Raw genomic sequence first — 50,466 nt, 5'->3', positions numbered from 1 at the left:
CACATTTACATCACTTTTAACTATAGTGATAATACAGGGATGTGACTGGGGAGGTGAGGGGATCTGGGAGCTTCACAGTGACGCCACTTATATCTATAGTAATAATACAGGGACATGACTGCGGAGGTGAGGGGATCTGGGAATGTCACTATGACATTACTTATATCTATAATAATAATACAGGGACATGACTGGGGAGGTGAGGAGATCTGGGAGTATTTACAGTGATATTGATGTCTCCCCCATTTAGCAGGATTACACCATAGTGAAGAAGACATTAGTGAGCTTGAGACCCCCAGCAACCATCCTCGTGTTGCAGGTGGACTAAGCAGGACTTAGAGCCCCATCACAGTGCCTCCACCTCACTTACTGACTCACTGATACATAAGAGACACAATGACCAGAAGATCCTGAAACTCACCAACAAGATCATTCAGCTGCTGACTGGAGAGGTGACTGCTGGGAATGGGGCATTATACAGTAACACCAGGGGGACGTGTCTGGGTGATGACTGGAGAGGTTACTGCTGGGAATGGGGCATTATACAGTAACACCGGGGGATGTGTCCAGGTAATGACTGGAGAGGTGACTGCTGGGAATGGGGAATTATTTAGTAACACCAGGGGATGTGTCCGGGTGATGACTGGAGAGGAGACTGCCGGGAATGGGACATTATACGGTAACACCAGGGGACGTGTCCGAGTGATGACTGGAGAGGTGACTGCTGGGAATGGGACATTATACAGTAACACCAGGGGATGTGTCTAGTTGATGACTGGAGAGGTGACTGCCGTGAATGGGACATTATACAGTAACACCAGGGTACGTGTCTGGGTGATGACTGGAGAGGTGACTGCTGGGAATGGGACATTATACAGTAACACCAGGGGATGTGTCTGGGTGATGACTGTATCACTGTGTGTGTCAGGTTCCTATAAGGTGTCAGGATGTCACTGTCTATGTCTCCATGCAGGAGGGGGAGTATATAGAGGAACACAGGGGTCTGTACAAGGACGTGATGATGGAGAATCACCAGCCCCTCACATCACTGGGTAAGAGGAGACTGTCATGTATTGTACAGGGGAGAGCAGGTATGGGGGCCCCTATATACTCACATCACCTGATAATCACATATATACACTGTACTCAGTCACTGTGTGTCTCCTACAGATGGGCCCAGTAACAGAGATACCCCAGAGAGATGTCCCCGTCCTCTGTATTCCCAGGATTGTACAGAGGAGAATCACAGGACCCCACAGGAGGATCAGGTAGGTGGGATTTAGGGTCTCGCCAATATACCAAAGTGACTGTCACTATATGATCTGTAGAGGAGCTGTGTGTATTATACACTGATATTATACTGTTTCACCTCAGTTTAATCTGTTTGCAAATGTCATTATAGTACATGACTGATATGAAGGCAGAAGATATAGAGGGAGAAGAAGAGACGTATGTGACTGATATGAAGGCAGAAGATATAGAGGGAGAAGAAGAGACGTATGTGACTGATATAAAGGCAGAAGATATAAAGGGAGAAGAAGAGACGTATGTGACTGATATGAAGGCAGAAGATACAGAGGGAGAAGAAGAGACGTATGTGACTGATATAAAGGCAGAAGATACAGAGGGAGAAGAAGAGACGTATGTGACTGATATAAAGGCAGAAGATATAGAGGGAGAAGAAGAGACGTATGTGAGGGGTGATCAGCAGTGTAAGGAGGAGGAGATCCCTACATATATCAGCACAGGTGAGTAATAAACACTTATTACAGAAAAGAGTCACATATTCTCCTTGCTCAGTCACTACAGCAATCTCTTATCCTACAGCCTCCTCTGTATTTTCCCAGTGGTGGAGTCAGGAGCCATCAGCCCCTATTATACTCCTGCTCTCCTCTCACATCATGTCACTGTGTGTTACCAGCCCAGAGATCTGACCAGTCTCCTCCCCACACTCTCTGGTGTATCTCATACATCAGGAGACATCAGCCCCTATTGTACTCCTGCTCTCCTCTCGCATCATGTCACTGTGTGTTACCAGCCTAGAGATCCGACCAGTCTCCTCCCCACACTCTCTGGTATATCTCATACATCAGGAGCCATCAGCTCCTATTATACTCCTGCTCTCCCCCTCACATCATGTCACTGTGTGTTACCAGCCCAGAGATCTGACCAGTCTCCTCCCCACACTCTCTGGTGTATCTCATACATCAGGAGCCATCAGCCCCTATTATACTCCTGCTCTCCCCCTCACATCATGTCACTGTGTTACCAGCCCAGATATCTGACCAGTCTCCTCCCCACACTCTCTGGTGTATCTCATACATCAGGAGACATCAGCCCCTATTATACTCCTGCTCTCCTCCTCACATCATGTCACTGTGTGTCACCAGCCCAGAGATCTGACCAGTCTCCTCCCCACACTCTCTGGTGTATCTCATACATCAGGAGCCATCAGCCCCTATTATACTTCTGCTCTCCCCCTCACATTATGTCACTGTGTGTCACCAGCCCAGAGATCTGACCAGTGTCCTCCCCACACTCTCTGGTGTATCTCGTACATCAGGAGCCATCAGCCCCTATTATTCTCCTGCTCTCCTCTCACATCATGTCACTCTGTGTCACCAGCCCAGATATCTGACCAGTCTTCTCCCCACTCTCTCTGGTGTATCTCATACATCAGGAGCCATCAGCCCCTATTATACTCCTGCTCTCCCCCTCACATCATGTCACTGTGTGTTTCCAGCCCAGAGATCTGACCAGTCTCCTCCCCACTCTCTCTGGTGTATCTCATACATCAGGAGCCATCAGCCCCTATTATACTCCTGCTCTCCCCCTTACATCATGTCACTGTGTGTTACCAGTCCAGAGATCTGACCAGTCTCCTCCCCACACTCTCTGGTGTATCTCATACATCAGGAGCCATCAGCCCCTATTATACTCCCGCTCTCCTCCTCACATCATGTCACTATGTGTTACCAGCCCAGAGATCTGACCAGTCTCCTCCCCACACTCTCTGGTGTATCTCATACATCAGGAGCCATCAGCCCCTATTATACTCCTGCTCTCCTCCTCATATCATGTCACTGTGTGTTACCATCCCAGAGATCTGACCAGTCTCCTCCCCACACTCTCTGGTGTATCTCATACATCAGGAGCCATCAGCCCCTATTATACTCCTGCTCTCCCCCTCACATCATGTCACTGTGTTACCAGCCCAGATATCTGACCAGTCTCCTCCCCACACTCTCTGGTGTATCTCATACATCAGGAGACATCAGCCCCTATTATACTCCTGCTCTCCTCCTCACATCATGTCACTGTGTGTCACCAGCCCAGAGATCTGACCAGTCTCCTCCCCACACTCTCTGGTGTATCTCATACATCAGGAGCCATCAGCCCCTATTATACTTCTGCTCTCCCCCTCACATTATGTCACTGTGTGTCACCAGCCCAGAGATCTGACCAGTGTCCTCCCCACACTCTCTGGTGTATCTCGTACATCAGGAGCCATCAGCCCCTATTATTCTCCTGCTCTCCTCTCACATCATGTCACTCTGTGTCACCAGCCCAGATATCTGACCAGTCTTCTCCCCACTCTCTCTGGTGTATCTCATACATCAGGAGCCATCAGCCCCTATTATACTCCTGCTCTCCCCCTCACATCATGTCACTGTGTGTTTCCAGCCCAGAGATCTGACCAGTCTCCTCCCCACTCTCTCTGGTGTATCTCATACATCAGGAGCCATCAGCCCCTATTATACTCCTGCTCTCCCCCTTACATCATGTCACTGTGTGTTACCAGTCCAGAGATCTGACCAGTCTCCTCCCCACACTCTCTGGTGTATCTCATACATCAGGAGCCATCAGCCCCTATTATACTCCCGCTCTCCTCCTCACATCATGTCACTATGTGTTACCAGCCCAGAGATCTGACCAGTCTCCTCCCCACACTCTCTGGTGTATCTCATACATCAGGAGCCATCAGCCCCTATTATACTCCTGCTCTCCCCCTCACATCATGTCACTGTGTGTTACCAGCCCAGAGATCTGACCAGTCTCCTCCCCACACTCTCTGGTGTATCTCATACATCAGGAGCCATCAGCCCCTATTATACTCCTGCTCTCTCTCCTCACATCATGTCACTGTGTGTTACCAGCCCAGAGATCTGACCAGTGTCCTCCCCACACTCTCTGGTGTATCTCGTACATCAGGAGCCATCAGCCCCTATTATTCTCCTGCTCTCCTCTCACATCATGTCACTCTGTGTCACCAGCCCAGATATCTGACCAGTCTTCTCCCCACTCTCTCTGGTGTATCTCATACATCAGGAGCCATCAGCCCCTATTATACTCCTGCTCTCCCCCTCACATCATGTCACTGTGTGTTTCCAGCCCAGAGATCTGACCAGTCTCCTCCCCACTCTCTCTGGTGTATCTCATACATCAGGAGCCATCAGCCCCTATTATACTCCTGCTCTCCCCCTTACATCATGTCACTGTGTGTTACCAGTCCAGAGATCTGACCAGTCTCCTCCCCACACTCTCTGGTGTATCTCATACATCAGGAGCCATCAGCCCCTATTATACTCCCGCTCTCCTCCTCACATCATGTCACTATGTGTTACCAGCCCAGAGATCTGACCAGTCTCCTCCCCACGCTCTCTGGTGTATCTCATACATCAGGAGCCATCAGCCCCTATTATACTCCTGCTCTCCTCCTCATATCATGTCACTGTGTGTTACCATCCCAGAGATCTGACCAGTCTCCTCCCCACACTCTCTGGTGTATCTCATACATCAGGAGCCATCAGCCCCTATTATACTCCTGCTCTCCCCCTCACATCATGTCACTGTGTTACCAGCCCAGATATCTGACCAGTCTCCTCCCCACACTCTCTGGTGTATCTCATACATCAGGAGACATCAGCCCCTATTATACTCCTGCTCTCCTCCTCACATCATGTCACTGTGTGTCACCAGCCCAGAGATCTGACCAGTCTCCTCCCCACACTCTCTGGTGTATCTCATACATCAGGAGCCATCAGCCCCTATTATACTTCTGCTCTCCCCCTCACATTATGTCACTGTGTGTTACCAGCCCAGAGATCTGACCAGTCTCCTCCCCACACTCTCTGGTGTATCTCATACATCAGGAGCCATCAGCCCCTATTATACTCCTGCTCTCCCCCTCACATTATGTCACTGTGTGTTACCAGCCCAGAGATCTGACCAGTGTCCTCCCCACACTCTCTGGTGTATCTCGTACATCAGGAGCCATCAGCCCCTATTATTCTCCTGCTCTCCTCTCACATCATGTCACTCTGTGTCACCAGCCCAGATATCTGACCAGTCTTCTCCCCACTCTCTCTGGTGTATCTCATACATCAGGAGCCATCAGCCCCTATTATACTCCTGCTCTCCCCCTCACATCATGTCACTGTGTGTTTCCAGCCCAGAGATCTGACCAGTCTCCTCCCCACTCTCTCTGGTGTATCTCATACATCAGGAGCCATCAGCCCCTATTATACTCCTGCTCTCCCCCTTACATCATGTCACTGTGTGTTACCAGTCCAGAGATCTGACCAGTCTCCTCCCCACACTCTCTGGTGTATCTCATACATCAGGAGCCATCAGCCCCTATTATACTCCCGCTCTCCTCCTCACATCATGTCACTATGTGTTACCAGCCCAGAGATCTGACCAGTCTCCTCCCCACACTCTCTGGTGTATCTCATACATCAGGAGCCATCAGCCCCTATTATACTCCTGCTCTCCCCCTCACATCATGTCACTGTGTGTTACCAGCCCAGAGATCTGACCAGTCTCCTCCCCACACTCTCTGGTGTATCTCATACATCAGGAGCCATCAGCCCCTATTATACTCCTGCTCTCTCTCCTCACATCATGTCACTGTGTGTTACCAGCCCAGAGATCTGACCAGTCTCCTCCCCACACTCTCTGGTGTATCTCATACATCAGGAGCCATCAGCCCCTATTATACTCTTGCTCTCCCCCTCACATTATGTCACTGTGTTACCAGCCCAGAGATCTGACCAGTCTCCTCCCCACACTCTCTGGTATATCTCATACATCAGGAGACATCAGCACCTATTATACTCCTGCTCTCCCCCTCACATCATGTCACTGTGTGTTACCAGCCCAGAGACCTGACCAGTCTCCTCCCCACACTCTGGTGTATCTCATACATCAGGAGACATCAGCCCCTATTATACTCCTGCTCTCCCCTCACATCATGTCACTGTGTGTTACCAGCCCAGAGATCTGACCAGTCTCCTCCCCACACTCTCTGGTGTATCTCATACATTAGGAGCCATCAGCCCCTATTATACTCCTGCTCTCCTCACATCATGTCACTGTGTGTTACCAGCCCAGAGATCTGACCAGTCTCCTCCCCACACTCTCTGGTGTATCTCATACATCAGGAGCCATCAGCCCCTATTATACTCCTGCCTCCCCCTCACATCATGTCACTGTGTGTTACCAGCCCAGAGATCTGACCAGTCTCCTCCTCACACTCTCTGGTGTATCTCATACATCAGGAGCCATCAGCCCCTATTATACTCCTGCTCTCCCCCTCACATCATGTCACTATGTGTTACCAGCCCAGAGATCTGACCAGTCTCCTCCCCACACTCTCTGGTGTATCTCATACATCAGGAGCCATCAGCCCCTATTATACTCCTGCTCTCTCTCCTCACATCATGTCACTGTGTGTTACCAGCCCAGAGATCTGACCAGTCTCCTCCCCACACTCTCTGGTGTATCTCATACATCAGGAGCCATCAGCCCCTATTATACTCTTGCTCTCCCCCTCACATTATGTCACTGTGTTACCAGCCCAGAGATCTGACCAGTCTCCTCCCCACACTCTCTGGTATATCTCATACATCAGGAGACATCAGCACCTATTATACTCCTGCTCTCCCCCTCACATCATGTCACTGTGTGTTACCAGCCCAGAGACCTGACCAGTCTCCTCCCCACACTCTGGTGTATCTCATACATCAGGAGACATCAGCCCCTATTATACTCCTGCTCTCCCCTCACATCATGTCACTGTGTGTTACCAGCCCAGAGATCTGACCAGTCTCCTCCCCACACTCTCTGGTGTATCTCATACATCAGGAGCCATCAGCCCCTATTATACTCCTGCTCTCCCCCTCACATCATGTCACTGTGTGTTACCAGCCCAGAGATCTGACCAGTCTCCTCCCCACACTCTCTGGTGTATCTCATACATCAGGAGCCATCAGCCCCTATTATACTCCTGCTCTCCCCCTCACATCATGTCACTGTGTGTTACCAGCCCAGAGATCTGACCAGTCTCCTCCCCACACTCTCTGGTGTATCTCATACATCAGGAGCCATCAGCCCCTATTATACTCCTGCTCTCCCCTCACATCATGTCACTGTGTGTTACCAGCCCAGAGATCTGACCAGTCTCCTCCCCACACTCTCTGGTGTATCTCATACATTAGGAGCCATCAGCCCCTATTATACTCCTGCTCTCCTCACATCATGTCACTGTGTGTTACCAGCCCAGAGATCTGACCAGTCTCCTCCCCACACTCTCTGGTGTATCTCATACATCAGGAGCCATCAGCCCCTATTATACTCCTGCCTCCCCCTCACATCATGTCACTGTGTGTTACCAGCCCAGAGATCTGACCAGTCTCCTCCTCACACTCTCTGGTGTATCTCATACATCAGGAGCCATCAGCCCCTATTATACTCCTGCTCTCCCCCTCACATCATGTCACTATGTGTTACCAGCCCAGAGATCTGACCAGTCTCCTCCCCACACTCTCTGGTGTATCTCATACATCAGGAGCCATCAGCCCCTATTATACTCCTGCTCTCTCTCCTCACATCATGTCACTGTGTGTTACCAGCCCAGAGATCTGACCAGTCTCCTCCCCACACTCTCTGGTGTATCTCATACATCAGGAGCCATCAGCCCCTATTATACTCTTGCTCTCCCCCTCACATTATGTCACTGTGTTACCAGCCCAGAGATCTGACCAGTCTCCTCCCCACACTCTCTGGTATATCTCATACATCAGGAGACATCAGCACCTATTATACTCCTGCTCTCCCCCTCACATCATGTCACTGTGTGTTACCAGCCCAGAGACCTGACCAGTCTCCTCCCCACACTCTGGTGTATCTCATACATCAGGAGACATCAGCCCCTATTATACTCCTGCTCTCCCCTCACATCATGTCACTGTGTGTTACCAGCCCAGAGATCTGACCAGTCTCCTCCCCACACTCTCTGGTGTATCTCATACATCAGGAGCCATCAGCCCCTATTATACTCCTGCTCTCCCCCTCACATCATGTCACTGTGTGTTACCAGCCCAGAGATCTGACCAGTCTCCTCCTCACACTCTCTGGTGTATCTCATACATCAGGAGCCATCAGCCCCTATTATACTCCTGCTCTCCCCCTCACATCATGTCACTGTGTGTTACCAGCCCAGAGATCTGACCAGTCTCCTCCCCACACTCTCTGGTGTATCTCATACATCAGGAGCCATCAGCCCCTATTATACTCCTGCTCTCCCCCTCACATCATGTCACTGTGTGTTACCAGCCCAGAGATCTGACCAGTCTCCTCCCCACACTCTCTGGTGTATCTCATACATCAGGAGCCATCAGCCCCTATTATACTCCTGCTCTCCCCTCACATCATGTCACTCTGTGTTACCAGCAGCCATACTGTGTGCTAGCAGTACCTCTGCCTATAGTATTACATGCCAGGTTTTCAATGAGAGTGTCTCTATTAGCACATGCCGGTCTATATATAAACCACTCCTTTTTCTCTAACATTCATAAGGGATACTGGGGACTTTGTACGGTGGGGTATAGATGGTGTCCAAAGGAGCCGGTGCACTTTAAAGTTCTTCCCCTGGGTGTGCTGGCTCCTCCCCTCTATGCCCCCTCCTACATCCAGTTTAGTAAAATGTGCCCTCAGGAGAGGATGCCGCTCTGGAGCTCCAGAGGATTTTTCTTCAGTTTATTTTAAACGTTGTTGTTGTCGGTATGCTGTTTGGGCGACAGTATAACAGTATACCTGCACAAAGGGAGTTGGGGGGGATGGTCACCGGTCTCTTCAGGCGTCAGAGCCGCTTCCCCGCTGCAGGACCACAGTCCTGAAAGGTTGTTGGTACCACAGGGGATTGCGCATTAGCAAATGCAATCGCAGCACGCCGCACACCCCTAACAATGCCGGGAGGTGAGAAGAGTGGTGAGTACAAACCAGGGGACCCACAAGGGCGCTATCGCAGGGGCGGCATACGGACGCTCTACAGGGGGATCCGCTATAGCCCCCTGTGTACACTGGCAGCGTTGTTGGAAACAGGCATTTATGTTACTTTTTACACCTGTTTGGAGACATTTGCCAGTATAAATATCTGTAGACCTCCGACGCCATTACAGGGGGCGGAGCTTCCTCAGAGGGGGACCATTGGCGTTTTGGCGTCTTCCTCTGCTTACAGCTGCAGCAGCAAGGACACACAGCTCCTGCAGACACTCAGGATACACAGGAAACTGGTACAGGGGTGTAAATAAGGGGAGAGCCGCTATTATACACGCTTTACTGTCCTGAAAAGGACAAGGCTCCGGTGTTACACCGTGATACAGACATCCTGCAGTCTTACTGAGACTGCTGGGCTTGGATGTGCTGTTCCTCTCTCTGCGTCTCCTCACATACCAGTCTGGGCAGGCTTGCTATTCAATATACTTGTCTGTTTGTGTGATTGATTGTTGTCTACTGTAAACATGGTAAAACACCAATTATGCAGTGTATGTCACACCAGATTCTCTCCCTCTGCGTTGGGTTCCCTCTCATGTGAACAATGCAGCCAGTCTTCCCAAGTTAGTTAGACTGGAGGGGGAGGGTCAGGAGCCATCCTGGCTCAGTGCCATAAAAATCATGATGACAGACATGTCATCCCAGCTCACTGCTAATAAGCAAAAGACACAACTACTGCAGCAGGCTGTAGCAGACCTAGCTGCAAGGGCAGATGATAAACAGCCCCCTCTCCCTAGTTCAGGGCCACATAAGCGTGGGCTGCCTGATTTACTCTCAGAATCTGAGGCTTTCAGTACACACTGAGGTGTGATCGCGCTGCGGGGCGAGCTAATAGTCACAATACCCAGGACACTGGCAGATACAGCCTTACAGGGGTCTTACCCATCGTGTAAGCATAAAAAGTACCTCAGGCCAGTATAAAATGCGGGAAGACCGTGCGCGTATTCAGCAGCTCACCAGCGCAATTTTCTCTCTGCAGCTCACACAGAAAACGCTGGCAGGGAAGCGCTGCCCCTCCATCACAACTCCAGACTACCTCGGCCGTACCAGGGGGTTATAGAGGGGAGGGGGGGGGGCAGCAGTTATATCCTTACTAATACCCTACTAAGGGCATTTAGTCTGCACCTGGCTAAGTTATTTGTTAGCTGAAGGGGCGCTGTGTGGCTGGTGTCCTCATTCCTCTGTGTCTCTCTAAAGGGCTCTGTGTGGAATTGTGCTTACTGCATATTCTGTGTGTGTGTGTGTGTGTGTGTGTGTGTGTGTGTGTGTGTGTGTGTGTGTGTGTGTGTGTGTACCTCACATTACAATGCCCAAGGAGTGTGTTTTCTGTACAGCAGAATGTTTTTCCTCCCCAGGGGGATCACTACAGTGTACTCAGGACAGTACACATTCTCAGGCTACTGGGTCTGAACCTCCTTGGTTGGACTCCATAAAGGGGATGATTACTAATATTTCTAATAAACTCTCCCATACTGAGAAGGAGACGCAGTATTTGAGAGAGTCTGTGGAGAACCTGATGAATAAAGAGTCAGCTCCCACACCTGCGCCTCAAACCTCTCCCATTTATCCACAGAAGCGTACACTGGCCCAGATATTGCAGGCTGACACTGATGACGATGCCTCAGATACAGGGGACGGTGAGGTGTATCTGGGGGGGGGATGTGCAGCTCTTGCTCAAGGGGTGCAGGCTCTGACAGAGGCCATTAGGGATGTATTGCAGATCTCAGAAAAAGTAACAGTAGAAGAGGAAGAATCTTATTTTAATGTAAAAAAGAATTCCTCAGTTACTTTCCCTGCGTCAAAAGAGTTAAGTTCTCTTTTTGCAGAAACTTGGGTAAATCCAGAGAAAAAGTTTAAAATCCCTAAAAGATTGCTCACCTCATTTCCTTTCCCTCAGGATGATAGGAAGAAATGGGAAAATCCACCGATAGTGGACGCCTCTGTATCTAGATTGTCACGTAAAATTATTTACCTGTCCCAGGCGCAGCCTCCTTAAAGGATACGCGGAATTGAGACCACACTCAAATCTCTGTACACAGCTGCTGGGGTGGCTCAAAGACCCACTATTGCTTGTGCGTGGATATCTAGGGCCATTGCAAAATGGTCAGGTAAACTAATTGATGATTTAGATTCTCTACATAGGAGTGATATTGAATTACTCTTGCATCACATTCAGGACTCTGCAAACGTTATGGTGAAGGCCATGGAGGAAATTGGCCTGCTCAACGCACGTGTCAGTGTCCGCACGCAGAGGCTTATGGCTACGCCAATAGACTACGGATGCGGATTCCAGGAGAAGCGTGGAGAGCCTGCCCTTCACAGGTGAGGCCTTGTTCGGAGATGAACTGGATACCTGGATATTCAAGGCGACTGCGGGTAAGTCGACATATCTTCCTTCCGCAGCAACCCCAGCTAGAAAATCATATTCTGCCCCTACGTTGCAGTCCTTTCGGGCAGCAACATTTTAAAAACAGATCCAAAGGTTCCTCCACTGCCTTTAGAGGTGGTCGAGGAAAATCCAGAAAACCTGCAACTACAGGTTCTCAAGAACAGAGCTCAGGTTCTGCTTCCTGAAAGTCTTCAGCATGACGGTGGACCACACTGCCTGAAGAACAGGCAGGTGGGAGAACGTTTAAAGGATTTCAGTCATATCTGGGGAACATCATGCTTAAATCCCTGGGTCAAAGATCTTATTGCCCATGGATACAGACTGGAGTTTCAAGAACTCCCACCTCACAGATTCTTCAAATCAGGCTTACCAGCTACTCAGGAAGCAAGTACAATCCTGCAACAGGCAATTCAAAAGTTGGTTCAGACACAGGTCATTGTCCCAGTTCCACCTCGGCTACAGAACAAGGGTTATTTCTCTTACGTCCTAGAGGATGCTGGGGACTCTGTAAGGACCATGGGGTATAGACGGGCTCCGCAGGAGATAGGGCACCTAAAAGAACTTTGACTATGGGTGTGCACTGGCTCCTCCCTCTATGCCCCTCCTTCAGACCTCAGTTAGATTCTGTGCCCAGAGGAGAAAATGTACAATGCAGAGAGCTCTCCTGAGTTTTCTGTTTTGAAGAATTTTGTTAGGTTTTTTATTTTCAGGGAGTCCTGTTGGCAACAGGCTCCCTGCATCGTGGGACTCAGGAGAGAGAAGCAGAGCTGGCTTCTCAAGTTGGGCACTGTTTCTAAGGCTACTGGGCACCATTAGCTCCAGAGGGAGTCGGAACACAGGTCTCACCTGGGGTTCGTCCCGGAGCCGCGTCACCGTCCTCCTCACAGATGCCGAATATAGAAGCCAGGTGAGTATGAGAAGGCAAAGAAGACATCAGGCGGCAGAAGACATCAGATCTTCATGAGGTAAGACATTGCTCCCAGTACACACACACAAGCAGGCACTGAAGGGTGCAGGGCGCAGGGGGGGGCGTCTTGGGCAGCAAGTTTCCTCATTTTTTGGCAATATAAAGCAGGATTAGGCTGTGGGACAGTAAATTCTAAAATCCCCCGCCATTTTTTATATAGAATTACTGGGACCGAAGCCCGCCGTCGGGTGGGTGGGGCTTGATCCTCAGCACTAACCAGCGCCATTTTCTCCACAGAAACTGCATGAGATACGCTGGCTCCCTGATCTCTCCCCTGCTGAACTTCACAGGCTGGAAAAAAGAGGAGGGGGCACATTGGCGACGCAGTGAGTGGGAATTAAGGTTATACAGGTTGAGTATCCCTTATCCAAAATGCTTGGGACCAGAGGTATTTTGGATAAGGGATTTTTCCGTATTTTGGAATAATTGCATACCATAGTGAGATATCATGGTGTTGGGACCTAAATCTAAGCACAGAATACATTTATGTTTCATATACACCTTGTACACACAGCCTGAAGGTCATTTAATACAATATTTTTAATAACTTTGTGTATTAAACAAAGTTATTGTACATTGAGCCATCAAAAAACAAAGGTTTCACTATCTCACTCTCACTCCAAAAAGTCCGTATTTCTGAATATTCCATATTTCTGAATATTTGGATATGGGATACTCAACCTGTATATATAAAAAGCGCTATCTGGTATATATATTCCAGTGTTTGGGAGCTGGGTGTGTGCTGGCATTCTCTCTCTCTGTCTCTCCTAAGGGCCTGGTTAGGGTTTTGTCCCGTTATAGGATAATCCCTGTGTGTGTGGGGTGTCGGTACGTGTGTGTCGACATGTCTGAGGCGGAAGGCTTCTCCAAGGAGGAGGTGGAGCAAATGAGTGGTGTCCCCCCGTTGGTTGTGCTGACTCAGGATTGGATGGACATGTGGCATATGTTGAATGCAAGTGTGGCATCTTTACATAAAAGGCTTGATAAGGCTGAATTAGGGGGGACATCGGGGTCAATCCTCGGATTGGACCGACTCACAGGACCCGTCGGGGTCTCAAAAGCGTCCCTTAACACAAGACACTACTACCGACACAGATTCTGATTCCAGTGTCGATTATGACGAAGTTAAATTGCACCCTAGGGTGACTAAAACCATTCAGTGTATGATTGTGGCCATAAGGGATGTGTTGCATATTGAGGATGAACCTTCGGTCCCCGACACAAGGGTACACATGTTTAAGGGAAAGAAACAGATTATTAACTTTCCCACATCTCATGAATGAAATGATTTCTTTGGGAAAGCTTGGGAGACTCCGGAAAAGAGACCGCAGATCCCCAAAATTATTTATATGGCATACCCCTCCCCTAAACAGGACAGGGAGATTTGGGAATCACCCCCCACTGTGGACAAGGCCCTGACGCGCTTGTCCAAGAAAGTGGCGCTATCGTCTCCTGACACAGCGGCCCTTAAGGACCCTGCAGATCGCAGGCAAGAAACTACCTTAAAGTGTATTTATTCTCATACAGGTGCTGTGCCAAGACCGACAATTGCGTCGGCATGGGTGTGTAGCGCAATTGCAGCTTGGACAGATGAGCTGACAGATCACTTTGATAATATGGATAAGGATACTATATTCTTAACTCTAGCCCATATAAAAGAAACAGTCTTATTTATGAGGGATGCTCAAAGGGACATTGGATTGCTAGCTTCTAGGGCCAATACCATGTCTATCTCTGCGAGAAGATCCTTATGGACTCGCCAATGGACGGGTGATGCAGATTCCAAAAAACATATGGAAGTACTACCCTATAAGGGAAATGTATTGTTTGGGGATGGGCTGACGGACCTGGTTTCCACAGCTACAGCAGGTAAATCAAATTTTTTACCATATATTCCCCAACAGTAAAAGAAAGTACAACCCTATCAGATGCAGTCCTTTCGGTCGCACAAGTCCAGAAGAGGTCGGGGATCCTCTTTCCTTGCCAGAGGTAAGGGCAGAGGCAAAAGAGCACCTGTTTCGGCAGGTGCCCAGGAACAAAAGTCCTTCCCGGCTGCTCCAAAAGCCACAGCATGACGCTGGGGCTCTCCTGAGGGAGTCCTCACCGGTGGGGGCACGTCTTCGACTTTTCAGTCAGGCCTGGGTCAGATCAGACCTGAATCCCTGGGTGTTGGAAATAGTTTCCCAGGGTTACAAACTGGAATTCGAGGAGGTGCCCCCGCGCTGATTTTTCAAATCGGCCCTACCAGCTTCCACATCGGAAAGGGATGTAGTGTTAGCTGCAATTCAAACGCTGTGTATACAGCAAGTGATAATCAAGGTTCCCCTGCACCAGCAGGGAAGAGGTTACTACTCAACCCTATTTGTGGTCCCGAAACCGGACGGTTCAGTCAGACCTATTTTGAATCTGAAATCCCTAAACCTGTTCATAAAAAGATTCAAATTCAAAATAGAATCTCTCAGAGTGATAATAGCCAACATAGAGGAGGGGGAGTTTATGGTGTCTCTGGACATAAAGGATGCGTACCTTCATGTCCCCATATATGCCTCCCATCAGGAATACCTGAGATTCGCTGTACAGGATTGTCATTACCAATTTCAGACGTTGTCGTTTGGACTTTCCACAGCCCCGAGGATTTTCACCAAGATAATGGCGGAAATGATGGTGGTCCTGCGCAAGCATGGATTCACAATTATCCCATACTTGGACGATCTCCTGATAAAAGCGAGATCAAGAGAGAAATTGCTGAGCAGTGTGGCGCTCTCTCTGAGAGTGCTCCAGCAACACGATTGGATTCTAAATCTACCGAAGTCGCAGTTGATTCCGACAACTCGACTACCGTTCCTAAGTATGATACTGGATACGGAACAAATGAAAGTCTTCCTTCCAATAGAGAAAGCCCAGGACATCCAGAACATGGTCAGAGAGCTGCTAAAACCAAAAAGGGTGTCAGTTCACCAATGCACTCGAGTTCTGGGAAAAATGGTGGCGGCCTACGAGGCCATTCCCTTCGGAAGGTTCCATGCGAGGACTTTTCAATGGGACCTTCTGGACAAGTGGTCCGGGTCCCATCTGCACTTACATCGGAAAATAACTCTGTCCCCAGGAGCCAGAGTGTCTCTCCTGTGGTGGTTGCAAAGTGCTCACCTGCTGGAGGGTCGCAGGTTCGGAATTCAGGATTGGATCCTGGTTACCACGGACGCGAGCCTCCGGGGATGGGGAGCGGTCACACAAGGAAAAAATTTTCAGGGACTTTGGTGAGACCAGGAGTCCTGTCTACACATCAATGTGTTGGAACTCAGGGCCCTTCACAACGGCCATCGACAAGCGGAGAGTCTTCTTCAAAACCTACCGGTTCTGATTCAATCAGACAATGTCACAGCAGTGGCTCATGTGAACTGCCAAGGCGGGACAAGAAGCAGAGTCGCGATGGCGGAAACCACCAGGATTCTTTGCTGGGCGGAAAATCATGTAAGCGCTCTGTCGGCTGTCTTCATTCCGGGAGTGGACAACTGGGAAGCAGACTTCCTCAGCAGACACGATCTCCATCCAGGAGAGTGGGGACTTCATCAAGAAGTCTTTGCAGATATAACACGTCTTTGGGGAACTCCTCAAATAGACATGATGGCGTCATGCCTCAACAAAAAACTTCGGAGGTATTGTGCAAGGTCTCGGGACCGTCAGGCATTGGCTGTAGACGCTCTAATAACACCGTGGGTGTTCAAATCGGTCTACGTGTTTCCTCTTCCTCTCATCACAAAAGTGTTGAGGATCATAAGGCAAAGAAAAGTACAGACGATACTCGTTGTCCCGGACTGGCCTCGAATTTGACGGCGGTGTCGTACATAAACCAGCAGGGTGGAACAAAGAGCAGAGCTGCAATGTTAGAGGTAACAAGAATTCTCCTCTGGGCAGAAAAACACGCTGTGTCATTGTCGGCAATCTTCATTCTGGGAGTAGATAACTGGAAAGCAGACTTCCTCAGCAGAAGTGACCTCCACCAAAGACGGTGGGGCCTCCACCCAGAGGTGTTCGGTGATGTGACAAGTCGGTGGGGAATTCCTCAGATCGACATGATGGCCTCTCATCTCAGCAAGAAGCTCAGGTGGTATTGTTCCAGGTCGAGAGACCCACAAGCAGTGTCGGTGGACGCGCTGGTGACTCAGTGGGTTTACCAGACAGTGTATGTGTTCCCTCCACTTCTGCTCTTCCCAAAAATTCTCAAAATAATCAAAAAGACAAGGATTCAGGAGTTGCTCCTAGAGGATCCGTGGCCTCTTTGCGAGGACCTTCTGCAACAGGGGCCGTTCATCTACCAAGACTTACCACAGCTACTTTTGACGGCATGGAAGTTGAGCGTGAGATTCTAGCCCGGAAAAAGGATCCTGGACAAGGTAATTCCAACCCAGGAAGGGAGTAATGTCTAAGCATTACCATCATATTTGGAAATAATGTGTCTTGGTGTGAATCCAAGCAGTTTCCTGCGGTGGAGTTTCAACTGAGATGTTTACTTCTCTTCTGGAAGCAGGTGTGGATGTGGGCCTTCACCTGGGCTCTATAAAAGTCCAGATTTCGGCCTCGTCCATTTTCTTCCAGAAACAATTGGCTGCCCTCCCTGACGTTCAGACGTTCTTAAAAAGGGGTTCTGCACATCCAACCGCTCTTTGTGCCTCCTACAGCACCTTGGGATCTTAATGTGGTGTTGCAGTTCCTGCAATCAGATTGGTTTGAGCCTTTACAGGTGGTGTTGGCCTTCGTGTCAGCAAGTGGTGTGTCGAAATTGGGGGCGTTGTCTCATAAGAGCCCCTACTTAATATTCCATGAGGATAGAGCTAAACTCAGAACGCGTCAGCAATTTATTCCTAAGGTTGTGTCGGCTTTTCATATCAACCAACTTATTGTCAGTGGCTACTGACACCTCGGCTACTTCATGGGCCTTGGATGTTGTGAGGGCCTTGAAGGTGTATGTAAAGCGGACAGCTCATCACAGGAAATCGGATGCGCTATTTGTGCTTTATGATCCCAATAAGATTGTGTGTCTAAGCAGACAATTGCTCGCTGGATCAGGCTTACTATCCAGCATGCTTATTCCATGGCAGGATTGCCGGTTTTAAGATCTGTACAGGCCCACTCTACTCATTCAGTGGGTTCTTCCTGGGCGGCTGCCTGGGGTGTCTTGACTTTACAACTTTGCCGAGCGGCTACCTGGTCAGGTTCGAACACGTTTGCGAAGTTCTACAAGTTCGATACTTTGGCCTCTGAGGACCTTTAGTTTGGTCAGTGTGTTCTACAGGAACCTCAGCACTCTCTCACCCGGTTTGGGAGCTTTGGTACATCCCCATGGTACTAAATGGAACCCCAGTATCCTCTAGGATGTAAGAGAAAATAGGATTTTAATTACCTACCGGTAAATCCTTTTCTCGTAATCCGTAGAGAATGCTGGGCGCCCGCCCAGTGCTTTGTGTTTTCCTGCATATTTACTAGGTTAAGTATTGTTGGTTCAGCTGTTGCTGTTCCTGTTCAGGTTTGCTTAGCATGGCTTTCCTCTTGTTATGTGTGTGCTGGTTCGAATCTCACCACTGTCCTTGTATATCCTTCTCTCGAAGTATGTCTGTCTCCCCCGGCACAGTTTCTAGACTGAGTCTGGTAGGAGGGGCATAGAAGGAGGAGCCAGCCCACACTATTAAATTCTTTAAGTGCCCTTGGCTCCTAGTGGACCCGTCTTTACCCCATGGAATGAAATGGACCCCAGCATCCTCTACGGACTACGAGAAAAGGATTTACCGGTAGGTAATTAAAATCCTATTTTACACAGCAGCTGGTGTATCACAAAGACCTGTGAAAGCGGGTTGCTGGATGACACATGCCATTCACACATGGGCGGGTCAAATTCAAGAGGTCCTTGCAGGAGATATTTCCCTGGTAACTACAGTGACTCTCATAAAGCACAATCAGGACAGTGCACGCGTCCTGTGTGACTCTCTCAAGGAGATAGGTGCTATTAACACTAGGACTACTGCCATGGCAGTGTCGACGCGCAGAGCTTTGTGGCTGTGTCAGTGGATAGCAGACGTAGATACCAAGCGCAGTGTGGAGTCTCTTCCTTTTTCAGGGGAGTGGCCATTCGGGGTTGATTTGGATACGTGAATTTCAAAGGTTACTGCGGAGAAATCCACGTTTCTCCCCTCTGGGGCTCTGCCGGCTAAGCGTTCCTACCCAGGGCTTTCTACCCAGTCCTTTCGGACTGCCAGGTTCAGATCAAGAGCCAGATGCACCTGAAACGCGGCGAGAGGCACTAGAGGTAAGACAAAAAAAAAAACAGCTTCCGCAGGTTCTTGGGAACAAAGCACCAGTTCAGTTTCCACTAGGGCCTCAGCATGATGGTGACCCCCCATCCTGATGGGATCTCGAGGTGGGAGTTCGAATGCATTACTTCAACCGCATCTGGGAAAGCTCCTGCCAGGATGCCTGGATAAAGTGATCCCATTTCTCAGGACTACAAGCTGGAGTTAAACAGTTCTCCTCCCCAACGATTTTTCAAATCAAGCTTACCAGTTTAGGAAGATACATGAGTTACGCTGCAACAGGCCATGCTAAAGTAGGCCCAGTCCCAAGTCATTGTTCCAGTGCCACTACAACAGGGAAAGGGTTACTACTCCAACCTGTTTGTGGTACCAAAACCGGATGGTTCAGTAAAGCCCATTTTGAATCTAAAATCCTTGAACCCTTATCTAAAGGTTTTCAAGTTCAAGATGGAATCCTTGTGAGCAGTGATTGCGGATCTGGAAGAACAGGAGTTCATGGATATAGAGGACGCTTATCTCCATATCCCGATTTGGCCGCCTCACCAGGCTTACCTACGGTTTGCCCTGCTGAACGATCACTACCAGTTCCAGGCGCTACCCTTCGGCCTGTCCACAGCTCTGAGGGTCTTCACAAAGGTGATGGCAGAGATAATGTTCCAGCTCTGAGTCTAGGGGATCAGTATTGTCCCTTACCTAGACGAGCTCTTGATAAAGGCTAGATCCAGGGAGCTTCTGTTGCTCAATATAGGCCGCACTATTCAGCTTCTGTCACATCATAGGTGGATCCCACCTGGAGCCTACTCAGCAGCTCCTATTACTGGGAATGTTTCTCAATGCAGTGGCTCAGAAAGTATTCCTCCTAGAGGACAAGGCAAGGACGCTCCAGGATGTGGTCCGAGCGGTTCTACGACTGAATCGGATCTCCATCCATCTTTGCATAAGATTGTTGGTAAAGATCTAAGCCTCATACGAGGCGATCCAGTATGGAAGGTTCCATGCCAGAACATTTTAATTGGATCTCCTGAGCTAATGGTCCGGTTCACATCTTCAGATACCCCGGATCATACATTACCGTTCAAAAGTTTGGGGTCACTTAGAAATGTCCTTTTTTTTTTTTTTTTTTTTTAAGGAAAAGCACTGTTTTTTTCAATGAAGATAACATTAAATTAATCAGAAATACACTCTATACATTGTTGATGTGGTAAATCACTGTACTAGCTGCAAACGTATGGTTTTTAATGGAATATCTACAGAGTTGTATAGAGGCCCATTTCCAGCAACCATCACTCCAGTGTTCTAATGGAGGTTAGGGTTAGGTTGTGGGTAAGGGGGGTTAAGTTTAGGCACTGCTGGGGGGAGGTTAGGGTTAGGCTGTGGGTAAGGGGGGTTAGGTTTAGGCACTGCTGGGGAGAGGTTCGGTTAGGCTGTGGGTAAGGGTGGTTAGGTTTAGGCACTGTTGGGTGGAGGTTAGGGTTAGGCTGTGGGTAAGGGTGGTTAGGTTTAGGCACTGTTGGGTGGAGGTTAGGGTTAGGCTGTGGGTAAGGGGGGCTTAGGTTTAGGCACTGCTGGGGGGAGGTTAGGTTTAGGCTGTGGGTAAGGGGGGTTAGGTTTAGGCACTGCTGGGGGGAGGTTAGGTTTAGTCTGTGGGTAAGGGGGGGCTAGGTTTAAGCATTGCTGGGGGGAAGTTAGGGTTAGGCTGTGGGTAAGGGGGGGTTAGGTTTAGGCAATGCTGGGGGAGGATATGTTTAGGCTGTGAGTAAGGGGGGGTAGGTTTAGTCACTGCTGGGGGGAGGTTAGGTTTAGGCTGTGGATAAGGAGGGTTAGGTTTAGGCACTGCTGGGGGGAGGTTAGGTTTAGGCTGTGAGTAAGGGGGGTTAGGTTTAGGCTGTGGGTAAGGGGGGGGGTAGGTTTAGTCACTGCTGGGGGGAGGTTAGGTTTAGGCTGTGGATAAGGAGGGTTAGGTTTAGGCACTGCTGGGGGGAGGTTAGGTTTAGGCTGTGAGTAAGGGGGGTTAGGGTTAGGCTGTGGGTAAGGGGGGGTTAGGTTTAGGCAATGCTGGGGGAGGATATGTTTAGGCTGTGAGTAAGGGGGGGTAGATTTAGTCACTGCTGGGGGGAGGTTAGGTTTAGGCTGTGGATAAGGAGGGTTAGGTTTAGGCACTGCTGGGGTAGGTTAGGTTTAGGCTGTGGGTAAGGAGGGTTATGTTTATGCACTGCTGGGGGGAGGTTAGGTTTAGGCTGTGGGTAAGGGGGTAGGTTTAGGCACTGCTGGGGGGAGGTTAGGTTTAGGCTGTGGGTAAGGGGGGTTAGGTTTAGGCACTGCTGGGGGGGGGGGTTAGGGTTAGGCTGTGGGTAAGGGGGTTAGGTTTAGGCACTGCTGGGGGGAGGTTAGGGTTAGGCTGTGGGTAAGGGGGGTTAGGTTTAGGCACTGCTGGGGGGAGGTTAGGGTTAGGCTGTGGGTAAGGGGGGTTAGGTTTAGGCACTGCTGGGGGGAGGTTAGGGTTAGGCTGTGGGTAAGGGGGTTAGGTTTAGGCACTGCTGGGGGGAGGTTAGGGTTAGGCTGTGGGTAAGGGGGGTTAGGTTTAGGCACTGCTGGGGGGAGGTTAGGGTTAGGCTTAGGCTGTGGGTAAGGGGGTTAGGTTTAGGCACTGCTGGGGGGAGGTTAGGGTTAGGCTGTGTGTGGGAGGGTTAGACGTAGGCAGTGCTGCGATTTAGGATGCCGGTGTGGTTTCTCATTTCTAGCCTTATATGATGTAGCCCGGGCTCAGATCACTTGTATAAATACTTTTGACGGAAGCAGACGTTTTAGGCAGCTTGACTGGATGATCCCAGAAGTAACGGGTGCACCACAGGTAGCAGCAGTGCCTGCACAATTGATTCATGTTATATTCTCATAGATCCTTAGCTTGGTCTATTTGTGAATGGCGCTGGGAATATCAGGGAAACTTACTGTAGTGGATGCCTGAAACAACCACTGAGGTCGGGCTACAAGCCCATGACACTCCCAGAAGACACACAAGGCATGCAAGGAAAGCCACCACCCAAATTCAGCCACCCGCTCCTAGGCTACTTACCCTACACCACAGCACTTACGCTGTCTCCGGCGTTCACCTCACACCTTCAGCACAGCGTAGAGCAGCCGTGGAGCCGTCTTCACTTTCTGCCCGGCCCCTGTGTGAATCCGCGGCTGCATGTGACTAGGAGGGGGAGGCACCGCCAGAGGACTGGTAGTGGTAAGGCTCCACCTCCTCTTTTACAGGCAGGAAGCGCAGTCAATTGAGAGCCAGGAATTGGCTGCAGCGGAGCGCGTCCTCGGGGACCCACACGTTTTTGAAAAGTGAGTCCCCGTCCTCAGATCTGGGTAAAATACACGCTATAACACGTATTTGCGTACACTGTGTGTGTGTGTGTATGTATATGTGTGTGTGTGTATATATATATATATATATATATATATATATATATATATATATATATATATATATATTAAGCAACAATGTGGGTCATTCCGAGTTCGCAAGCAGCTTTCGTTCGTTGCGCAGCGATCAGGCAAAAAAAACGGCACTTCTGCGCATGCGCAATGCGCACGCACGGCGTTCTTTTACAACGATCGATGTAGTTTCACACAAGGTATAGCGACGCTTTTCAGTCGCACTGCTGGCCGCAGAGTGATTGACAGGAAGAGGGCATTACTGGGTGTCAACTGACCATTTTCAGGGAGTGTTCAAAAAAACGCAGGCGTGCCAGGAAAAATGCAGGTGTAGCTGGCCGAACGCAGGGCGTGTTTGTGACATCAAAACAAAAACTGAACAGTCTGAAGTGATCGCAAGCTAGGAGTAGTGTCTGAAGCTACCCTGAAGCTGCACAAAAAAATATTGTAGCCGCGCTGCGATCCTTTCGATCGCACTTCTGCTAAGCTAACATAAACTCCCAGAGAGTGGCGGCTTAGCGTTTGCACGGCTGCTAAAAACAGCTAGCGAATGAACAACTCGAAATGAGGGCCAATGTGTATAGTGTATTTGAATTGTATTTAAGGTGGAATGCACTTGGTTGTGTGTCCCAGGAGGGGGGAATCCATTACTGTGTAGGCCAGGCATGTCCAAACTGCTGCCCTCCAGCTGTTGAGAAACTATACATCCCAGCATGCCCTGACACAGCTTTAGCATTCTATGACAGCAAAACTGTCAGGGCTTGCTGGGATATGTAGTTTCACAACAGCTGGAGGGCCGCAATTTGGACATGCCTGGTGTAGGCTGGTGGATTCCCCCAGTACTTTACCCCCAAAATGGAATGCCTTCCTCTCTAGCCTCCCACATGGAGGTATCATAGGGAGAGAGAGGAGCAGCTCAGCTTTAAAACAAGCTGAGTGGTTTTCTGGAGCTCCGTAGGGATCACCCTCGGTGGGCAGGAAAGCATGACCGGGGATTTAGGCTGACCATTTCTGGAGCCCAATTTTAGGCTGCAGATGGTGAGCTGGGTACCCGGGCAGATTCCTGGAAGTAGTTTAGATGGGAAAACTTCCCCCAGCCTAGACTGAGCGTCACCAGGGCGGATACCAATCCTCCAGGATGGGACGGTCAAAGGAGAGTGACTACTCCCTACCGTCCATAGAGAACAATGTTAGCTGTGCATGTCGCCAAGGCATGCACATCACATGGATAAACATTGATTGGTTGAGAACAGCACGGTGGACTTACCCCCTGTGGTATGTGTATTGGAGTAAGATAAAAAGAGGAGGGCTGTGAGCCTCCAGAGGTATTATACCATTTTCACTCTTAAAAATAAGAGAAACCGCGCTGTTACTGGGATTTTTCGTGTCTGAGCAGCCCTGAGCAAAAAAAAGGATACTGACAATGGCCCTCATTCCGAGTTGTTCGCTCGCAAGGCGATTTCAGCAGAGTTACACACGCTAAGCCGCCGCCTACTGGGAGTGAATCTAAACTTCTTAAATGTGCGACCGATGTATGCGCAATATTGCGATCAAAACCGAGTTAGCAGTTTTAGAGTAACTCCAGACTTACTCTGCCTGTGCGATCAATTCTGTGCTTTTCGGTCCCGGCTGACGTCATAAACACACCCAGCGTTTGCCCAAGCACTCCCACCGTTTCTCCAGACACGCCTGCGTTTTTTCCGGAAACGGTAGCGTTTTCAGCCACACGCCCCTAAAACGCCGTGTTTCCGCCCAGTAACACCCATTTCCTGTCAATCACAATGCGATCGCCGGAGCGATGAAAAAGCCGTGAGTAAAAATACTTTCTTCATAGTAAAGTTACTTGGCGCATGCGCTGTGCGAACATTACGCATGCGCACTAAGAGAATTCTCACTGCGATGCGATGAAAAATACCGAGCGAACAACTCGGAATGAGGGCCAATGTGTTTAAGAACAAGGCGCTTGTAACAGTGTATAAAGTGTATTGCAGCGGTCATCTTGAGGCAGATGTTTATTCACCCAGTCTTAAAAAAAGACTGTTCCCTATTGCTAGTGGCAACACCAATACAGCAAGATGTTTACAGCAGAGTGAAAATGGTAATGTGTTTAAGAACAAGGCGCTTGTAACAGTGTATAAAGTGTATTGCAACAAATAATTGTTGCAATACTGCAGTGCAATACCTGTAATAATAAAAAGGATTAGTAAATGTTTACAGCCCCTTTTGTATTTTTTATTGGTCCTGCTGGATATCTGTATTACCGGCTCGTAGCTCCGTTAATGTCTCTGTGCAGGATGGCAAGAAAAACCTATCTGTCCCTATACTACCCACCTTGTACTTGGCGGAGGTGGAACGGGATCTTCACTCCTGGCTGTTATTTCTCCGCAAACAGCTGTTTGTTTTAGCCGCGTCTCCTGTGTGCCGAGCTGTGCGGCTGCAGACGCTCGGGATCCCGGCTTGTAGGGACGGACGGAGGATATCTTCTTATGTGCGCTCTGTGTGGCTGAGAGTGCACGGACCGTGTGAATGCTTCCAACACGTTTCGGGCTGCACGCCCTTTATCGAGGATATCACTGGTTTAGCCTATCTTGTTATTTATAAAAAACTTTATTGAACAATTGTTAAAAAACGGGGGAATCCCCCCCCCCGGAAGTGAGGTAAAAAAAAGTGCGGTTTGCAAATGGCCCAGTTAAGTGTTATTTATCTGCTGGAGTGATAATAGATTGGGTCTTAGTCCCAGCGGCAGCTGAGAGCTATCAGGTAGGGTAGATAAGAAGCCACTTAGTGAGGAGAGCTCCAGAAAGCACCTCTGGATGGACTCAGGCCCCTCTTATTTATTATTTTATATGCTAGCAGGGGTGACAGGTGTGGTACATCCCTGCAAAGGCAGATCTAATCTCTTTCTCATCAGACTCTGCTGTCTTCCCTGCACTCTCACTCAGATGTTCACTGCTGCCAGTAGCACACGTATGAGAAGCAGAAGTATGGCGGCAGCTGTATAGATCCTGATATGTAATTCTCTATATCATACTTACCGTACACACATCATCCTTATTACTATTGAGAATATAGAGGTAAGACACTGATGATGGGGGTGTAACAGTGGATTATAACCTAGCAGATGATGATGATTACAGGATATCATATGGTGTATTGCATGTAAAGTACCTTGTTCCACACCTACTCTGCTGTAGCAATATATCTTATATAAGGGTGAGTAACACATGTACAGGCTTACCAGCGTATGAGCACACACATAAAGGAATGCTACCTTACCAATGCTTCCAGGAGTAACGTTAGGAGACATTTCTCTGATCCATCAGCTCATATGACTGATGTTATTGTTCATCTAGAATCTCCAATTCATACGATATGTTCCCCATCCATTGTTTTACATTGGTGCTGACATAGGACTTAGCGAGTGACTACATCTCCATTTATACTTCATGGTTAGTTACCAGTACAAGAGAGAGATATATCTAAGTCTTATTATAATATTACATTTGTTATTGTGTGTTCTCATTTTTGTATTTCTATAATGTATTTTATTTCCAGCAGGTGGACACACAAGCAGGAATATCTCAGAAGGACATCTAATGTTATCCCCGGATTGTGACATAAAAGATAATGACAGTAGACAGGATTCCCCAGGAGATAACCCCATTACCCCAATTATACATCCAGCTCTATCAGCTGATCCCTCTGATCCTGGGAAATGTTCTCCTGATCACTCTGATATTGGTGCATCTGTTACAGCTCTGAGAGTAGATACAGTGTTTCCCTGTTCTATAGATGCCATATGTTTTACACAGAACACAAACCTTATTACTCATCAGCCAGCTAAGGCAGGTGAGAGGCCATTTCCATGTTCTGAGTGTGGAAAATGTTTTACATACAAGTCAGCTCTTGTTACACATCAGGGAAGACACACAGGTGAGCGGCCATTTTCATGCTCTGCGTGCGGGAAATGTTTTACCCGGAACTCACAACTTGTTACACATCAGCGAAGTCACACAGGTGAGAATCCATTTCCATGTTCTGAGTGCGGGAACTGTTTTACATACAAATCACTTCTAATACATAAGAGATTGCATACAAGTGAAAAACCATATTCCTGTTCTGAGTGTGGGAAATGTTTTACATACAAATCAACTCTTGATGCACATAAGAGTAGTCACACAGGTACATCACCATTTCCATGTTCTGAGTGTGGGAAACATTTTGCACATAAATCACAACTTGCTAGACATCAGAGAAGTCACACAGGTGAGAGGCCATTTCCATGTTCTGAGTGTGGGAAATGTTTTATCTGGAAATCACAACTTGTTACACATCAGCTAAGTCACACAGGTGAGAAGCCATTTCCATGTTCTGAGTGTGGGAAATGTTTTGCCCGGAAATCAGATCTTGTTAAACATCAGAGAAGTCACACAGGTGAGAAGCCATTTTCTTGCTCTGAGTGTGGGAAATGTTTTACACAGAAATCATATCTTGTTATACATCACAGAAGTCACACAGATGAGAAGCCATTTCCATGTTCTGAGTGTGGGAAATGTTTTGCCCGGAAATCACAACTTGTTAGACATCAGCTAAGTCACACAGGTGAGAAGCCATTTCCATGTTCTGAGTGTGGGAAATGTTTTGCAGACAAAATAGAGCTTGTTAGACATCAGAGAAGTCACACAGGTGAGAAGCCATTTTCTTGCTCTGAGTGTGAGAAATGTTTTTCACGGAAATCACAACTTGTTAGACATCAGCTAAGTCACACAGGTGAGAAGCCATTTCCATGTTCTGAGTGTGGGAAATGTTTTGCCCGGAAATCAGATCTTGTTAAACATCAGAGAAGTCACACAGGTGAGAAGCCATATTCCTGTTCTGAGTGTGGGAAATGTTTTACACAGATATCAGATCTTGTTAAACATCAGAGAAGTCACACAGGTGAGAAGCCATTTTCTTGCTCTGAGTGTGGGAAATGTTTTACACAGAAATCATGTCTTGTTATACATCACAGAAGTCACACAGGTGAGAAGCCATTTCCATGTTCTGAGTGTGGGAAATGTTTTACACAGAAATCATATCTTGTTACACACCAGAGAAGTCACACAGGTGAGAAGCCATTTTAATCTTCTGGAGTATACTTATCATTGCCATGCGTTGTTCTTCAAGGTTCTTATTCTTATCTTATGTCCTGTGCTTTTTGCAATATACATGCTATCACTGGGTGAAATAATCAGATGTCATGCCCTCATCTACCACTGCTATGCAGATGATCTGTCTTTTGCTCTGGGTACAGAGAACCCAGTACCAATTCTAAATGTCTCGCTGAGCTCCAGGTGTGGGTGATGCCAGTTGGCTGTGACTCAATCCTGGTGAAACAGGTCCTTATGCTAGTTCGCCAACAAAGGACAGGACTACAGCTCTGCTTTGTTACCAACCAGACTTACACTTGGGGGTTCAGGTTTACAAAATGCTGGTCATGTGCAGAATCTTAGTGTCCTGGATGGTGGAGGTATCAGCCACAATCAGATCCTCATCTGAGGAACATAGCCAGACTCCAGCACTTTATTCCCTCAGAAGATCTACCTACAGTCATACATGCATTTGTATCATCACACATAGACTACTGCAATGTCCTCTACCTGGGTCTCCCAGCAAAAGAATTACACGGCTTGTAGCTTGTACAGAATGCAGCAAACAGGCTGTTATCTAACCAGCCCGTTCCTGCCACATAACACCCATTCTCTGCTCCCTCCACCGGCTGCCTGTAAGATGGTGACTCTGGACCTAATTCAGGTTAGACTACAGTGTGTGATCCAAACGGAATTATTGAGAAAAAGTTGCGGACGCATGCGCAGCGCTTGTCCTGCGTATGCACCTGCATTCTCTACAGGTGGCTGTAGGAAATGTGATTGCTTCTTGTTAATCAGGCAGAGGCAGTCACGGGGTGGGGGGTAAAGCTCCGTTTCCAGTAAGAAGATGGAGCGTTGCAAGTGCTGTGTTGCGAGAAAGGGAGGCGGACAAACGGGCATGTTCACTGTGGCTGCATGACATCACACGCAGCCATCGCAATCTAGAAGAACGCTGTGGGGATCCTGCGGGTGCAGCTAAGCTGGCAGGATGCTTCACTAGTTTCTAAGATGAAGCAGAAATTGTGGAGAGATCGCAATTTCTGCTTCATCAAGGGGGGAGGCGCCGGTCTGCATACTGGGCTGCCTCGCCCTGCGATGGACAGCCCCCAGCACGATAGAAAAAGGATTGCTAATTAGCAGCATCTGCTATCCTTACTGACTTACTGTAGGCCCCTATTACATAATGTTACTGACTCTCCCCGCCCTACATGACCAGGGTCCATGTACCAGAAGCAGCTTCTGCCTCCTTACTGACTTACTGTAGGCCCCTATTACATAATCTTACTGACTCTCCCAGCCCTACATGACCAGGGTCCATGTACCAGAAGCAGCTTTTGTCTCCTTACTGACTTACTGTAGGCCCCTATTACATAATCTTACTGACTCTCCCAGCCCTACATGACCAGGGTCCATGTACCAGAAGCAGCATCTGCCTCCTTACTGACTTACTGTAGGCACCCTATTACATAATCTTACTGACTCTCCCAGCCCTACATGACCAGGGTCCATGTACCAGAAGCAGCTTCTGCCTCCTTACTGACTTACTGTAGGCCCCTATTACATAATCTTACTGACTCTCCCAGCCCTACATGACCAGGGTCCATGTACCAGAAGCAGCTTCTGCCTCCTTACTGACTTACTGTAGGCCCCTATTACACAATCTTACTGACTCTCCCAGCCCTACATGACCAGGGTCCATGTACCAGAAGCAGCTTCTGCCTCCTTACTGACTTACTGTAGGCCCCTATTACATAATCTTACTGACTCTCCCAGCCCTACATGACCAGGGTCCATGTACCAGAAGCAGCTTCTGCCTCCTTACTGACTTACTGTAGGCCCCTATTACATAATCTTACTGACTCTCCCAGCCCTACATGACCAGGGTCCATGTACCAGAAGCAGCTTCTACCTCTTTACTGACTTACTGTAGGCCCCTATTACATAATCTTACTGACTCTCCCAGCCCTACATGACCAGGGTCCATGTACCAGAAGCAGCTTCTGCCTCCTTACTGACTTACTGTAGGGTCTTATTACAGAATCTTACTGACTCTCCCAGCCCTACATGACCAGGGTCCATGTACCAGAAGCAGCTTCTGCCTCCTTACTGACTTACTGTAGTCCCCTATTACACAATCTTACTGACTCTCCCAGCCCTACATTATCAGGGTCCATGTACCAGAAGCAGCTTCTGCCTCCTTACTGACTTACTGTAGGCCCCTATTACATAATCTTACTGACTCTCCCAGCCCTACATGACCAGGGTCCATGTACCAGAAGCAGCTTCTGCCTCCTTACTGACTTACTGTAGGCCCTATTACATAATCTTACTGACTCTCCCAGCCCTACATGACCAGGGTCCATGTACCAGAAGCAGCTTCTGCCTCCTTACTGACTTACTGTAGGCCCTATTACATAATCTTACTGACTCTCCCAGCCCTACATGACCAGGGTCCATGTACCAGAAGCAGCTTCTGCCTCCTTACTGACTTACTGTAGGCCCCTATTACACAATCTTACTGACTCTCCTAGCCCTACATGTCCAGGGTCCATGTACCAGAAGCAGCTTCTGCCTCCTTACTGACTTACTGTAGGCCCCTATTTCAGAATCTTACTGACTCTCCCAGCCCTACATGACCAGGGTCCATGTACCAGAAGCAACTTCTGCCTCCTTACTGACTTACTGTAGGCCCCTATTACAGAATCTTACTGACTCTCCCAGCCCTACATGACCAGGGTCCATGTACCAGAAGCAGCTTCTGCCTCCTTACTGACTTACTGTAGGCCCCTATTACATAATCTTACTGACTCTCCCAGCCCTACATGACCAGGGTCCATGTACCAGAAGCAACATCTACCTCCTTACTGACTTACTGTAGTTCCCTATTACACAATCTTACTGACTCTCCCAGCCCTACATGACCAGGGTCCATGTATCAGAAGCAGCTTCTGCCTCCTTACTGACTTACTGTAGTCACCTATTAAATAATTTTACTGACTCTCCCAGTTCTACATGACCAGGGTCCATGTACCAGAAGCAGCTTCTGCCTCCTTACTAACTTACTGTAGGCCCCTATTACACAATCTTACTGACTCTCCCAGCCCTACATGACCAGGGTCCATGTACCAGAAGCAGCTTCTGCCTCCTTACTGACTTACTGTAGGCCCCTCTTACATAATCTTACTGACTCTCCCAGCCCTACATGACCAGGGTCCATGTACCAGAAGCAGCTTCTGCCTCCTTACTGGCTTACTGTAGGCCCCTATTACATAATCTTACTGACTCTCCCAGCCCTACATGACCAGGGTCCATGTACCAAAAGCAGCTTCTGCCTCCTTACTGACTAACTGTAGGCCCCTATTACATAATCTTACTGACTCTCCCAGCCCTACATGACCAGGGTCCATGAACCAGAAGCAGCTTCTGCCTCCTTACTGACTTACTGTAGGCCCCTATTACACAATCTTACTGACTCCCAGCCCTACATGACCAGGGTCCATGTACCAGAAGCAGCTTCTGCCTCCTTACTGACTTACTGTAGGCCCCTATTACATAATCTTACTGACTCTCCCAGTCCTACATGACCAGGGTCAATGTACCAGAAGCAGCTTCTGCTTCCTTACTGTCCTGGTTACTTCCATCTGTTGATGAACGACTGTTAGTACCATAAATCCCCAACTAGTGTTTGGATGTCAGGGAGACAGGTGGGTGGTAGTGGGGAGAGTCAGGGCGATGGCAATAGTGGGGGAGAGATGGTGGGTGGCAGTAGTGGAATGCGACTGGGTGGTGGCAGTAGTGTGGGGAGACAGGGTGGATGGCAGTAGTGGAAGGAGATGGTGGGTGGAAGCAGGGGGGGACAGGTTGTGGAAGGAGACGGGATGGGTGGCAGTAGTGGGGGGGTGACAGCGCGGTGGCAGTAGTGGGAGGAGACAGAGTGTGTGACAGTAGCGGGGGGAGACAGGCCGAGTGGCAGTAGTGGGAGACAGGGTGGGTGGCAGCAGTGGGGGGGAGACAAGGCAGGTGACAGTAGTGGGGGGAGACAGGGTGGGTGGCAACAATGGAGGGAGATGGGGCAGGTGGCAGTAGTGGAGGAAGACTGGGCTGGTGGCAGTAGTGGAGGGAGACAGGGTGGGTGGCAGTAGTGGCAAAGAGATGGTGGATGACAGTAGGGGGGGGAGATGGTGGTGGCAGTAGTGGTTGGAGATGGGGCGGGTGGCAGTTGTGTGGGGAGACAGGGCAGTGGCCGTAGTGGGGGAAGACAGGGCAAATGGCAGTAGTGGGGGGAGACAGGGTGGGTGGCAGTAGTGGGGGGAGACAGGGCAGATGGCAGTAGTGGGGGGAGACAGGGCAGATGGCAGTAGTGGGGGGAGACAGGGCGTTGGCCGTAGTGGGGGAAGACAGGGCAGATGGCAGTAGTGGGGGGAGACATTGTGGGTGGCAGTAGTGGGGGGAGACAGGGCGGATGGCCACAGTGCAGTACCAGGGGCTGCTGGTGGCAGTAAAGAGGTGTATGGGTCCCGCACAGAACCAGTTGATAATTAGACCTAATTATGATTATGCTTCCTTATTTCTAATTAATCCCTTGTATGTGTTACTGTTATTTGCTGTGTCAGCCTTTATGTGTGTTCTGTGTAATAATCCTGAAAGTAGTGCTGCTGCCGATCTCATATCATTTGTAGTAACTTGGAAAAGATGAGATATGAGGTGCACTCTGGAAGCTTATAGGGGGTTAATCAGAGATGAACGCAGATGTGACATCACGCAGCCCCTGGAAAATGGTCCCAGCCCACCCGCTTTCGCCCCTCAGGGATGCCGCCACAATGTGTGTGTCCACGCGGCCGCTGCGCATGTGCATTTTGCCACCACCAGCAAACTGCTGAGTGAAGTATTTTTTAAGTTTCAAATATACATAGACAAAAATATGTGAATTAAAGATATGAAATAAAGTAGTTTAAAAGCAAAAGATTTCTGGTGTGATTTTGGCTGTGTCCCATCTTGACAAATCATTTGAATAGTGGGATGATATTACGGGAGGGAAGGGGGGGTCACTTTCTGTGTAAAGAAATGGTTTTATTTGTTAGTTTTAAATAAATTATGTCTGTTCAAATGTTGTTTTTTTACTTGTAGGGGAATCAGGGTTGTTGTATTTGGAAAAATAAACTTACCTGACCCTTACCTGGAAATGTCCATGTATGAAGGTATGGGAGATACCTGCTGCAGTCCCTTCTACTTACATTTGGGAGGTCCAGTTGTTTTGGGGGAATTAGTAGCAAATATTAAATGATACATTTGCTCCATAACGTCTCGCTGACCTGTGATTCTTACAAACATATGTTACACAAAATGACATTTGCATTAACAAACATTAATTAAACAAGAAAAACACTTTTTTAAAAAAAACTTTATATATATAACAAAAATAGAAGAAAATCGCCAATTCTGGTCTGGATTCAGTGACTCTATCATGAGAACAAGTGTCTTTTTAGCAAGGACTATGCCAACAGTAACCAGTAGAGGAATCAGGCGTATCCCACAGAATATCAGCGCTGCCACCATACATTGGGGAGAGAAGATAAAGTGCAGATTTCTGAACAGTGCTTTTAGAAGGAACATAAGTGCATAGATCACAATGATCGAAAGTCCAGGACAATGAGGTCAAGAATCCAACACTGGTACTAATTACATATTTACATATTCATCACAGATAACGAAATGCATACCAACACGTTCAACAAACCAGTGGACGTCCGTAGCTTCATATTAACCTCCAGCTGCCACCACCCAAACTGGCTGAACAGTATCCCAGTAGGCCAATTCAAAAGACTCAGGAAGAACTGCTCCAGAGTCAGCGATTATGAGACACAAGGACAAGAACTAAGTTTAAAATTTAGAGAGAAACAGTACGATACAGAAAAGGTACAGACAGCATATACCATGGGTAAGGGAAATGATAGGCCTCCCCCCTACAATACAAAAAGAGACCAGAACAGAAAACAGACAAAGAGATCCTTTTCATAACACAATACACAAAACAAGCAAATCAGATTAAAAAGATCATAAACAAACATTGGCCGATACTTCAAGATGACACACTAGCAGATATCATACCTCCAAAACTAAAAGTAGTGTTCCTGAAAGCACCAGACATTAAGAAGAAGCTGGCACACATCCCACATCCCATCAAAAAAAAACCCCACAAACTACTATAGACAGAACACATAAAAAGGGGCTTCTAGCACTATGGGACCTGCATGGGCTGCAAGACAACAAAAGCTAGAAGCACCACACCTACCCAAACAGTAACGTCTGTTTCACATTCCACAAAATGTAACACACAGGACAACTTACCATGCCACAGCAAGCGTATCATATATATGTTAGAATGTCCTTGTCCGCAACAATACATAGGAAGGACTATACGACCACTCAACATGAGAATAAATGAACACATACGGAATATTAAAAAAAGTTTCGGAAGATTCATCCACTTTCCTTACATTACAAAGAACATCATGAATCAGATCCCACACTACTCAAGGTCACAGGGCTGAAGAAGGTTAAGAAAAACTGGAGAGGGGGTGACTACATACACACCATCAACAGGGAGGAACTGCGTATGATAATTCACTTGGGGACCCAAACACCCAAAGGCCTTAACCAGGACAATGAAGTACGATCCATAATTTGTATATGAAGATAATATATTTACATCCTGGGATCAAACACTTTCTATAAGCCCACTAGTATCCAAGTAACTATATATTTATAACAACCAGGTAACACCTTTCTGATAGGAATAATACATTTATACAGAATACAGGCACAAGATGAGACTATTTTATTCAATTCACACTTATTGGAGAAACATAATATAGTCTTCTGTTACGTAGTCACATGCAATGTTCAACCCAGACTGCAAGAGCACCAGGGATTTATGTGTAACATGTGACATCTAGTAGCAAACAGTTTAAGTCATTTACTTGTATCAAGAAATGTGCAACACTAAACAGTAACTGAACAACCAATCCACAGAAGAACCATTGATTGCCATCTAGAAAAACCAATAACAATCCAAGTAGTAATAACCAATCCACAGTAGAACCATTGATTGACATCTAGAATAACCAATCACAATCCAAGTATGAATAACAAATCCACAGAAGAATTATTGATTGATATCTAGAAAAGCCAATCACAATCTAAGTAGGAACTACCAACAGTAAATGCTCCCACCCACAAGATGGCTACTTAACCTCACTTATGCCAGAGAACAGTGAATCACACAGACTCCCAGAGGAAGGCCAGCAAGCTGAAACGCGTTGGCGATACAGACACAAAGTCACCCAGAAGAACGGATATTAAGGACACTGATACTCCAAAGAAGCCCCGGTGCCTGGTGTATAAAAATGGAACCATGACAGCAAGGAACATCGCAAGCGGAAAGGACAGATGGGTGGTGTCCAAAGGAGAACAAAAGGTGAGTCTCTGCAAGTGAGGGGGGGTGTCTGCAAGAGGTTCTGCAGAGACCGAGCCGGTACATTCCCTCCCCAGGCAACGAGGAGTCAGGTGCAGGACGCTAGCTCCCGGGGAAGTCTGGAACAAGACCAACCGAGGATGCAGGCATGTCAGCCAGAGCGGAGTCAGCCCGTAACCCCTGTGTTCATCCTGAACAATGCCCGAGTCCCACCGTTTAAGATGAACGGCCGCAATGGTAGCACTCAAGACTACAAAGACTTGTAGCCACTGTAGAGACACGGGTCTCCGGTCTCTACCACCGATAGTGATCATTGGATATCTCATTCATCTCCGCATTAGATGCTGAGTGCACGGAACTTTCACATGAACTGAATGATTTTTGCACCACGGTACTTTATATATTTTATTCATACAATATTGATTTCTGCATTAATGCACTGTATATGTATGCATACTCCATATCATATAATCATAAGTAAAGGTTCCAGAACCGGTTCAGGATATTGCATTTCATTGGCAGATGTCAATCATTACACAACAAAGGCTTTAACAAGCCACACGACCGGCATCAGACACCGAGGGGCGATAGCGCAGTTAGATTAATAAACCAACCTGGTTCCGGTATGAATGGTCGACCATGTTATGGTCGACAGTCATTAGGTCGACCACTATTGGTCTATATTGACATGGACACATGGTCGACACATGAGAATGGTCGGCACATGAAAGGTTGAAACATGAAAAGGTCGACATGAGTTTTTAAACTTTTTGGTGTTTTTTGCGTAAAGTGACGGGGAACCCCAATTAGTGCACCGCGTCCCCTCGCATGGCTCGCTTTGCTCGTCATGCTTCGGGCATGGTGCCTTCGCTTTGCTCGGCACAGATTACCATTCCAATCGTAGTCCACGTGGATCATAAAGTATGGAAAAGTTCCCCAAAAAGGAAAAAAAGGAAAAAAACTCATGTCGACCTTTTCATGTGTCGACCTTTCATGTGTCGACCATGTGTCCATGTCGACCATGTCAATGTCGACCAATAGTGTCGACCTAATGACTGTCGACCATAACATGGTCGACCATCTGAACGGATACCAACCAACCTTATCCCAAGTATTATCTCACACGCCTCAACAAGAGAGTCGTCATTTGTGAATGAGGTAGCATCAAGAACCAGACTCTTGTAGATCTTCTTTTGATCCTCCTTCATCAGTCGCATTTCCGCCATGATGTAATTGCCAAACGATTGCTCCAAGTCTGGGAACCTATTAAGAACCTCCTCGGTGAGAGTAAAAAACTGTTGTGAGCTTGGCTAGGCAGAAGTGGGCTTCCGGATGACCTCCACTGTTTCAGGGGTCGTGGCTGTTGGGTTCGGTGGTCCACTTCGGTTGTCTCACTCATGCAAGGCTTCACTTCCAGCTTCGGTGTAATATCCTGCAATATAAAACAAAAATGAACTCTATGTAAAAATGTGTGTGTACAATACAATACAAATGTGTGTGTACTTACCAGATCCAGACTCTCCGATGCCTCCTCTTCCACAAGAGTGGGAGAATCCGGATCCAGATTACACTGTGGCCTTATCCTTGGCTCTTGCTCCAAAGTGATTTTCGTGAGGTCATAATATCAAAGTGTTGGCTTCTAAACCTCTCCCATCCCTGCTCCTGAACGTTGCAATTCCATGTACTTCTTGTGCTCCTATAAAAACACTGTTCACTGTTCCGGGCTCTACTGTATCTGATCAGCAGGTCATATGCCTGATTCCTCTGTGTCCTGTTGGCATAGTCCGCACTTATTACACACCACAGGCACTCGTTCTCGTGATACAATTCAATGAATCCAGACCAGAATTTGTGATTTTCCTCTGCTGAAACATCTGTGGGAAAAATATTAAACACAATTTAACTACAAAGCACTAGTGTAATGTACACACCTGTGTCATACAACCTGTATAGTAACGCACAAACAGCAACTTGAATTATGAGCACCCAGCGGAAAATAGAAACCCATCTCCAGCACCGTTACACATTATAACACACCGTAATCCCCATTACACATTATTACACACCGTAATGCCCATTACACAATACACACTAATGCCCATTACACATTATTACACACCATAATGCCCATTACACATTATTACACACCGTAATGCCCATTACACATTATTACACACCGTAATGCCCATTACACATTATTACACACTGTAATGCCCCTTACACATTATTACACATTATAATGCCCATTACACATTATTACACACCGTAATGCCCATTACACATTATTATTAGATATGAGCGGGTTCAGTTCCCTGAGAACTGGACCCCCCGAACTTCACGCTCTGAGCCCAGATCCGAGTCCAGCTCTGGACTACTTGCCAGACTTGGAAACCAGAACGAGGCAAAACGTCATCATCCCACTGTCGGATTCTCGCTGGATTTGGATTCCATATAAACAGCCACGCATCTCCGCCATTTTCACCCCAGACTTGGAGAGTGAGGGAGACAGACCTCTGTCTCTCTCTGTGGGTGGTGGCATTGGGTGGGGTCAGTGTGTGCTCTGTAGGGGTGCTGCTGCAGTCACTGTGGTGTACCTGTGCGGTGTTAGGGGTGCTGTCCTGTCACTGGTGTTTCATGTGCTGCAGCTGTACATGGGTGTTGCTGTCCTGGCTGTCACTGTGTTGTACAGGGTGCAGGGGCACTGTCCTCCTGTATGCTGGAAAATATAGGGGTGCTGCTGTTCAAATAACATTACACCGGTCCTGTGTGTCATAAAAATTCAGGGGTGCAGTTGTTAAAAATTAAAAGCACACTTCTGTATACTGTAAAATATAGGAGTGTTGCTGTTCAAATAACATTACATTGGCCCTCTATGGTGTAAGTATACAGGGGTGCTGTGAAAATAAAGGGGCACTGTTTGTGTCCTGTAATAATAAAGGGTGCTGTCCTGTGAAATGGAGAACAACAATTTGGAGGAAAAAATTGTGCAAGATCTGGAACCACTTCCAGTTCCTAGTGCTGAAGCTGCTGCTGCCACCAGTCATGACATTAACGATTTCATTCCATCAACTTTCTCTGCTAAGGCCGATGCCCAATGTCATAGAGGGCGTGTAAAATCCAAGAAGCAAAAATTAATAATCAGAAAAAAATAAACTATCTGACGAGAAACATAAAATTGGCAAAATTGGCAATAGGCCATTCACGACACGAAGTGGCAAGGTAAGGCTAAGGTCTTGGCCTATGTTCATAATTGGTGGCTCAGCTTCTCATGAGGATGGAAGCCCTCCAGCCTCTCGAATAAAATTAAGCTTGTTAAACATCTGTGCATACAGAGATATCGCAAATCCCCAAGGAGAGTCGTAGTGTGTCCGCAGTTGCGATGTCCAGGCCTGACCTTCCCAAGACTGTATGGAAAAAGGAGGCTCCTACCACCATTTGCACGCCCCCTGCAAGTGCTGGAAGGAGCACCACCAGTCCAGTTGCTGATATTGAGATTGAGGATGTCACTGTAGACGTACACCAGGATGAGCAGGATATTGGTGTAGCTGGCACTGAGGAGGAAGTTTATGATCAGGATTCTGATGGAGATGTGGTTGGTTTGAATAAGGCACCAGTGGAGACAGCTGTTGTCCATTAGAGGAGAAAGCACATTGACATGCCTGGACACAATACAAGAAAGTCACCTCTTCGGTGGGGAATTATTTCTCCACAAATGTGGACAACAGCTGTCAAGCCATATGTTGCCTTTGTCAATCTGTAATAAGTAGGAGTAAGGCTGTTAACCACCTAGGAACATCCTCCCTTATACGTCACCTGCAGCACATTCATCAGAAGTCATTGTCAAATTTCCTCCTCAGTCAGGAACGTCAGTAGTCCTGCAGGCCATGTCACTGCCATGACTGACAAGTCCTCCCCTAATCGTGATTCCTCTGGAGGATCCTTGAGTGTTATGCCTACTACTGCTGCTGCCACTGCTGTTGTTGCTGCTGGAGTCGATCATCATCCCAGAGGGGAAGTCAGAAGACCACTTGTACTGCTTCAACTAAGCAATTGACTGTCCACAGTCCTTTGCGAGGAAGATGAAATATGACAGCAGTCATCCTGCTGTAAAGCGGATAACTGAGGCCATAACAACTATGCTGGTGTTAGACGTGCGTCCGGTATCCTCCATTAGTGCAGTGGGATTTAGATAGCTGATGGACATTCTGTGTCCCCGATACCAAATTCCGTCTAGATTCCACTTCACTAGACAAGCGATTCCCGGACTGTACAGGGACATTAAGAAAGTGTACTCAGTGTCCTTAAAAATGTGGTTGTACCCAGTGTCCACTTAACCACGGACATGTGGACAAGTGGAGCAGGGCAAACTAAGGAATACATGACTGTGACAGCCCACTGGGTAGATGAATTGCCTCCCGCAGCAACAACAGCAGCGGCACCAGTAGCAGCATCTCACAAACACAAACTCGTTCCTGGGCAGGCTACCCATAAGAGGCACACAGCTGACAACCTTTTTCAGAAACTGAGGGACATCATCGCACAATGGCTTACACCACTTAGACTCTCCTGGGGATTTGTGATATCGGACAATGCAGCCAATTTTGTGCGTGCATTACATCTGGGCAAATTCCAGCACGTCCCATGTTTTGCACATATAATTAATTTGGTGGTGCAGAATTTTTTGAAAAACGACAGGGGCGTGTAGGAGATGCTGGCGATGGCCCGAAAAATTGCGTGCCACTTTCGACATTCAGCCACTGTGTGCCAAAGACTGGAGCGCCAGCAAACACTCCTGAACCTGCTCTGCCATCACCTGAAGCAAGAGGTGGTAACGAGGGGGTATTCAACACTCTATATACTTCAGAAGATGGAGGAGCAACAAAAGGCCATTCAAGCCTATATGTCCACCTACGGTACAGGCAAAGGAGGGGGAATACACCTGACTCAAGCGCAATGGAGAATGATTTCCGTGTTTTGCACGGTTCTCCAAACCTTCAAACTTGCCACACGTGAAGTCAGTTCAGACACTGCCAGCCTAAGTCAGGTCATTCCCCTCATCAGGCTTTTGCAGAAGCAGCTGGAGAAATTGAAGGAGGAGCTAATACGGAGCGATTCCATTAAGTATGTGGGAATTGTAGTTGGAGGGTTTATATCTAAAGAAGCTTTAATGTGTGGCACACTCTTTTTTGTTTCATGAATAAATGAAAACATAACTTTTATTCTTATTTAAGATAGATTTTTCAATAGGCATGACATAAGGCAATTGATTGTCAGCCGGAAAAGACAAAGAATTAATGAAAGATATAAAATAATTTATATACCACCACTAGGTAGAGCAAGAATTGATATAAGCAAGTGAAATATAAAAGGGATTTAAACACAGGTTTTATTTATCAAATTTATGAGATCCTTTCACAACAGGATTGTGATCTCAGAAAAAAACTCATTTAAAGCTGCTTCCTGCAGAGCGTTACTACTGCATACAACCTAAGTACTCCCTGCAGAGCGTTACTACTGCATACAACCTAAGTGCTCCCTGCAGAGCGTTACTACTGCATACAACCTAAGTGCTCCCTGCAGATTTTTTCTACTGCATACAACCTAAGTGCTCTCTGCAGAGCATTACTACTGCATACAACCTAAGTGCTCCCTGCAGAGCGTTACTACTGCATACAACCTAAGAGTGCTCCCTGCAGAGCGTCACTACTGCATACAACCTAAGTGCTCCCTGCAGAGCGTTACTACTGTATACAACCTAAGTGCTCCCTGCAGAGCGTTACTACTGCATACAACCTAAGTGGCCTTTTCTGGTAACCACTACGTCTTACAATGACCACTTTGTTACTACCCGTAGCGGATCACACGATAAGACAGTGTTACTACCTATAATGTATAACAGTGGGATCATTCTCACAGGCACAAAGAAACATATATGTACAATTCAGCACATATGTAATAATATTGGTATTGAGAGGAAATGTTTTCCTATAACAAGTATATCATTGTAAAACCCAGGCACCAATGTGATCAAGCAAACATGAAACGTACGTCATCGGAAGCTCAGACGTACACTGTCTCCGGGTGCGTGGATTTCAAACCCGACCCGGCATCTGTGCTCTCGAGCGGCTCCCAGTGCAGCGTTACAGGTCTCCTAGCGGTACTGACACCGCTCTCTGCACAGCGCTACAGATTCCCAGCGGCATTGACACTGCAGCCACCATTTCGGGCAGGTACTCAGAGCGGCTCTCTCATTCCCGGGACACCGCTCACCTCCTCTGCAATGTGTACCCGCAACAGGGGAGGGAGCGACTGATCCCGGGGACAGAAGCTGCTGCACTTTATCTTTCCTTCTGCTCTGGTGCTGGTGCTTTCCCTGCTCTCATTGTTCCCAGTCACTGCCCCACGTCACATGGGATAAAAGTAGAAGAGGGATTCAGCCTATATACACCAGAGCTTCTTTATATCTATCAGAGGAAGGATCTCTATCAGAAGAATGGTTATAGCACTGTTTATATAACAGCATATATTATCATTATTACAGGCTGCTACTCTCTCCCCAACCTCATTCATTCTTCAGATGTTATATTTCTGTAGCGGGTGCTGGAGATACAGAAAGGTGGTTCTCCTGATTTGTGGACTCATTGCATACAGACGTCATTACTAGTCACTGGTTACTACTCGTTATCTGACTGATTTATATTTTCTCTGACGTCCTAGTGGATGCTGGGGACTCCGTAAGGACCACAGGGAATAGACGGCTCTGCAGGAGACTGGGCACAATTAAAGAAAGATTCAGGACTATCTGGTGTGCACTGGCTCCTCCCCCTATGACCCTCCTCCAGACCTCAGTTAGGATACTGTGCCCGGAAGAGCTGACACAATAAGGAAGGATTTTGAATCCTGGGTAAGACTCATACCAGCCACACCAATCACACCGTACAACTCGTGATATGAACCTCGGTTAACAGTATGATAACAATGGAGCCTCTGCATAGATGGCTCACAATAACAACCCGATTTGTGGAACAATAACTATTTACAAGTATTGCAGACAATCCGCACTTGGGATGGGCGCCCAGCATCCACTACGGACTACGAGAAATAGAATTACCGGTGAGTAAATTCTTATTTTCTCTGACGTCCTAGTGGATGCTGGGGACTCCGTAAGGACCATGGGGATTATACCAAAGCTCCCAAACGGGCGGGAGAGTGCGGATGACTCTGTAGCACCGAATGAGCAAACTCAATGTCCTCCTCAGCCAGGGTATCAAATTTGTAAAATTTAGCAAAAGTGTTAGACTCTGACCAAGTAGCCGCTCAGCAAAGTTGCAGTGCCGAGACCCCTCGGGCAGCCGCCCAAGATGAACCCACCTTCCTTGTGGAGTGGGCTTTTACTGATTTTGGCTGCGGTAGTCCTACCGTAGAATGCGCAAGCTGAATAGTGTTACAAATCCAGCGAGCAATGGTCTGCTTAGAAGCAGGAGCACCCAGCTTATTGGGTGCATACAGGATAAACAGCGAATCAGTTTTCCTGACTCCAGCCGTCCTGGAAACATAAATTTTCAGGGCCCTGACTACGTCCAGCAACTTGGAATCCTCCAAGTCCCTAGTAGCCGCAGGCACCACAATAGGTTGGTTCAAGTGAAACGCTGATACCACCTTCGGGAGAAACTGAGGACGAGTCCTCAACTCTGCCCTATCCAAATGGAAAATCAGATAAGGGCTTTTGCACGACAAAGCTGCCAATTCTGATACACGCCTGGCCGAAGCCAGGGCCAACAACATGACCACTTTCCACGTGAGATATTTCAAATCCACGTTTTTAAGTGGCTTGAACCAATGTGACTTCAGGAATCCCAAAACCACATTGAGATCCCAAGTTGCCACTGGAGGCACGTAAGGAGGTTGAATATGCAGAACTCCCTTAACAAAAGTCTGAACTTCAGGCAACGAAGCCAGTTCCTTTTGAAAGAAAATCGACAGAGCCGAAATCTGGACCTTAATGGACCCCAATTTGAGGCCCATTGTCACCCCTCCTTGCAGGAAATGCAGGAAACGACCCAGTAGAAATTCCTCCGTTGGGGCCTTCATGGCCTCACACCAAGCCACATATTTTCGCCAAATGCGGTGATAGTGGGTTGCAGTCACATCCTTCCTGGCCTTGATCAGGGTAGGAATGACTTCCTCCGGAATACCTTTTTCCTTCAGGATCCGGCGTTCAACCGCCATGCCGTCAAACGCAGCCGCGGTAAGTCTTGGAACAGGCAGGGCCCCTGGTGCAGCAGGTCCTGCCTTAGTGGTAGAGGCCATGGGTCCTCTGAGAGCATCTCTTGAAGTTCCGGGTACCAAGTTCTTCTTGGCCAATCCGGAACCACGAGTATAGTTCTCACTCTTCCCCTTCGTATTATTCTCAGCACCTTGGGAATAGGAGGCAGAGGGGGAAACACGTAAACCGACTGGTACACCCACGGTGTCACTAGAGCGTCCACAGCTATTGCCTGAGGGTCCCTTGACCTGGCGCAATATCTTTTTAGCTTTTTGTTGAGGCGGGACGCCATCATATCCACCTGTGGTCTTTCCCAACGGTTTACAATCAATTGGAAGACTTCTGGATGAAGCCCCCACTCTCCCGGGTGAAGGTCGTGTCTGCTGAGGAAGTCTGCTTCCCAGTTGTCCACACCCGGAATGAACACTGCTGACAGTGCTAGCACGTGATTTTCCACCCACCGGAGAATCCTTGTGGCTTCTGCCATTGCCCTCCTGCTTCTTGTGCCGCCCTGTCTGTTTACATGGGCGACCACCGTGATGTTGTCTGATTGGCTCAGAACCGGTTTGTTTTGAAGCAGGGGACCTGCTTGGCATAGGGCATTGTAAATGGCTCTTAGCTCCAGGATATTTATGTGTAGTGAAATCTCCTGATTTGACCACAGCCCTTGGAAATTTCTTCTCTGTGTGAATGCTCCCCAGCCCCGAAGGCTGGCATCCGTGATCACCAGGACCCAGTCCTGTATTCCGAATCTGCGGCCCTCTAGGAGATGAGCCCTCTGCAGCCACCACAGTAGTGACACCCTGGTCCTTGCTGACAGGGTTATCCGCTGCTGCATCTGGAGATGCGACCCGGACCATTGGTCCAACAGGTCCCACTGGAAAATCCTTGCATGGAACCTTCCGAATGGAATTGCTTCGTACGAAGCTACCATTTTTCCCAGGACTCGCGTGCATTGATGTACCGACACCTGTCCTGGTTTTAGGAGGTTTCTGACTAGAGATGACAACTCCTCTGCTTTTTCCACTGGAAGAAACACTTTTTTCTGGTCTGTGTCCAGAATCATTCCCAGGAACAGAAGACGTGTCGTCGAGACCAGCTGTGACTTTGGGATATTGAGAATCCAGCCGTGCTGCTGCAGCACTTCCCGAGAAAGTGCTACCCCCACTAACAACTGTTCCTTGGACCTCGCCTTTATCAGGAGATCGTCCAAGTACGGGATAATTAAAACCCCCTTCTTCCGAAGGAGTATCATCATTTCGGCCATTACCTTGGTAAAGACCCTCGGTGGCGTGGATAACCCAAACGGCAGCGTCTGGAACTGATAGTGACAGTCCTGTGCCACAAACCTGAGGTACTCCTGGTGAGGAGGGTAAATGGGGACATGCAGGTAGGCATCCTTGATGTCCAGGGAGACCATGTAATCCCCCTCGTCCAGGCTTGCAATAACCGCCCTGAGCGATTCCATCTTGAACTTGAATCTTTTGATATATGTGTTCAAGGAATTTAAATTTAAGATGGGTCTCACCGAACCGTCCGGTTTCGGTACCACAAACATTGTGGAATAGTAACCCTTTCCTTGTTGAAGGAGGGGTACCTTGACAATCACTTGCTGTGAATACAGTTTTTGGATAGCCACCAACACTGCCTCCCTGGCAGAGGGAGTTGCTGGTAAGGCAGATTTTAGGAAACGGCGGGGGGGAGACGTCACGAATTCCAGCCTGTACCCCTGAGATACTACTTGAAGGATCCAGGGATCCACCTGTGAGAGAGCCCACTGTGCGCTGATATTTCTGAGACGGGCCCCCACCGTACCCGGGTCCGCCTGTGAAGCCCCAGCGTCATGCTGTGGACTTACCGGACGTGGGGGAGGACTTCTGCTCTTGGGAACTGGCTGTATGCTGCAGCTTTTTCCCTCTACCTTTTCCTCTCGGCAGAAAGGATGCGCCTCTAGCCCTCTTGTTTTTATGGGGCCGAAAGGACTGTACTTGATAATACGGTGCTTTCTTTTGCTGTGGGGTAGCCTGTGGCAAAAATGTCGATTTCCCAGCTGTAGCTGTGGAAACGAGATCTGAAAGACCATCCCCAAACAGTTCCACCCCCTTATAAGGCAAAACTTCCATGTGCCTTTTTGAATCGGCATCACCTGACCACTGCCGAGTCCATAAACCCCTTCTGGCGGCAATGGACATTGTGCTTATTTTTGATGCCAGCCGGCAAATATCCCTCTGTGCACCACGCATGTATAAGACAGCGTCTTTTATATGCTCTATTGTCAGCAAAATATTGTCTCTATCCAGAGTATCAATATTATCCGACAGGGAATCTGACCACGCAGCAGCAGCACTGCACATCCATGCCGATGCAATCGCTGGTCGCAATATAATGCCCGTGTGTGTATATATAGCTTTAAGGGTAGTCTCCTGCTTTCTATCAGCAGGTTCCTTTAGGGCGTCCGTCCCCGGAGACGGTAGTGCCACCTTTTTTGATAAACGTGTAAGCGCTTTATCTACCCTAGGGGGTGTTTCCTAACGTGACCTATCCTCTTGCGGGAAAGGGTACGCTGCCAATAACCGTTTAGAATTATCAATTTCTTATCGGGGGAAGTCCACGCTTCCTCACACACCTCATTTAATTCCTCAGATGCAGGAAAAACTACTGAAATGTGTAATACATTTTTCATTGCCTCAATCATGTAACGGGTGGACCTATTGGAAGGTACACTAGTCTCATCGTCGTCGACACTGGAGTCGGTATCCGTGTCAACATCTGTGTCTGCCATCTGAGGTAGCGGGCGCTTTAGATCCCCTGATGACATTTGAGACGCTTGGACAGGCACAAGCTGAGTAGCTGGCTGTCCTATGTCGTCAAACCTTTTATGTAAGGAGCTGACACTGTCACGTAATTCCTTCCATAAGTCCATCCACACAGGTGTCGACCCCGCAGGGGGTGACATCACATTCATAAGGCATTTGCTCCGCCTCCACGTCATATTCCTCATCATACATGTCGACACAGCAGTACCGACACACAGCACACACACAGGGAATGCTCTGACAGAGGACAGGACCCCACAAAGCCCTTTGGGGAGACAGAGGGAGAGTATGCCAGCACACACCAGAGCGCTATATAAGACAGGGATATCACTATACAGAGTGTTTTCCCCTATAGCTGCTTATACTATATATACTGCGCCTAAATGTATTGCCCCCCTCTCTTTTTTACCCTTTCTGTAGTGCAGGACTGCAGGGGAGAGCCAGGGAGCGATCCTTCCAGCGGAGCTGTGAGGGAAAATGGCGCCAGTGTGCTGAGGAAGATGGCTCCGCCCCTTTTTCGGCAGGCTTTCTCCCGCTGTTTGTGTAAATCTGGCAGGGGTAATTTACACCTATATAACCTCTAGGGCTATATATGGTGTCAGTTTTGCCAGCCAAGGTGTTAATACTGCTGCTCAGGGAGCCCCCCCCCCATCCAGCGCCCTGCACCCATCAGTGACCGCAGTGTGAAGTGTGCATGAGGAAGAAGTCTTCAGCCGCCGATTTTCAGGACACTTCTTGCTTCTGGCTCTAAAGGGGACGGCGGCGCGGCTCCGGGACCGGACGACGAGGTCAGGTCCTGTGTGGGATCCCTCTGGAGCTAATGGTGTCCAGTAGCCTAAGAAGCCCAAGCTACCACCAGTTAGGTAGGTTCGCTTCTTCTCCCCTTAGTCCCTCGGTGCAGTGAGCCTGTTGCCAGCAGGTCTCACTGTAAAATAAAAAACCTAAAATATACTTTCTTTCTAGGAGCTCAGGAGAGCTTCCTAGTGTGCATCCAGCTCGGCCAGGCACAAAAATCTAACTGGGGTCTGGAGGAGGGTCATAGGGGGAGGAGCCAGTGCACACCAGATAGTCCTGAATCTTTCTTTAATTGTGCCCAGTCTCCTGCGGAGCCGTCTATTCCCCATGGTCCTTACGGAGTCCCCAGCATCCACTACGGACTACGAGAAATAGAATTACCGGTGAGTAAAATCTTATTTATATCAGGCGTCACTCAGTGATTGGCAATAGTATTGTGTAGATGCATGTTGGGACAACTTAGCAGGCCTTTGCAGTGGCGTAAGTTCGCCCCAGTCGCCCGGAGGCATGATAAATGTTGGTGCCCCCCCTACATATCGCCGGCATACCGACAGCGTGGCGAGCGCAAATGAGCCCCTTGCGGGCTCGCTACGCACGCCACGCTATTTATTCTCCCTCCAGGGGGAGGTCGTGGACCCCCATGAGGGAGAAAAACTGTCGGTATGCCGGCTGTCGGGATTCCGGCGACGGTATACTGTGCGCCGGGATCCCGACAGTTGGCAACCTGAAGACCACCCATAATGCCCCTGTACAGTGCCACATACATATAAAAATGTCAAAAATGGGTGCTTCCCCACTGCCAGAAACATATGTCCCCACAGTGCCAGATACATATATGCCTCACAGTGCCAGATACACATGACCCCCAGTGCCAGATATACTTGTCCCCCCAGTGCCAGATATGCCCCCAATGCCAGTGTCCCCACAGTGCCAGCTATGCCCCTAGTGCCAGATATATATGTGCCCAAAGTGCCAGCTATGCCCCCAGTGCAGTGTCCCCCCAGTGCCAGCTATGCCCCTGTGCCAGATATATATGTCCCCAAAGTGCCAGCCATGCCCCCAGTGCCAGATATGCCCCCAGTGCCAGATATATATGTCCCCACAGTGCCAGCTATGCCCCCAATGCCAGTGTCCCCACAGTGCCAGATATGACCCCCAGTGCCAGGTATACAGGTCCCCACAGTGCCAGCTATGCCCCCAATGCCAGTGTCCCCACAGTGCCAGATATGACCCCCAGTGCCAGGTATACAGGTCCCCACAGTGCCAGCAATGCCCCCAGTGCCACATATAGATGACCCTCCCCCCCATCCCTTGTGCTGCTCACCGCGCTGCTGCTGTCTGTGGGAGGGGGGGGAGCGCAGCGTGCGCCTCCCCTGCCCCTCACTCTCCGGCGGCTGTGTCCCTCTTCAATTATGCACCGGACCATGAGCCAATTAAAGCTCGCGGACCGGCAGCCTTAGCTGCCGGTCCGCGAGCTCTGATTGGCTCACGGACCGGCGCTGAATTGAAGCGCGCCGCCGCCGGAGAGTGAGGGGCAGGGGGGGCGCACGCTGCGCTCCCCTCCCCTCACAGACAGCAGCAGCAGCGCGGTGAGCGGCACTGGGGACAGTGGAGGAGATGCGCCCCCTTGAGGCCAGGAGCCCGGCGGCAGCCGACTCCACTGCCTCCCAGAGTTCCGCCCCTGGGCCTTTGGAATGAAACAGGCAGAAAGCTGGATATTATCTATGGCCCTCATTCCGAGTTGTTCGCTCGGAGTTTTTCATCGCATCGCAGTGAAATTCCGCTTAGAGCGCATGCGCAAAGTTCGCACTGCGACTGCGCCAAAGTAACTTTGCTAAGAAGAAAGTATTTTTACTCACGGCGTTTTCATCGCTCCGGCGATCGTAATGTGATTGACAGGAAATGGGTGTTACTGGGCGGAAACACGGCGTTTTAGGGGCGTGTGGCTGAAAACGCTACCGTTTCCGGAAAAAACGCAGGAGTGTCCGGAGAAACGGTGGGAGTGCCTGGGCGAACGCTGGGTGTGTTTATGACGTCAGGCGGGACCGAAAAGCACTGAACTGATCGCACAGGCAGAGTAAGTCTGAAGCTACTCAAAAACTGCTAACTCGTTTGTGATCGCAATATTGCGAATACATCGGTCGCACATTTAAGAAGTTTAGATTCACTCCCAGTAGGCGGCGGCTTAGCGTGTGTAACTCTGCTAAAATCGCCTTGCGAGCGATCAACTCGGAATGAGGGCCTATGTACTAACCTTGGGATAATATAATGTATACCTCGCTCTGTGACAGGGTTTCATATTGTATACCATGGGGGTAATTCCAAGTTGATCACAGCAGGAATTCTGTTAGCAATTGGGCAAAACCATGTGCACTGCAGGGGAGGCAGATATAACATGTGCAGAGAGAGTTAGATTTGGGTGTGGTGTGTTCAATCTGCAATCTAATTTGCAGTATAAAAATAAAGCAGACAGTATTTACCCTGCACAGAAATAAAATAACCCACCCAGATCTAATTATCTCTCTGCAAATGTTTTATCTGCCCCCCCTGCTGTGCACATGGTTTTGTCCAACTGCTAAAAAATGTCCTGCTGCGATCAACTTGGAATTACCCCCCTTGTTACAGGGAATATCCCTTCTCAATAACAATATTGTCACAGAAGTGATACAAATGTGTAGAATTGGATATGCATGCCTTAGAGAACTGTGCTGTGTTACAGGGTTACACATGATATACTCAGTCACAGGAGAACACCTTTTATTACCAACAATATTGTGTTATTCCATGTGCAGATCTTTGTGATGTGGTCAATTATCAATTTATATATGTACTGAATGGGTAACACATGTGATTGAGGATTCTGATCTGGTACAGGGTTTTACAATGATATACTTGTTATAGGAAAACATTTCCTCTCAATACCAATATTATTACATATGTGCTGAATTGTACATATATGTTTCTTTGTGCCTGTGAGAACGATGCCACTGTAATACATTATAGGTAGTAACACTGTCTTATTGTGTGATACGCTACGGGTAGTAACAAAGTGGTCATTGTAAGACATAGTGGTTACCAGAAAAGGCCACTAAGGTTGTATGCAGTAATAACGCTCTGCAGGGAGCACTTAGGTTGTATGCAGTAATAACGCTCTGCAGGGAGCACTTAGGTTGTATGCAGTAGTAACGCTCTGCAGGGAGCACTTAGCTTGCATGCAGTAATAACGCTCTGCAGGGAGCACTTAGGTTGTATGCAGTAGTGACGCTCTGCAGGGAGCACTTAGGTTGTATGCAATAGTAATGCTCTGCAGGGAGCACTTAGGTTGTATGCAGTAGTAACGCTCTGCAGCGAGCACTTAGATTGTATGCAGTAGTAATGCTCTGCATTGAGCACTTAGGTTGTATGCAGAAGTAATGCTCTGCAGGGAGCACTTAGGTTGTATGCAGTGGTAATGCTCTGCAGGGAGCACTTAGGTTGTATGCAGTAGTAACGCTCTGCAGGGAGCACTTAGGTTGTATGCAGTAGTAACGCTCTGCAGGGAGCACTTAGCTTGTATGCAG

The 50,466-nt window shown here is 48.3% G+C and overlaps 1 protein-coding gene across 1 annotated transcript; it reads left to right on the top strand.

Annotated features, from left to right (window-relative positions):
• Positions 1 to 303: 303 nt before the first annotated feature.
• On the top strand, positions 304 to 29,120 carry LOC134987562 (oocyte zinc finger protein XlCOF6-like). The gene is made up of 5 exons (XM_063950501.1): positions 304 to 452; positions 974 to 1,052; positions 1,171 to 1,268; positions 1,403 to 1,748; positions 25,985 to 29,120. The coding sequence occupies exons 2-5, from the start codon at positions 1,019 to 1,021 to the stop codon at positions 27,547 to 27,549; spliced, it is 2,043 nt and encodes a 680-aa protein (XP_063806571.1). The 5' UTR covers positions 304 to 452; positions 974 to 1,018; the 3' UTR covers positions 27,550 to 29,120.
• The last annotated feature ends 21,346 nt before the right edge of the window (positions 29,121 to 50,466 follow it).

The sequence above is a fragment of the Pseudophryne corroboree genome, unplaced genomic scaffold (genome assembly GCF_028390025.1).
Source record: "Pseudophryne corroboree isolate aPseCor3 unplaced genomic scaffold, aPseCor3.hap2 scaffold_1008, whole genome shotgun sequence".
NCBI classification, from domain to species: Eukaryota; Metazoa; Chordata; class Amphibia; order Anura; family Myobatrachidae; genus Pseudophryne; species Pseudophryne corroboree.
This window is presented reverse-complemented; position numbering and strand designations above follow the sequence as displayed.

Bases quoted from the DNA above. Each gene is read 5' to 3' on its own strand.
- LOC134987562 (XM_063950501.1), top strand. From the start codon at position 1,019: ATGATGGAGAATCACCAGCCCCTCACATCACTGG. The intron at 1,269-1,402 runs GTAGGTGGGATT...ATGTCATTATAG, and splicing joins GGACCCCACAGGAGGATCAG to TACATGACTGATATGAAGGC. The intron at 1,749-25,984 runs GTGAGTAATAAA...TATTTCCAGCAG, and splicing joins CCCTACATATATCAGCACAG to GTGGACACACAAGCAGGAAT.